The 72,089-nt window shown below is 37.4% G+C and overlaps 1 protein-coding gene across 1 annotated transcript; it reads right to left on the bottom strand.

The window, feature by feature from the left end:
* Positions 1 to 42,022: 42,022 nt before the first annotated feature.
* On the bottom strand, positions 42,023 to 55,469 carry LOC149246466 (vesicle-associated membrane protein 721-like). Its single transcript, XM_089457928.1, has 5 exons — positions 54,638 to 55,469; positions 43,681 to 43,822; positions 43,468 to 43,588; positions 42,357 to 42,419; positions 42,023 to 42,188 (listed from the first exon to the last, which is right to left on the bottom strand). The coding sequence occupies exons 1-5, from the start codon at positions 54,825 to 54,827 to the stop codon at positions 42,036 to 42,038; spliced, it is 669 nt and encodes a 222-aa protein (XP_089314054.1). The 5' UTR covers positions 54,828 to 55,469; the 3' UTR covers positions 42,023 to 42,035.
* Positions 55,470 to 72,089: the final 16,620 nt, after the last annotated feature.

Below are 72,089 nucleotides of genomic sequence, written 5' to 3'. Positions count from 1 at the left end.
TGCACAACCATCACAAAGAAATTGGACTACACCGATGCCTTGGCAAACTTGGCCTCAACCTTGGGCACAATCATGGAGAAATCCTTATGGAAAATGCCCTCAATATCCTCAATATTAATAAATTTACCCTGTTTTTCCACAACAATATTTTCCTTAGCCTCTTCAACCAACTCAACCTCAGAATCCAAATCCATAACTTTCACTACCATTTCCTCAAAGACCAAATCAATTGCTTGTGCAGTCACTTCCAAATCCGAATAATAATAAAATTGCACAACTTGTTTACAATATGAAAGGACACAATTTCCAAACCTACATGATAACTCCATTAGATCTATACAATGTCCAACTTAGATAGGAACCACTTCCAAATCCGAATAATAATAAAATCTCACAGCGTATTTACAATATGGAAGGACAAAATTTCGAAACCTACATGATAACTCCATTAGATATAAACAATGTACAACTTAGATATGGTAGAGTATTGGAAAATAAGTCACCATCAGTTTTTATTCAGGAACCTGAAAAAGAAAATCTCTGAGGAAGAGAAATCTCTTAATCAAGAGGAAAAATTTCAAAAATAAACCACCCTTGCACATTATGATGATATCCCAATAAATTCAACTCCCATCATAGAACAACCTTCAGTTTCTGTTCAAACACCACCTTTTCCTGAAAGATTGAAAATTGATAAAAGGGTATAAAAACATATTTTGTTGCCTAATTATGATATGATAGATGAACTGAAGAATGTTTGCATAAAAATTCGTTTGTTACAAGCTATCAAAGAAATACCAATATTTCCAAACAAAATCAGGGAGTTAAGTATTAAAAGACCAGGAAGAAAGAGAATAGAAGTCAAAAGTATTCAATTAGTTGGAAAAATTGCAGATAACATAATGGAAAAACAAAAATTCAAAAATATCTTGATCCAGGAAGTCCCATTGTGAAAACTCATATCAATGGTATCGAAATTCCAAACACATTGATTGATTTGGGAGCAGCTATAAACATCACGATTGAACAAACTATGAATCAATTGGAACTTCCTAATCTTCAATATGCACCTACAATATTGCAATTAGCAGATAGATATGTTATCAAACTTGATGGTGTATTAGAAGACATATTTGTATAGTTAGATTCGTAAATTATCTTTACATTCTATGGAAAAATTTTACAACTCTTCAATAGAAATGTTTCCAGGAAAACTTTGAATATCAATGGTAATCTAGAAGAATTTCAAAAAAAAAGAATTAATAAGGATGTTACAAGAACATTCCTATGCTTATGCATGGGAATACACTAACATGAAAGGAATTGATCCCAATACTTGCATACATTATATCTACAATGAAGAAAATGCCAAACCAATCCAACAACTTCACAGCAAAATGAATCCAAATTTAAGCAAAATTGTTAAAGAGGAACTACAAAAATTGTTAAATGTAAATTTCATTTATCCAATATCAACTTGCCAGTGGGTTTCACCATTGGTAATTGTTCTTAAAAAGAATGGAAAATGGAGAGTATGCATTGACTATAGGGAATTGAATAAAGTCACTTTAAAATATCAATTTCCCCTTCCTTTTATAGATTAAGTTTTAGATACATTGGCAGGAAAGAAATATTTCTCATTCTTGGATGGCTTTAGTGGATATAACCAGATCCAAGTAGCTCTAGAAGATCAAGATAAAACCACTTTTACTTGTCTATGGGGAACCTATGCCTACCGAGTACTTCATTTTGGGTTATGTAATGTACCTGCAACATTCCAAAGAAAAGTTCTAGGCATTTTCTCTGATCTAATTCATGATTGTGTAGAAGTCTATATGGATGATTTTACTGTCTATGGAAATTCGTTTGAAGAAGCTTTTAAAATTTTGGAAAAAGTTCTAATTAGATGTAAAGAAGAAAATCTCTCATTAAGCCGTGAAAAATGTTTTATGATGTTTACTGAGGAAATTGTTTTAGGACACCATATTTCAGGGAATGGAATTAGAGTGGATACATCTAAAGTAGAAGTTATTTCTAAATTATCAATTCCAACCTGTCAAAGAGATGTTAGAAGTTTTCTTGGTTTTACTGGTCATTATAAAAGATTCATGGAAAACTTTACAAAAATTGCCTCTCCACTTTTCAAATTGCTCACAAAATATTGTGAATTCATTTGGAATTCTGATTGCCAAAAAGCTTTTGAAACATTGAAAAAAAAGATTCCTGAAGCACCCATTCTAAGAGGACTAAATTGGAAACTACATTTTCACATTTTGACTGATGTTTCAGATACAACTTTAGGAGTTGTATTAGTACGAAAGGATTTAACTCCTTATGCCATATACTACACCAGTAAAAATTTAACACTTGCAAAGTTAAATTACACTATAACAGAAAAATAGTTTTTAGTTATTGTCCATTCCATTAATAAATTCACACATTACATCACTGGTTATGAAATCTTCGTACACACAGATCATTTTGCAATTAGATCTTTAATGAATAAACCAATCGCTAATGGAAGAATTACAAGAGGTTATTGTTGTTACAAGAATTCAATATTACTATTTGTATCGACCTGAAAAACAAAATATAGTTGCTGATTTTCTATCTAGGATTCAAAATGATAATAATGATGTGCCTATAGAAGATAATTTTCTTGATGAATATTTTTTTGCAATATCTATTAAATCTCCCTGGTTTGCAAATATTGCTAATTATTTGGCTACAGGGAAGTTACCACTGTATTTGTCTCCTCAAGAAAAAAAAAAAGGTAATTCAAATTAGTACATCTTACTCATGGATAAATGGGGAATTATACAAGATAGGGCCATAATTGATCATTCAGAGATGTGTCAAAGAAGATGGAGTACCATAGATATTAAAGGATTGTCACGATGAACCATGTGGACATTTCTTTGATAAAAGAACTGTGTACAAAGTCATTCTCTTAGGATATTATTGGCCTTCCATTTTTAAGGATGTCAAAGAATATGTTAAGAGATGTGAGAGTTGTCAAAGAATAGGGAAACCTATTCCTTCAGATGAAATGCCTCTATAGTCTCAGGTACTTATTGAACCATTTGAAAAATGCACGTTATATTTTGTTGGTCCAATTAATCCACCATCAAGACAAAAAAATGCAAATTCTTGTTTCCATTGATTATGTTACAAAATGGGTAGAAGCTAAAGCACTTCCTTTTGCTACTAGAAATGTTGTAGTTTCATTTCTTTTCAAGTACATTTTCACCCATTTTGGTGTCCCAAGGGAATTTGTGATAGATCAAGGTACTCAATTTACATCTAAGCTGGTACAAAAGATAATGGAAAAATGCAAAATCAAACATCGAAAGTCCACTCCATATCATCCACAAGCAAATGGACAAGTGGAATCCACCAATAAAGTAATCGAAGCAATTTTTAACAAGATTGTGCATCTGCATAAAAAAGACTGGGCATAAAAGATTCGAAAAGCTTTATGGGCATACCGTGCCACATGGAGAAACACCACAGGACATACTCCTTATTAACTTGTTTATGGGAAGCAAGTCCTATTTCATATTGAGTTCCAGATAAAGACTTTCAAGACAACTGTCAAATTGGGTCTTGATCTATCAGAAGCAAAAAAACAAAGGATGGAGCAACTAAATGAACTAGATGATATGAGACAGGATGTTATTCAAAACATAGTTCAACAACAAAGATCTAGATGGCATCACAAGTTCATAAAAGAAAGGAAATTTCAGCCAAGAGATTGGGAATTACTTTTTGACTCAAACTTTAAAGATTTTCAAGGAAAATTTAAAACTCATTGACTTGGGCCTTATGAGATTGAAACTATCTTTGATAATGGTGCAGTCAGGATTAGAACCATTGATGAAGAAAAAGTGACATTCCTTGTAATGGTCATCGATTGAAAATTTATCGCAAACCATTGACAAAGGAGGAGTGTGTTAAATATTTGCAAGACAATATTGATTTGAAGGTGGTTAGGAAGTATTCTCCTTCCTCTCCAACTTGAATCACAAAAGCCTTTTGTTTTCTAAAAATAAAAATAATAATAATAACAATCATAATAAATTGAAATATATATATATATATATATATATATATATATAGATATTATAAACATGAAAACCAACACTGTTGGCATGTTAATAGAAAAAATCTAGGATGAAAGCCAATTACTCTTGGCACCCTAGATTTTCTTTTTAAACCCTATTTTATTCCCATTTTCTTTGTAACCCTCTTTTTCTTTTCAAAATAAGTAGCTACAGAATTGTTGAGAATCTGCAGCTGATATTGACATGGAAAAACTAGGACAATTGAATATCTTGGCATAGGAAGAAGATGATCAAGCTTGCAGTTGAAGGCATCCAATGCCAACCTACAAAAGATCAATCAAAACATAAAAATCATGAATCTAAAGGTATGTAAATATTAGATTAAATAATAAATGTAAGGAACACTAGATTATGAAATAAAATAGACCTTGCTACCACCACTTAAAGTAATCATTAGTATTCCAACTTTGGACTTAACCATAAGTACTATGTCTTGTTAACAAAGTTTTCCATAAGCCCATTCACCGTTCATCATGGCACAGATACTCCACTCCATAAACCCTGTTCCATTGATATTTCCACCCTCATCCATACTCTATTTTCTGAAGCCATTTTCACTCCATAACCTTGTCAAAAGAAGCAGTTGCAGGTTAAAACTTCTCCAACAAGGGGGTTATTGTGAGGACAGATCCGGATGGAAAGAAATTCATGGAGGGTTATCCACAAGTTAGAAATATGTTACAACAGGGACAATGGTGGGAGTTTATAGAAAAATTTAACGACCATGACAAAGAAGTTACAAAGTCCTTTTCCCGAGCATTCGATGGAGTTGAATTTGAAATTGGATATGTGAAGATAGTATTGACATAATCCTTCTTAGCAGAAGTAACCGAGCTACCTAGGGTCGATGAAAGATGGTTCAAGAACAAAGGAATTGAAGAGGTGAATGGAAAAAATTTCTCTAAAACCTAGGTATAGACACTTCGGTCTTTAAGAAATGCATCCCAATTACAACTCTTATTACTTGTGAAGGTAGATTTGGAAGTATGTTTTTCTATCATGTACATTTGATGATGCATTTCCTTGAGGGGAATGAAATTAATTTGTCTTATTTCTTACCTTATAGTCTGAAGAAAATCACTGGTAACGCTCAGAGAAAAATACGATCTATTGAGAATACCATATATCATCACGGTTTGATAAAAATGATGATTGAAGCCCACCTAAAAAATATAGGAAATGATTAAGAAAGTTTCTTTGTCAGAAACCACTTTAAAGAGTTAGAACAGGAAGAACCCAACAACAAAATAAAGAGAAGTAGAACAAGGTTATCTATAAACCTTAATGATGACCTACCTCCACGACAAGTGTAGTCCTCACAAGATGAAACTACCCTTGTAGATGTATTAGAGAATCTCAAAAATAAAAATGTTAAAAGAAAGAAAGCCAGAGATAAGGAAGAAAACACACCCAAAAGAAAAACAAAGGAAACAAAGCAAGCAAAGAAAGAACAAAGGAAAATTCAAAAGCAAAATTCTTACTAAAACCTCATCCACAGTAAGGAGGAGTGCAAGACACAATAAAAAATTAAAGGAATCATCTCGACAATCCACAAAATTTGTCAATCTGGAGGAAGAAGAAGAGCCAAGGGAACAGGGAATATATGATTATATAGAATCTTTGGAGAAGAGAGCTACAAAAAAGGCCACTGCATCCTCTTCAAATCAGTAAAAATAAGTTCATTCTAATAGTCCACAAGAACCTCCAACTATAAATACTCTTAAACAAGAGATTTATGAATTGGAGACACTAAACAAGCACTTAAAACGTGAGCATGAAACATTGAAAGTGCATAATGAAATACAGAGAACCAATAATGATGAAATTCTCTTACATCTTTCTCTATGGTACGAAAAGAATAAGAAGCCAAAAGAAAAGAACAAACCGCTCAAGAGAAAAGTCATAAGTCTGAAGTATAAGATTCTGATGAAGAAACCAAGAATGGTAGTCACTAAGAAGAAAGCAAAGAGGACAAATCTAGATGTTTTGGCTCAAGTATCTGAAAAAGTTCAATAACAAGAAGGGTTCATCAATTTTGAAATTTTACATGAGGACATGCAATGACCTCTGTGTGGGGGAATGTTGAACCTCACAATTGCTTCTTCTTGACATCCTTTTTCACTCCATCTATTTCTTTTTTATCTTCATAATAACATATTGGGCATCAAAAATCATGACATGACATGTATACAATTATCTTTTATTTCATAAAACGATAATATTCTTTATTATTTAGTTTAATGTTTACCTTAGCTACCGAATTACAATGATTCTGTAGCTAATACACGATTTTGCAGCCAAGTTTGTGGTTTGACAAGTTCCAAGGTGCCAGCAGGGAAGCGAAATATATGGGTAGGCAGCAATTGATGCACTCAACGATTTCCTCCTACTCTCATGAGCCAGATCGATGGAAACATGTACTAGTAATGCAATCAAAGGCGAAGTCAACCTCCATAGTCGGCAATAGGCGAGCGAGAACGAGATTTGTGCCTCATGATTCTCCGATGATAAAAGATCATGATTGAATTATATGATGTTATCATTTCAAGTTAAATTTAATTTTTTTTGATAGGGATTAGGCATATAACTCTAAACAATTAATTTCCGTGAGCTCTATAAATATGCCTCTCGGCAGAAATGAAAACAGTAGTAACGACACAACAAGAAGACTGAAATTCTGTTATTGATACTCTGTTTTTAAAGAATCATTTCATTTTCTCAATAAAAATTCATGCATGGTTAAGTGCTTGAGACAGTAAGGATTTCCATTTTTGTAGTTAGTAATTAACTTCATAGATTTCTATTTATTCAATTGAGTATTTGTGTTTTCAATTTCTTTTAGATTTGAGTCAAGATCATTTTGCTAATCATTTCCACTGTTCAGATTTCGAATGCACATGGATAAATCATAATAGCAGCGATGACATAGTTTTATATTTCATTCATAATTTCATGTTTCTTATAGAAAGTAGATTCATTCGCAGAATTAATTGTTAAATTCAGACATGTGTGATCTTTAATTTAAGCAGCATTGTGAGTGTTTACGCAAGAGTTTGCTCATTTTATTTTCATGCAAGTGTGTTATGTAGACGTGTGATTTTATTTAAGTGTGAGATTAAGAGTAATTTTTTATCTCTGCAAATGAGTGTGTATATAATTTTGATTTATGCAAAGTGTGGGATTGATTTATATATATGCAAAAGTGTGAGATTTTTATGTCAAAGCAAAGTGTGGAATTTTATAAGAAAATGTAGTTTTGTTTGAAAGCAAGAGAGTGTGATCATCAGTATAGAGTTAATCTTATTTCTAGGAATAACTAATTTACTCATAGAAGACATGTGCATCTCGATAACTCAATTTAATTTAGAATTTGTGTGAATAATAAAAGACTTCTAGCGCATACAATGCGCATACACTTCATCAGTTTAGTAGCCTTGGTTGATAATTCATGTAAGTAATTTAAGGTCAATTAAGATACCAAACAGATAGCAACAAGTAAGGACACAAATTAGTAGTGGATTGTAGGTAACAATGTGAATGTGAGATTTAGCATGTTGGGCTTCGAATGCATGCATTAGTTTATTATTTATGTTCGCTATCATTGGCATAGTTTTTGCCTAGATTGATAGTGGTTTCAACCTTATCTTTCCCCTGGATAGCCATGGTGTTGTGGGTTCCTTGTTTTGGTTTAAGCTGTGGATCGCTGATAAACTTGGATCCAGGTTGAAGTGGTCTCGAGAAAATTCCCGAGGGTCAAGGGTGGAGATGCGATTTATCTTGGATATCTTGAAAAATGGGTGGAGACAAGAAAATTCATCTGGACCTCATGAAGGAAGTCAGAGGCATCCAAGCTTGTTTGGTGTTAGTGATTTTTAGACCGGTTTAGGTGAAATCATTATGGTTGAGGGTTGAGGGTGTTTGGCCTCTAGAAGCCCTGGTTGGTTCTATTTTGGTTTAACCCATATGATCCCACATTCATGCTTAGAATGTGGCATGGGGGTGATTGGCTGAAAGAGAGATTTAGTTTAGCCCAATCTATGGTCGGGTGTTACGTGGAAGTCCCTGACTTGATTGGAATTTGCATATGTTAATACTAGTTACTTTCTTGTTGTGATTAATGAGCACATGTACTGGTTATTATGTTGATCTTACGGATTGTTTGTCATGGATATTATCCTGGTTATATGCTAGTTATAGGCATGGTTATATGATGTGCTCTTCCTATGGATCCTATTCATGATTAATAAGTTATTGAATGATGAATGCATGGGCTAACAAGTGTTGTTGTAGCTAGCTTGAGAGGGCATTGAGCCTTCTTGATGATTCTTTGATGAAGTTAGAAGCTCATGATAAGATATGCATTCATGACCTGTAACTACTACTTCTACTACATGTTTGACTAAATGTCCATTATGTGACTAGTATGTTTTAAGCAAGATCTATCCCTAGTATTGATTATTAGACTTGTCATAACTTGAGACTTGACTCTAGAAAGTTTTGGGAAATTCTAGGCAGTGCCCTGTATACCAGCCCTGAGAAAGTGGCATAGATCTTGCGACCGCATGCATAGAACTGGAATATTTCGGTCATAACTGCATGCAGGAAGGCTTGTTGGTGCAATTGGAGCCTTCCAATCGCATGCATAGTGCGTCAAGGGTGCGGTTGGGATGTAAAGCTCGAGGAAAACAAGTTCCAACTTAGGGATTGATCGCCAGGGGTGGTTGTCACATACTTGGGTGATTTGAGGTCCCTAAGGAATCTGTATGTTTCCGGTTAATAGGATCCACTTCCATAACTGGAACTTGGAGGTCGAGTCATGTCATACTAACACTCAACTCATGTTTACCCTGGAGAGCTTCTAAAAGTGGGTAAATATGAGAGGAGTATTTACAGAGTGGTATAAGAGTAGTTCCATTCCCTGCAACCTTTCCTCTGATGCTGGTGTTACAGATTGGTATCACAGTGATGTTGCAACACTAGACCTTAGGGTAAAACATATCGTCATACCATTTTATATGCTTGACATGCATGCATGATGGTTAATGGTTGTTATATTCATCAAGGTTATGGTTGTTACATGCATGATAGATGTCAGTTGATTAGTGTGGTCATATGCACATGCATCTGTTAGTCATGCATGATAGTTAACTTCTTGTTATATGCCTTGCAGTCATATGCATGATGATTATTGTCATTGTAGTGAAGTTCTTGATATTATTATGTATTGTGCTAATCTAGACTGAGTTGTGTAGATGTGATCGTCTCCCTTGAGATACACTAAGGTATGATTTTGATCATTTCTCCTATTTGGTTTATCTAACATGGTATGTTTGGAGAAAATACAAGATCATAGATGAAAAGAAGATTGGTGGAATGCAGTTCATGACTCCCCTACATGCCTACTGTTTATTCTATGGAATGGGAGAAGTTAGTTGAGCAACAAGGAGAAGAGTATTCTCTTGATCTAACAGATACACTAAGGAGACTGAGGGCAGAGATTCGAAGTTGTAAGGTAGATAATAATAGGTTGATTGAGGCATAGGAAAGACTTGCAAGGGCTCAAGAAAAGAAAGTCGAGGTTAATGCGCTGGTTCTTCATAGCCTTTTAGATTTGTAGAAGCAGGGACAACTGGTAATCAGTCATGAGGACCGACATGAAGAAAAGATAAATGGGTCATATGGTAACAAGTCTCTGAGGAGATACATGATGGACAAAGATGATACAATTTTTCATGAAGTGGGTGGTCAAATATTATAATTTTTCAAAGTTGGTCCAATTTTATTTATTAATTTGAACTTTTGACCATTATTCCAAAGATACATAATTCAATTTTTTTCCTACTAAAGGGTTTTCCAACACTCGTTTACTCACAAGGCTCTCTTTGGTCCCTGATGATGGATGGAGATCCCATCCAAAATGTCGAACGGATCACATACATTACACATTGCTATTCCGGAAATATCTAACAAAGATGATACAATCAGAGGTGGAAGATCTTTGGATACACCTAACAGGAGGGGTAATACGTTGTAACAACCCTGGTTAAAATTCCATGAAATAAAAGTAAATAAAGGCAAAATAATAACCATGGATGATGGGACACTTATTCCAAACTGAATGTTGGGAAAAATCCTAGTGATGGGAATCACTTATGATTGTTTATGCCTAAGGAGATGGCTACTGATTTGGAAAGGAAAAATGGCATTTTTGGCACAATTATTTATGATAATAATTGAAATTAGGAGAAAAGGGAGGTGAAAGGTCACAGGTTGCACGTGAGGAGGATAATGAAGGAAAATAATCGAAAATGAAGAAAATAGAGGCCTCATTCATAAAAAGGCTTCTGAGGATCAGTTAGTAACCTTTTGCCGGTTCAAAGTTGGAGCTCTCTTCTATTCTCTCTCTCTCATACTCTTGGAGACTTAGAGCTTTCTCGGAGCACTCTTAGAGGGTGTGGGATACTTGGATTCTTGGAGCAAGAAGGCAAAGGAAGAGCAGGAAAGCGCAAGAAGCATCGGTGTCAGCAACTACATCAGATTTTCTTGCAGGTACCGAGTTGCATGTATGTTTCCTTCACTAGTTTTGGCATGCATGGCACATGCATGTGGTTTCTTGGTTGTGATTTGTCATTGGCATGGAGGATTGCCTGGATCGATAATGGATTGCCTAGCCTTGCCATTTCTTGGATAGCCATGGTGATTGTGGGTTTACTTTCATTGTTTGTTTTTGGTTGGTTCTCATGTTTCCTTAGCTTGGGTTGAGTTATTAGTTCCTGGAAGCTCTGATTGGACAAACATTTTGGAAGCTCGGTAACAACTTGGGTTGATTTACTAGTCCTAGAAGCCTTGGTTGGACAAACGTTGTGGAAGCCCTTGGTGGGTTGAGTTACTAGTACTGGAAAACTTGGTTGGACAAACACTCTGGAAGCCTGACGACAACGATGAGTTACTAGTCCTGGAACCCTTGGTAGGAACAAACGCTATGGAATCCATTGAAGGATTAGATGGACACCAATCTGATGATGGTTTCTTGATGTCTAACCGTGAAGTGGAATCACTGTTTGATGGGTTGAGGTGGATGGCCTTTGGAAGCCCTGGATGAGTTTTGATTGATGTGTTCTATGAGATCCCACATTCATGCTTGAAATATGGCACAGGGGTGAATGACTGAAGAGAGATTTGGCTCAACCATTCTATGGTTGGGTGGAACATGGAATTCCCATCCCGGGTTTGCATTTTTCATCATTAATGAAAGGTTATTTATCCTTGTATTTCTATGAGCATTTGATGGATTATATGTGGTATATATGGTTGTACATTCATTATTATTTATGTGGCTATTATGCTGGTTATGTATGTGTTTTATGACAACATCCATGTGTGGCTCTCATCATGTTTTTACTTGTCATTGAATGATCAATGTATCTACGACCTAATGGATGGAATGGCAGTTGATGTGTTGAAACATCAATGGTTCTTAGCGATTATCAACTAAGTATAAAACCTCTATGCTCAAAATTGTTAATTACACTTGTAGATTACACACTGGCAATATGTTTGACGAAATGGTTGTCATGGCTAGTAGGGATCTAGTCAAGGTTTTGAACAAGTATTTGCTTCAGTACTGTCATTTCCATGTTATTTTACTGATTTGAAGAGATGGTTCAATTCTGGGTAGTGACCTGGGATCTAGGCCTGAAAAAGTTGCTCAAATCCCGATGTTGTTGACATAACACTAACAATTTTTGTCTTTGGTCGCTGGCAGGTAAGCACATGAGAACGACTTTGGGTTTCTAGTCGCCCTCATGCCTATAGCATGGGAGCGACTGAGGCTTAAGTTGTCCAAAAGTTCAGTGGAACCCTAAGGAAAGTTGTCTAAAGTATTGGATTGGCTCCTGAGGTCCTATAGCTGATGATTAATTTATGTATCATGTCTTTCCGTCGGTTCCATTTCCTTAACATGACTTAGGAAGTTGAATCATATCATAGTGGCCTCTCGTCGCATGCTTACCTCGGCTGGCCAGTTGCTTGGGTAGATGTAGGAGGAAGGTATTACACAGTGGTATGAGAGGATGGTTCACCCCTCAGACTAGATGGGCTATGTGTTGGTCATGCATGCATGTAAATGGCATGTGTGTCTCTCACACTTGCATTCCATGTTCTTATTGCATTTGCATGATGTCGTTTATGGTTGTAGGGATGTCATCGTGTGAAATTTGAGGTTACTGTGGTCGAATGCAGTGTCGTGAGTGTATGGCTGGTTACATGTCGATTTATGCCACTTACATGTATCATTGTTGTATTTTGATTGCAATCTTGCTTGTTGGTTACAATTTTGTTTGCTTGGTTGCACGTATCATTCTTGCAGGTTTTATTTCAAGTATTGTTCATTCATGCTTGATTATATGTGTTTATGAATATGTGTGGATGGTTATTGTTTGTATGTGGTCAAGTGTATAGTGACATAATGATGGTGGTTGTCATGCATGAGGTCGTGGTGTGTGTTGTTATTGAAGTCACGCATTGATGACTGGACCCTAGCTAGAATGATAGTTGCATGGTCATACGCTTATGTTTTATTATTTTATATACTATCATGATTATGTTATACATGTATCACACTGATTTGTTGATCTTGCAGACAAGGTATCCTCCTCGAGCTATACTAAGATACGTTGGTTTATTGTGATTTCGTTTAGATGAAATGATATACCTTGCGGGAAGAAATATCAAAGATGATTGACTATAAAGACTCTCCCTATGAATCCGAAGAGCAATATGGTGTTGGGAACTCTTTTGATTTGGCAGTTACACTTAGAAGCTTAAAGGAAGAGATAAGGAATTGTAAGGTAGATAATGACAAAATCATACAGGGACAAGAGAAACAAGCAGAGGTAAATGCAATAATACTTCAAAGTTTGTCAGATTTGCAGCGACAGGGACCACATCAGATCAACTATGAGCAGGAGGATAGAACTAATGGGGCATATGGTAGTCAGTCGCATGGTGTTCATAGATAAGAGAGAGATGACACAATTAGAGATGGCAGATGGTTGGAAACTCCGGACAGGAGAAGGGATAGACACATGTATGACTCTAGTTCTAATTCAGATAAGCACTATGATTGTCATTGGTATCATCCTTATTGGAGGAGTGACAGGGGATACTTGTTGGATGAGTTTAAGAAAGCGAAGCCACCAACATTTGACGGAGAGATGAATAAACCGCATGATGAAGAGGCATGGTTGCTTGGCATGAGGAAATTCTTCAGATTGCATGACTATTCAAAGAACATGAAAGTTGGAGTGGCTACATTCAGTCTCAAAGGTAAAGTAGACATTTGGTGGGAATATGTGAACAATGTAAAATGCATTCATGAGGAGGATTTGACTTGGAGTGAGTTTGAGTGGCTATTCAAGAAGAAGTACTTGCGAGAGAGATACTATGATCACATAGCAAAAGAATTTTATGTGCTAAAGATGGGTTCCATGACAAATGATGAGTACATTAGCAAGTTCTTGGAGTTATTGAAGTATGTGCCTTATCTCACAGAGGAAAATGCCAAGATTTAGAGATTCATTAGTGGGTTACCGGTTGTATTTAAAGACAAAATTGAGTTCGATGAGCCTAGATCATTTGAGGAGGCCATTCGGAAACTAACGCATTGCTATGAACAATCAAAGCGCAAAATTGAGACTAAGCCAGACTAGAGAGGTAATGCAAAGAACAAGGGAAAATGGGACATAAAGAGAGCAAAGCCTCATGATATAGGTAACAAGGAGAATGTCACACCATCTAATAAGTTCAATGCATTAGATAGAGGACATCGATTCTGATATGGAGAACATAACAAGGAGACAAGCTGGAAGCCTATGGAGTGTTGGATTTGTGGCAAGGATCATCGCAGGAGAAATTGTTCGCATAATTATGGTGGTAGAATTCAAATATACAGTGCATAGGAGGCACAGACTGTTGGGGATGTTGGTCAGAGTATTTCGCGCATATATGCATCATTGGATAACAAACAAGCAAAGCATCGAGCATCTATCATTGAGATGGGCGGTAAGCTTTGTGATCAAGTTATTTCTATTTTGATTGAACCTGGATCTAATTATTGCTATGTTAGTGTCGACTTGGTGGAAAAGTGTGGTTTGAGTAAGGAATTGCATGCAAAGTCTTGGTTAGTGCAGTTGACAGGTACGATGAAGCGAGTTCATCATTGGGTAAGAGCTTGTGTATTTGATTTGAATGGTATGCCTACCGCAACACATTTGTATGTATCACCATTGGGTTCATACAATATGTTGTTGGGCATGCACTATTTGTATCCTCATAGAACCAAGGTAGACTGTTATGATACAGCTATTGAGTGTGTTGATGACAATGGAGAACCAAGAGTCTTACAAGGTAAGAAGAAAGCTACAATAGTTAGGATGGTGACAATTATGCAAGCAAAGCGTAGTCGCAGGAAAGGGTGTAAGCTATTTGCAGTGCACATTTCTAGTGATAAGGGTAAGGAAGTTGAAAATGCAAATGTGTTGAGAAGGTACCCAGTTTTACAGCAGTTCACGGATGTATTTCATGAGGACATTATAGAGTTCCACCTCACAGAGAGTTATACTTTTCTATTGAGTTAGTGCCAGGGGCAGCTCCAGCATCAAAAGCACCTTACAGAATGAACACACCTGAGTTTTGAGTTAAAATTATAGCTGAAGGAAACGCTGGACAAGGGATACATTCGGCCAAGTATATCACCATGTGGCACATCAATATTGTTTGTAAAGAAGAAAGATGGTACTTTCAAATAATGCAGTGACTAAAGGCAGTTGAACAAAGTGACTATCAAGAACAGGTACCTTTTGCCGAGGATTGATGACTTGTTTGATCAGCTGAAGGGAGCAACAATGTTCTCGAAGATTGATTTGAGATTCATATACCATCAGGGATGCATCAAAGAGGGGGACATTTACAAGACCACATTCAGGACGAGATATGGGCATTATGAGTTTGTTGTTGTTCCATTTGGCTTAACTAATGCTCCAACTAGATTTATGTGCTTGATGAATAGTTTGTTGCGTCCATATTTCGATATGTTTGTTATTATGTTCATTGATGATATACTGATATATTCTAAAAATAATGAAGAACATGTTGAACATTTAGCAGCAATGTTGAGATTGTTTAGAGAGCATCAGTTGTAAGCTAAGCTCAACAAGTGTAGTTTCCTTTAGACTGAGGTACATTACTTGGGGCATGTTGTCTCCAAGAAGGGAAAGGAAGTAGATCCAGAGAAGATAAGGGCCATCATGGAGTGGGTAGCTCCTAAGAATGTGGATGAGGTGAGATCCTTCATGGGTTTTGTGGTGCAGGTAAATTCTCAGTGCGGACACAAACAATTCCTCTAGCCCGAAAGAGTGGGTCTAGCCACAAACAAACAATATATGGAAAATCTCCTTAAGCTAGAATTAATTAAGAGGGCCTACCTCTTAGAACGTTATTCTGCTTGATGATGATCCTTCTTCCTCAGTCCATCTATCTTCCATTTCCTTCTTTCGAATACCTAAAACAAGCAAAAAATAACAACAAACGTGATAACATAGAATATTGTATTCTGCCTACTTAATAGGTCAAGGAACATTAAGCGATAAAGATGTAAAATAACACTTCATGTAGGAAATCAATCAATAGTTGCATTCATATAAATCAGAAAGAGATTACAACCAATTCCTTGATGTTGTTGGTCTCCTCCGACGTATCCGGGTTCCCACACTTCTACTAGCACTTCATGGATAGCCCCAACAATGGAAGTTTTAAGGCCTCTTCCCTCTGTTGAGTCCCAAACTTGCATCTTCCCTATACACCTTTTCAGCCTTCTTTTCCATTTACTTGACCCACCAAGCTGTCAAATCATTGCATATTAGTTTTAAAAGAGCTTATAAAATGGTTTCCTAACTATGCCTTGTGACGGCTGTTTGATTTAGATTTTTGTTCAATCAGCTGCGGAAACTTGTCACTTTCCGCAACCAGCTCAAGTTTCCGCAGCCATTTTGTTGGAGACTATGTTACAGGTGTCCAATGGAGAATCCGGCCACATGGACAAGCTGCAAATGACATGTACATGGAGCGTGTCCCCTTGGTTCAGTCGAATCACTCACAAACAGCGATGGTCAAGGACGGTCAAAGGAGTGGTCAAACCAGGAGTTTTGCGGTGGCACGACTCTGTTTTTACCACGTGAAGTTTTGTGTGGCAAGTTCCTCAATCCTCGGAGGTGTGCTAACACTTGTGGATCAATCCGTAAACCAAATCAAACAGCCACCACTCCATAGATTTATTTGTCATGGCTACCATACTACTAGATCTCAGGACGTGGAGATTTACGTGTCTGTTTGGCAGCGTAGAATTTAAGAATCAGTTATAGCATCTTCGGTTATAAATAACGCGTTATCATACGCTTGATAGTTAGCTTTTCATATGTAATCTCGACTGTTTTTATAAGCCATTGTGCCGTGCTTTATTTTTATGTTTTGACTGCACTTTAATATATGAGAAGACAATGTTCTTAAAGTTCAATTTGTGACTGAGTATCGATTGGCCGAGGTTGCAGAGGGCCCTTGTACACCAAGGCTCTGTATCTGTTGTATATTTTCTCGCTTTCTTTCATTATGTCACTGCTTTTATAATCATTTGCTTGTATATATTACATTGTTCTGATATTCATGTTAACTGTTGTCCATCTTTTCTTTTATGCTTTTTCATGATTGTTAACTGATCAGTGTCTTTCTTTCAAGTTCTTGTAGGCAGCCCGGGCAATTTACATAGTTTTAATGACTAATGACATGAGATCATCTTGTCCTTTCTGCTGATTTATTTTCTGAAGTTTTAATTCCAGCATTGTCATTTCTTTCAGTTCTGTTTTGCTCATTTACTTTCATGTAATTTAGATATCATATTACTCCATTTGTTTATGGTTACCTTCCTATAGCCAAGCGACTCAAATAGTGAGGAATCAGAATATTATTTGATGTAGTATGATTTAGTTTCCTTTTCTGCAAGATTAGTGATTAGATTACTCATGTCATTTTCAGGAATTGAAATATGAATGTGTAGTTTAATCTTAGTTTCATTTTATGCAATTTCATTTCCTGCAACTTAGATATCAGATTACTCAATTTATTTATGATTACCTCCTATAACCAGAGCGAGTCAAAAGATGAGGGGTCAGAACATGAGTTGAAGTAGTGTGATTTAGTTTGTTTTGCTTACAGTCTTTGAATTGCTTTGAGTTCACTTTTTATTTTCTTTTTATACAGCAGTAAGGATACTGGGCTTCATTGTCACTAGTTCACTGTTTTGGTACATTTTTATTTCTCTTTTGGGAATTGATTTCATTACAGCAAGTTTTGCAGCCTTTTTGAGAACTTTAAAGTTTGGAAAATCATTGTATAAATCACCATTGCCATCCATACTTGACTTTCAATTCTGCCATCTTACATTAGGGAATCAACAGAAGATAAACCCAAAAACAAACCAAAAACTCAAAAACGACAAAGAACTAAGAAATCGGTTATCTTGCATATACAGTGCACTTCACTTCAGCAGTTTACGACTCTCGGATTGACATTTTAAATAGAAATTTAGGACACACTAAATTGACCAAACATTTTGGCGTCGTCGCCGGGGAAGTGAAACTAGGTAGCCAATTTCTTAAAAAAAAAAACAAGAAAATTTCAAGGAATGTAAAATTGATAACTTCTCAAAGTATGTTCTCCTCTTGCACCTAGTGTGATCTTGAGGATCAGAAAAGAGAGTTATTGGTTTAATAATTTCTTGAGTATGCTCTCTTCTTGCACCTATAGTGACTTAGAAGATCAGAAAGAGAATTATTAGCCTGACTTGAAAAAAAATAAAAAAAAATGACATGCATAGAGCAAGAGATTCTAGGGGAAGGTTTTTAGCTAGGGCCAAGAATTCGATTTTTACAACTCCATCTACTTCAAGGAATAGACAAGAAACACCTCCATCATCTCCAACTCACACTCCTAGCCTTAGGATTCCTGGAATTCAAGAGGCAGTAGTTGAATTAGGAGATTCTCCCACACTATCCACCGAATTCGAATTAGGAAAAGACCCTTTCTTTACTTCTATAGGAAAACACATTTTAATTGAAAAAGTAGAATCACCTGAAGAAGAAGAGGGAGAAATTCCTCATCGTTTGCCATTAGTAGAGGAACAAAAGGACTCTGAAGTCTCTGAGGAAACTATCATGATAGAGGAAGTAGTAAACGGATTTGGTAGAGGTAGAGGTAGAGGAGGAGGAGGAAACAATGGAGGAGGTAGAGGTAACAATGGGGGAAATAGGGATGGAGATAATTCATTCGGATTTCCTATAGTTGATGAGGACTCTCGAGCAACAATGAAAAACATCTCACCATCTGTCCTCCCAAACTTTCATGGGTTAAGAAATGAGGATCCTGAAACATTTCTATTTGAGTTTGAAGTCGTGTGTCGAACTTATGATTATCTGGAAGACTCTCAAAAACTCAAATTGTTTCCTTCAACATTGAAGGGAGCTGCTTTGAAATGGTTCATGGGATTAGTCACTCAATCCATTAGGACTTGGAATGATACGAAACAAACATTTTTGGATAGTACCTGGACTATTGTATGCCCACCAATCACAAGGATGAGGTATTCAAAATGGTGCAAAAAAAAGATGAAAACTTGGAGGATTTACTTGAAAGATTTCAATACAACCTGAAAAGAGCAAAAATGAATAACTTAGATGAGGAAACCTTGAAAGACCTTCTACTAAAAGCCATTAGAGATGAATGGATAGATATTTTGAACATGATGGGAAAATGAGATATATCTCAACTTCCACTTCATGATATAGCAGAGCTATGTGTCCATCTCTCAAAGGGAAAATCTAAAATTGGAAAAGGGCCTAGAGATCCTTCTCTCATTAGAGCAAACAAATCTGCAACTGGATCAGTAAGAAGGGCTGAGATTGGCAACATGCTTGATGAATTCAAAACTGATATTTTAGGGAGTCTTAGTGAGCAACTAGACACCCTTAAGATACAAAACAAGCAGAAAGCAGAAGTTGAAACTTTGGCCATCTTTTGTCCAAAATTTAGGAAGAAACATGCTCTAAGGGAATGTCCCTTGGATGCAAAAGTTGTAGAAACATGTGTGATTTGTTCATAAAACCATGAGACCAAGGATTGTCCTTCAATTCCTGGGCTCAAAGCTGTCTTTCAAGAAGATCCAAATTCAATTGAGTCTCTCTGTTTTTTTTCAAGGAGACCTTGGCAGGGGCAACAAAATCAAGGGTTTAACAACTCTATGAACGTTCAACCCCCACCAAATTGGAATCCTTGGAAACAACCTTGGTCCCAACCTCAAAATCCTTTTCAATCAAGGGTACAAGGTATGCAAAATCCTTATGGGAGATTTTCTCAATTTTATCAATATCCTCCATCTTTTCAAAATCAACAAGCTCCACAACTTCCAAATCAAAATCCACAACTATCATTGCCATTTCCACAACAACAACAACCTTCTCAACAGAATCCAAATTCTCAACTCTTGCTTCCATTCCAACAGAAGACAAATCAACTACCTTCCCAGCCATTGCCGAACCCCAACAATAAAAACCCTCAAAATGCTTACATGGTAGAAGGACAACAATTTCCTACCTATATGATTGTTCCTCTCAATGATGTACAACTCAGATCTGGTAGAGTTTTAGATAAGCCTTCTATAGATGCTCAAAAGCAAAGCATTTCTGAGGAAGATTCTCTTGAAGCCAATAAAGGTTCTGAAGCATCTCTTCAAAACCCAAGCACTCAAAAAGAAAAAGAAAAAGAGTCAACCCCCACAACTCCTATAGTTGAGCAACCTGCATCTTCATCCACACCTCCTTTTCCTGAAAGATTACAAATTGACAAAGGGGTGGAAAAACAAATCTTGTTGCCTGACTATGATTTTCTGGATGAATTAAAGAATGTCTGTATCAAGATTCCCTTATTACAAGCCATTAGAGAGATTCCTATTCTAGCAAAAACAATAAAGGAGTTTAGTCTTAAAATACCAGGAAGGAAACCAAGAGATACAAGAAGAATCCACCTGGTAGGAAAAATTGTAGATATCATGATGGGAAAAATTACTATGCAGAAGTATGTAGATCCTGGTAGTCCAATTGTCAAAACACATATCAATGGGGTAGAAATTCCAAATACCTTGATTGATTTAGGGGCTGCTATCAACATTATGAGTAGACAGACTATGGAACAGCTAAAACTTCATAATCTTCTTTTTACACCTACTTTACTGCAACTTGCAGATCGATTAATTATCAAACTAGATGGTGTATTAGAAGATATTTCGGTCTCCTTAGATTCTTGGGAATATCCAGTAGATTTCATGATTTTAACTCCCAAGAGTAATCTAGGAGGACACCCTCTCATTTTAGGAAGACCTTGGTTAGCCACAGCTGATGCTTTTATCAGTTGTAGATCTGGGGATATGTATATTTCTGATGGTAATTCGACAAAGAAATTCAATCTGTATCCTCCAGCGAAAGCAATTACAAAAGTAGGGGATAATGAATGGGTCGATAATGAGGATACTATACAACCTATCTTTACCATTTCTGAAATCAGTGAAGATAGTCAAATTCTGAACACATTAGAAAACTTTGAAACATCTTCAGAATATGACCACACACAATTTCAGTTAGATTCTGACATTGAGTATCTATCATCTAGACAAATGTCTCTTTTCTCTATGGAAGAGTTTGGTAGTTCCGCCATTGAGATCTTTCCAGGTAAAACATTGAATATCAACAAAAACTTGGAAAAATCACAACAGGGAGAGCTAACCAAAATCTTGCAAAAGCATTCTACTGCATTTGCATGGGAGTATATTGATATGAAAGGTATTGACCCAAAGACTTCCATTCATCACATCTATGTTGAGGAAAACAGTAGACCAATCAGACAACCTCAGAGAAGGATGAATCCAAACCTTAGGGAGATAGTGAAAAAAGAGCTCCAAAAACTACTCAATGTAAACTTCATTTATCCAATTTCAGATAGCCGATGGGTTTCTCCTTTGGTTATAGTACCTAAACAGAATGGTAAATGGAGAGTATGCATTGATTACAGGGAATTGAACAAAGCAACTTTGAAGGATCACTTTCTTTTACCCTTTATCGATCAGGTATTAGATACTTTAGTAGGCAAGAAGTACTTTTCATTTTTGGATGGGTTTAGTGGCTATAATCAGATTCAGGTAGCACCTGAAGATCAAGATAAGACCACATTTACCTGTCCATGGGGAACTTTTGCCTACCGAGTGCTTCCTTTTGGATTATGCAATGCACCCGCAACATTTCAAAGGGCAGTACTAGGAATCTTTTCTGATCTAATCCATGATTGTGTAGAGGTTTATATGGATGATTTTACAGTTTATGGTGATTCATTTGAAGAGGCACTAGAGAATTTGGAAAAAGTCCTTATAAGATGTAAAGACACAAACCTTTCATTAAGTCATGAAAAATGTTTTATGATGTTTACTGAAGGGATTGTTTTGGGACATCATATTTCAGGGGATGGGATTAAAGTTGATAGATCAAAAGTTGAAGTCATCTCCAAGTTGCCTATTCCAAATTGTCAAAGAGATGTTAGAAGTTTTCTGGGATTTACTGAATATTATAGAAGATTATAGAAAACTTCACCAAAATAGCATCTCCACTCTTCAAATTATTTACAAAACACTGTGAATTCAAATGGGATCCTGATTGTCAATCTGCATTTGAAACTTTGAAAACAAGAATATCTGAAGCACCCATTTTGAGAGGGCCAAGTTGGAAACTTTCTTTCCATATTTCTACAAATGCTTCAGATACAGCTCTAGCAGTTGTGTTGGGTCAAAAGGATTTAGTTCCTTATGCCATTTACTACACCAGTAAAAATTTGACTCCCACTGAATTGAACTATACTGTGACTGAAAAAGAATTCTTAGCTGTTGTTCATGCAATCAATAAGTTTAGACATTATATAACAGGCTATGAAACTTTTGTCCATACTGCTCATTCTGCAATTAGATATCTAATGAACAAACCTGTTACTAATGGAAAAGTTACAAGATGGCTCTTACTTTTACAAGAATTCAATATTACTGTGTTGGATAGACCAGGGAAACAAAATACAGTAGCTGATTTCTTGTCTAGGATCCAAAATACTAACGAAGATTCTCCTGTAGAGGATAAGTTTCCAGATGAATATTTATTTGCAGTAACTACTAAGACTCCTTGGTATGCATATATTTCTAACTATTTGGTTATAGAAAAGCTACCTCCACATTTATTTCCTAGTGAAAAAAGAAGAATTATTCGGGAGAGTTCAAATTATTCATGGATTTCTAACGAATTGTTTAAAACAGGGCTAGATTGTGTGATCAAAAGATGTGTTCGAGAAGATGAAATTCCTGACATCCTCAAGGCATGTCATGATGAACCATGCGGTGGACACTTTGCTGACAAAAAGATGGCCTATAAAATCCTTTCTTTAGGATATTATTGGCCTTCCCTCTTCAAAGATACAAAACAATATGTCAGAAAGTGTGACAGCTGCTAAAGAGTTGGGAGACCGACTCTTTCAAATGAAATGCCATTACAACCACAGGAACTCATCGAACCCTTTGAAAAATGGGCTTTAGATTTCATTGAACCCATTAATCCACCATCTAAACAGAAGAAGTATATATTGGTATGCACTGATTATGTCACTAAATGGGTAGAAGCCAAGGCATTGCCTTCTGCCACTGAAAATTCAGTTGTTAATTTTCTTTATGAGGATATTTTTACTCGTTTTGGTGTCCCAAGAGAAATTGTGACAGATCAGGGAAGTCAATTTACATCTAACTTGATGGAGAATCTGATGGAAGAATACAAAATCAAACATAGAAAATCTACTCCTTACCATCCGCAAGCAAATGGCCAAGTGGAGTCTACAAACAAAGTTCTTGAGAGCATCATCACCAAAACTGTTCATCTACACAGAAGAGATTGGGCAGAAAGGCTTCCTGAAGCCTTATGGGCCTACAGAACTACATGGAGGAATACAACAAGACATTCTCCCTACAAACTTGTTTATGGGAAAGAAGTCCTGCTCCCCATTGAGTTTCAAGTTAAGACTTTCAAGATGGCAGTTCAGTTGGGGATGAATCTATCAGAAGCCCAAAAGTATAGAATGGAGCAGCTGAATGAGCTAGATGAGATCAGACAAGAAGCAATTTTAAGAACTGATCTAGTTCAACATCAAAGAGCTAAGTGGCATGACAGATACATCAAAGAGAAAAAGTTTCAAGAGGGAGATTGGGCACTACTGTTTGATTCCAAGTTTAAAGACTTCAAAGGTAAATTTCAGACCCATTGGCTTGGGCCATATGAGATTGACAAAGTCTTTAGCAATGGAGTGGTAAGAATCAAGACCATTGATGAATTTCAGACTCCTTATTGTGAATGGCCACAGATTGAAAATTTATCATAGCCACTCTCAAAAGAGGAATTTGTCAAAATGTTCCAAGAGAATTCTGCAATAAAGCTGGTGAAGAAGAATCCTTCTTCCCCACCAGCCTAGCCTTTGTTTCTTTCAGTTCTTAAAATAATAATAATAATATTAATAATAATAATAATAATTTGTATAAGCCTGAAAACCAATCACTGATTCGCAGGTCTTATACAGAAAATGTAAAGTGAAAATCAGGGACACCTGACACTATATTTTCGAAAAAAAAAAAAAAATCTCATTCTTTCTCATTTTCACTTCACTTCATTTGCCATTCCACTCCATCTCCATTCTTATTTCACTTCACTTTGCTTCATCTCACTCCATTTCATTCATTCCATTCCATTTCATCAATAAATGTCTCTTTCAGGACCATTTTCACTCAGTTAGTTATTTTCTAACCATCTTTGTTCAAGCCAAGTGGGTGTTGTGTCAGTTTCCGCAGCTGCAAGAAGTTTCAGCAGCCGGAAGCAGTTTCCGCAGCGAGAAGCAGTTTCCGCAGCCACCACTCTGCTTTTCAAATTTACAGTGAAAATGTTAGTGCAATAATCATGGAAATGCAAGTGTGACTGAGCATATGCTATGAAGACATGGAGCATCTCCAGACATCAACAAAGAGCAGTTGGTTAAAGGTTAATAGACAACAAATGACAAGGTTTCCAAAGGTATGAGCAAAAATTTCTTTCAAATAGCAACTAAAGTCACAATTTAGCATAGTTGTCAAACCATAAAAACTCTACTATGTGCAATGATTATCTCGATAGCTCCATTACCCATTACCATCCCACGATATTATTCCGCACACCATGCATTTATTTCTTAACGGTCTCATGATTGATTTTCGGTTTTAAACTCATAGTCGACTGCACTTTCATACACCACCTGTAATCATGAGATGTGACCTATCACATTACGGCTCCTCTCCACCGCATTTTCTGCAGCCATTCATTAAACGTGTAACATTTCGCACACAGCCGTTTAATTCAAAATCCCGACTTCACTCCATTTCCTTACCATTCTGTTAAGACCATCATCTTCACATACGTCTGCACTTCATCTTGTGAACTTACCTCGGCTGCTCATCCTCTGTTCCGCTTGCAGTTCCGGAACACTCCCGTTACCTGTTATCCTCCAATTGCAGCCACTGTATTTTTGCCATAAACCCTGCAACCGAGCCACTTTACCTCTGCTAAACCTTCACACGCAATTGAATTTTCAGTTGAATTTCAAAACAGAGGAAAGAATAGGGCGATTACTGAGGGCAGAACCAGAAGGACCTAAATATTTAGAAGGTTACCCTCAAGCAAAAGATTTGTTGAAGAAAGCAAAATGGTTACGCTTCATCCAAAAATTTAAAGGCCATAAAAAAGAGGTAACCAAAGCCTTTGCACGGTCTTTCGATGGTCAGATGGTGGAAATTGGAGACTTAAAGCTCACGGTCACTGAAGCAACAGTAGCAGCTGCCACAGGCTTACCCCAGGAAGGTGAGCGATGGTTTAAAAACAAAAGCGTAGACGAGCAGGCATGGAAAATTATGCTACATAACCCAGGTATGGACGTTACTGTGTTTACAAAAGGAATTCATATTCATGCATTGAAAGAAGAATGGGCCAGCCTACTGTTAATTATCCAAAAGTTTATCACTTGCGAAGGATGCTTTGGTTCAGTGTACATGTATCATGCTAGGCTATTGATGAACTTCTTAGAAAGTCAAACTCTTAATCTGCCTTATTTCTTACTGCTGAGTGTGAAGAAGATGAGTACCACAGTCTAAAAGCACATAGGAAATATAGAACCTCATCTATATCATCATGGACTTGTAAGGATTCTCATTGAAGACCAACTGAAGAAAAACAAAGAGCCCTGGGAACAATTCTTAGTAAGAAATTACTTTCAAGAGCCATCTGAGGGACCTGAAAGTAGTACACCAAAGACACCGAGAAAGAGTAGGAGAAAAGAAAAGAGTGCCATAGTCCAAGACTCTCCTACTACCAAAACTCAAGAAGTTCGTCAAAAAGAAAAGGAGAAAAGAACTAAGGACAGAAAACAGAGAAAATTGAAAGGCAAAAGAAACATAGAAGAAGTCTACCAATCACCAGAGCGATCTATAGAGGAGGACTATCAAACATTGTCTAAGAGATTAGTGCATCTTCAAGAACATGCTACTATAGAAAAGAAGAAGGAAAAAGGAAAACATAGCATAGAAGAATGGAGTACTAGTCCACCGTATTTAAGAAGAAGCAACAGGCTTAGAGGAAGGGGGAGTAAAACACAAGTAAAACGGTCCCACTTCATTGACTTGGGTGGGGAAACACCCGAAAAACCTCCAGCTGGCTGTAGATCACCTCGTCCTCAGCCAACTATTGAAACTAGTCCTCCACATGTTGATGAACGCCCTTCTCGACCAGAGCTAGAAAGCAGTCCTCCTCCTCAGCAAGACTTTGAAATCAGTCCAAGAAAAACTACCAAAATAGATCCAAGTCAACAGGAAGTGTATGACTATCTCGAATTTTTAGAAAAGACCACTGCAGGCCCGAGTACCACTCTGCCCCACATGACACAAAATGCACAAGTCCAGTCCTTAAAGCAAGAAGTGTTTGAATTAGAAGTTCTAAACAGGCATATTAAGCAAGAAAATGAAGCACTTAAGGAGCAGAGCAAAGTGGATAAAATTATCCATGATAATACTATGCTTCATTTGGGACTATGGAAAAAGAAAAACAAGAAACTAAAAAAAATGTGCAGAAAGTTGAGCAGAGAATTGATCAATCTCAAATTCAGATATCTGATAAGGAAACTCAGGATGGTGGTAGCACCAAGAAAGAAGAGGAGGACTGGATGTCCTAGCAGAGGCTTCAGAACATATGGATTAAAAGGGGAATGACTAAAATTTTGGTTTCATGAGGACATGCAACACCTTCACAGTGGGGGTATGTTGAGTCCCAAACTTGCATCTTCCCTATACACCTTTTCAGCCTTCTTTTCCATTTACTTGACCCACCAAGCTGTCAAATCATTGCATATTAGTTTTAAAAGAGCTTATAAAATGGTTTTCTAACTATGCCTTGTGACTGCTGTTTGATTTAGATTTTTGTTCAATCAGCTGCGGAAACTTGTCACTTTCCGCAGCCATTTTGTTGAAGACTATGTTACAGGTGTCCAATGGAGAATCCGACCACATGGGCAAGCTGCAAATGACATGTACATGGAGCGTGTCCCCTTGGTTCAGCCGAATCACTCACAAATAGCCATGGTCAAGGACGGTCAAAGGAGTGGTCAAACCAAGAGTTTTGCGGTGGCACGACTCTGTTTTTACCACGTGAAGTTTTGCGTGGCAAGTTCTTCAATCCTCGGATGTGTGCTAACACCTGTGGATCAATCCGTAAACCAAATCAAATAGCCACCACTCCATAGATTTATTTGTCACGGCTACCATACTACTAGATCTCAGGACGTGGAGATTTACGTGTCTGTTTGGCAGCGTAGAATTTAGGAATCAGTTATAGCATCTTCAGTTATAAATAACGCGTTATCATACGCTTGATAGTTAGCTTTTCATATGTAATCTCGACTGTTTTTATAAGCCCACTGTGTCGTGCTTTGTCTTTATGTTTTGACTGCACTTTAATATATGAGAAGACAGCGTTCTTAAAGTTCAATTTGTGACTGAGTATTGATTGGCCGAGGTTGCAGAGGGCCCCTGTACACCAAGGCTCTGTATCTACTGTATAGTTTCTCGCTTTCTTTCATTATGTCACTGCTTTTATAATCATTTGCTTGTATATATTACATTGTTTTGATATTCATGTTAACTGTTGTCCATCTTTTCTTTTATGCTTTTTCATGATTGTTAACTGATCAGTGTCTTTCTTTCAGGTTCTTGTAGGCAGCCCGAGCAATTTACATAGTTTTAATAACTAATGACATGAGATCATCTTGTCCTTTCTGCTGATTTATTTTCTGAAGTTTTAATTCCAGCATCGTCATTTCTTTCAGTTCTGTTTTATTCATTTACTTTCATGTAATTTACATATCATATTACTCAATTTGTTTATGGTTACCTTCCTATAGCCAAGCGACTCAAATAGTGAGAAATCAGAATATTATTTGATGTAGTATGATTAGTTTCCTTTTCTGCAAGATTAGTGATTAAATCACTCATGTCATTTTCAGGATTGAAATATGAATGTGTAGTTTAATCTTAGTTTCATTTTATGCAATTTCATTTCCTGCAACTTAGATATCAGATTACTCAATTTATTTATGATCATCTCCTATAGCCAGAGCGAGTCGAAAGGTGAGGGGTCAGAACATGAGTTGAAGTAGTGTGATTTAGTTTGCTTTGCTTACAGTCTTTGAATTGCTTTGAGTTCACTTTTTATTTTCTTTTTATACAGCAGTAAGGATACTGGGCTTCATTGTCACTAGTTCACTGTTTTGGTACATTTTTATTTCTCTTTTGGAAATTGATTTCATTACAGCAAGTTTTGCAGCCTTTTTGAGAACTTTAAAGTTTGGAAAATCATTGTAGAAATCACCATTGCCATCCATACTTGACTTTCAATTCTGTCATCTCACATTAGGGAATCAACAGAAAATAAACCCAAAAACAAACCAAAAACTCAAAAACGACAAAGAACTAAGAAATCAGTTATCTTGCATATACAGTGCACTTCACTTCAGCAGTTTACGACTCTCGGATTGACATTTTAAATAGCAATTTAAGACACTAAATTGACCAAACACCCTCTAGTCTCAAACCAAACCAAAACACACTATTTTCCCTCAAACATACACTAGAAAGATACAAGTTATAGATGACTTGCTGATCATTCAAACTCACTCCAAAACTAGTTTAGCTTAGGAAAAGAGAGGTTTATATAGCTTGGATGGATGGGAGATGGTTCTTCTCATCATTGGAGAATGTCTTATCTCTTGAGTTTGTTCCATACTAATAGAGGAAAAGAGCCCAAACTGACTCCCTCGGCTCCATCCAGCGCAACCATCTACTAGACTTCTGTTATGAAGCTTCTAAGGCTAGAAGCTTCAACACCATATTTAAAAAACTTGCCAAAAGAGGATTAGCGCAACTAGAAAAGGGCTCAATCGTTCTGTATGTCGCTAGGGCTAGTTTTAATCTCTGCAAATCGGCATGAGGAGGAAAATGATCAGTAGCGCCGGTCTTGTAAACTAGGATAAAAGGAAGATTCTTAGGAAATGATGCAAAGAGAAATTATGGACGGAGAGTACAGGGACAATGACAAAACGCTGTATAACAGGTTTGGCAAGCTACTATAGGAGGTTCATCAAGAACTTCTCACATATTGATTATCTGATCACATCATTGCAGAGGAAAGGTAAGAAGTTCGAATGGACAAAGGAGTGTGAGGCTAGTTTTGAGTAACTCGAGTAGTTTTTGACACATGCATCAGTGTTAAAAATTGCATATCCATACAAAGAGTTTGTAGTATGCACAAATTGTTGCACGAGAGGACTTGGTGGAGTCCTTATGAAGGATGGACAAGTGGTATGCTATGAGTCACAGAAGTTGAATGAGAACGAGCAGAACTATATCATGTATGATCTTGAGTTGGCAAAGATTATACATGCATTGAAGATGTGGAAACACTATCTTCTGGATAGGAGGGTCACATTGATGAGTAATCACAGTGGTTTTCCATATCTATTTGACCAACCGAATCTAAATGGTAGGAAGGCTCGGTGGTTGGCTACGATCAGTGAGTTTGATTTTGAGATCAGATATATCAAAAGTAAAAAGAACAGGTTGGCAGATGCTCCAAGCAGACGGGTACAGGTAAATCACTTGAGAGCTATGAGCTCCTATTAGACAAATTTATAGGATAGGATCTTGCGAGAAGGTTAGCAGGATATCAGGGATATGGAGATTGTGCATAGGTTACAGCAGAGCACAGGCACATGTACAAGTGATGGTACAAGTACAGGTGATGGTGCAGGTATAGGTACAGGTGCATATGCGCAGGGTATGGATTATTGTCTTAAGGCCGATGGGTTGGTAAGGTTCCGAGATAAGATATATGTACTGATAACAGTGAGATCAAGAATGCGATCTTGAAGGAGTTTCGTGTGAAACTCAGGTCACCCAGTTTATCAGAAGAAATTAATTGCATTGAAGAGATTTTACTATTGGCCGAATTTGAAGAAGGATGTGACAGAGTTTGTGGCTATATGTTTTGATTGTCAGCGAGTGAAAGAAAAATGTAGGCATATAGGTGGACTGCTACCGCTGATTGCGATTCCAAAGTGGAAATGGGAAGCCATTTCCATGGACTTCATCACAGGGTTGCTGAAGATAGTGAAACAACATGATCCCATTATGGTTATTGTGGACAGGTTGATGAAGGTTGCACATTTCATTCCGGTGAAATCTACATTATCAGCTAGCGATGTAGCACAAGTATTCATCTAAGATGTGTTTAAATTGCATGGTATTCCAAAGAAGATTGTGTTAGACAGGGATGCGAAGTTCACTTCCAAGTTTTGGAAGGAGTTATTTGCAGGATTGAGCACAGAGTTGGTATTCAGTATGACTTATCATCTGCAGACAAATGGACAAACAAAATGGGTCAACAGGATATTTGAGGACATGTTGAAGATGTATGTGATGCATCAATAATGAAAGTGGGAAGAGTACCTTCCACTAGTGGAGTTCACGTACAACAATGGGTATTAGGAATCATTGAATATGAGTCCTTTTGAGGCATTGGATGGGCGAAGTTGCAATATTCCTGTCACTTAGAGTGATTCGATTAACAGGGTGTTGATTGGACTAGACATGTTGGCAGACATGGAACAGGAAATGCAGGTTATAAAGAAGAATCTAAAGACAACACAGGATAGGTAGAAGAGTTATGCAGATAAGAACATGGTGTTAAAGGAGTTTCTTGGGTAGATATGGGAGGAGCATGTTACACACTTTTGGATTTTATTCTAGCTCCGGTTTCGAGAGAGATCATCACCATCACCACCAACATCTGTATAGGAGGAGTCAGAGGGGATATTGGTTAGATGAGTTCAAGAAATCCAAGCCTCCTATATTTGATAGAGAGATGAAGAAATCAAAAGATGCATAAGCATGATTGCTTGGGGTGAAGAAGTTCAACTTGCATGACTATTCAGAGAACACGAAATCCAAGATAACTACCTTCAGTCTCAAGGGAGAAACAAATATCTAGTGGGAAGATGTAAAGCACGTCAGAGGCATTAGAGGAGGAGATGATTTGGGATGAGTTTGAGAGAATCTTCAAGAAGAAGGACCTTGTCTAAAATATACTATGATAAAAGGGCCAAGGACTTGCATGAGATGGAGATGGGTTCCATGAAAGATGATGAGTACACAAGTAAATTTTTGAAGTTGTTGAGGTACATGCCTTATCTTAAAGATGATAAAGTGAAGATTGAATGGTTCATCAGTGGATTTCCAGTAGCATTCAAAGACCAAATTGAGTTTGATGAGCCACGATCAATGGAGAAAGCCATCAAAAAGTTGAAGCATTTTTATGAGCAGTCTAAGCGCAAGCTTGAGTTCAAGTAGGACTAAAAGGTAATGTGAAAAATAAAGGAAAATGGACGAGGAAGAAAGGAATATCTCAAGATGCAGGTGACAAGGAAAATGGCTCTGTATAACAAGTTCAATACAATTGAGAAGGGACATGTGTCTCAGCCTCAGGAGCAACAAAGTAAAAGTAATGGTAGAGAAACATTGTGGTACTGAACCTCTGGTGGATAACATCACATGAAGGATTGCTATGCATCCATTATCGAGATGAAAGGTGGAACCAGAGGGAGAGTTCTAGACATAGCCTCAACTCATTTTGCGGTAAAAAGAACTCATGCTCCAAAATCGAGAAATAGAGCATGTTAAAGTGCATGAAAGCACTTTGGGGCCAAGGAAGCTACATGGAAGATGGTTGATCAGATGTGAGCATAACAAATGGTTTCAAGTTATAGTTAGATTCGTCAAGGGAATTGGAGTCCCTTAAGGGATGGTATGTGCATGTGTTTAGTTATAGGGCAATGTGCTTGGTGCAGCAAGGTAAGGAAACTATTATATTTATTTATGCACTGACAATTGTGTGTTTACGGAAATATGACGCAAGGAATTGCATGGCAAAAGAGACTACCATAAATCTTGAAGAAGGCTCGAGCTGAGCTTTCACTCAAGAATCCTTGGAAGCACTGGGAAATCATGGGGTTGATTCATGGTGCCTGTTGAAAGTTTTGTGCTTTTAGTGTTTTTGTGATTTGTTTGTGCTTGATTGGCGGTTTTGATTGTGTCTGGTGCATGGCGATGCCACTTTGTTTGTGGTGTTGTATTGTTGTTTAGTTTTCTATGTTTTATTTATCGTTTTTCTTGTTCTTGCCTTTTATGTTTTAAGGGTTTTGGGAATTTGTTAGGGAAAGACGAAATTTAATGGAGCTCAGGGAGACTTGAATGAAACCCAATACGTAATGGAAGACCCAGATGAAGCCTAGTGCATCAATAAAGGGAAATTGAAAGAAATAATATGAAAACCGATTGGGCTGGTTAGGTCCATTGAGGTAAATGGAGAGAGGCAAGATAGTCATGAGAAAGGTAACATAAACGGTAAAGTGAATGGGCATGAAGTAACAAATTCCTTGGCTAAGTTGGGAACTTTTGTTCTCACTGTCATGCGTACATTGCACAGATAAAGGAAGTTCTCTTAACCTTGACCATATGAACATTGGTGATTGTGTTGTGATCATGATTATGCTAATGTTTATATATATATAAACACACACACACACATATATAGATATATACATATGCAGGGACATTCTTGTGGAAGAATGGTTATTTTATGTAAGTGAATGTCGTGAAAAGATTGCTAGTTTATGAGGAATCAAGTGGGCATAGTAACCTTGGAAGATCTATGAGGTTAGTATAATATGGATAGTATTTTTACATTATGTGCTTATAACTATGCATAAGTTTATGTTATGGCAAGAAATGATGAACATATGTCGGCGGAATGAAAGCAGTATGCTCCGCACCATGCTGAGACAAGCATGGATAAGTGGAAAGAGCCACAAACCCAAGATTCGGGTTGTGGATGCATGTGGTAAGGCGTGGGAGAGACACTAGAGGCAAGGTTGCCTAGTAGAGATGGTTTTGTTTCTGGATGTGCAGTACTACTGCTATGTACATGTTTTGCTATTTGCATGTTGTGTTGTGCACATGTCGTACTTGTTGTGTTGTGTACATGTGATATTGTGTCATGTGTATTATGTAGTCGTTGTATTGTGACGTGCATTTGTTTTGTTGTACTATGTGTACATATATGTGTTGTGTTGTGCACAGTATATGTGTATGTGTTGTGTTGTGCACAGTGTATGTGTATGTGTTGTGAAAGGGATTGGTTCTCGGGATCTCTGGAGCCTGTGGATTGGGACAAGACCTTTAGAGCCCTATAACAGCTTGGGTTCCTTGAAGGTTGTGGGTTGAAGCCATGTAACACCTTGGTTTCCCTGGAGGCTGTGTGTTGAGATAGTGGTCCCTAGAGCCCTGTAATAGCTTGGGTTCCCTAGAGGCCGTGGGTTGAAATAGTAGTCCCTGGATCCTTGAACAACATGGGAAGAGACCAACCTTGAGTTGTTGATATTAAGGGTTGAGACAATATAGTCTTCGGATGCCCTTGTTGCTGATATTGCATATGGAAGAGAAGGCATTGGGTGCTTGCGAGGTTTGGGCAACTAATTCAACATCTGTAAGGAAAGGACAAAGAACAAAGGAAAAAACAAAGAACCCTTTGAAAGATATGTATTGGTATTTTATTTCAGTTTTTAATTGTTCACATAATATATGGTTTTGATTTATGATGGTTGATTTTTGAGCTAGCCAGATGTGATATGTTTATACATGACGATTTGATTAAAGAGCTAATTTGACTTGATGTGATAGGAAGTAAATAGAATTGCAAGTGTACCTTATTGATGAGTTATCAATGGGGTATGATTTGAATTTATTACAATTCCTTTTGAGTCTAATGGCAATTATGTGCTTGGTACAGGAAAGCATGGAAATGCTCAGTTTGGTTGGTTGGAACTAACTGCAAGAATGTTATCAACAATAATAAAAAGGAATTGGAACATGAAATAGTGTGTCGGTAAAGCATTCAGAATAAGGGCCATTGTAGGAAAGTAACAACCCTGGTGAAAATTCCATGTAATAAAAGTAAATAGAGGCAAAATAAAAACCACGGATGATGGGACACTTATTCCAAGCTGAATATTGGGAAAAATCTTAGTGATGGGGATCACTTGTGATTGTTTATGGCTAAGGAAATTGGCAAAGGCTTTGGAAAGGCAAAATGGCATTTTTAGCACATTTATTTATTAAAATAATGAAAGTTAGGAGAAAAAGGAGGTGAAAGGTCACAGGTTGCATGTGAGGAGGAAAATGAAGGAGAATAATGGAAAAAGAATAAAATAGAGGCCTCATTCATAAAAAGGCGTCTGAGGATCAGTTGGTAACCTTTTGTCAGTTCAGTTTTGGAACTCTTTCATTATTCCCTCTCTCTCATACTTTTGGAGACTAGTTTTCTTGGAGCACTCCTGGAGGGTGTGTCATACTTGGATTCTTGGAGCAAGAAGACAAAGGAAAAGTAGGAAAGCAAAAGAGGCCATCGATATCAACAACTACATCAAATTTTCTTGCAGTTACTGAGTTGCATGTATGTTTCCTTCACTAGTTTTGGTATGCATGACATATGCATGTGGATTATTGTTAAATTGGCAACTAGGGCCAAACTCCATGTGGGTCAGCTTATTTATGGCAGCTGATAATTTTATTGGATCCCTCTCGTCGAGAGGTGTAGGATTGATCCAAAGATCATCCGATTCCGATAAGTATTTATGGAGATATGAAATTATTTTGTTTATGTAATTATTACCAAGCCGACCAGCTCTTATGTAGGCTCTAGAAGCCCAACCGACGTGTCTATTCAACCTCTAAGTTTTTAGTATAAATAGAAGAGAACTTGAAGACGTTTTACACACATCTCTGGTGATCTCTCTCCACGTGTTTGGGTTTTGTGGACAGAGAGATCTAGAGGAGAATACGTTGTTCTAAAGGCTGATCTAGCCTTACCCTAGTTGCAGTCAAAGAAGGCATAATCGCAGTCTGATTGGAGCTCAAGTGCCCTAGCCGCAGGTCAATCAGTAGCCCTAATCTACGCAGTCAAGGAGGATTCCATAATGTAGTAAAGGGAGATATGTGAAGGCCTAAATCCGCAGTTCTAAAGAGCCCTTATACGCTGTCCCAAGAGGCCCTTACACGCTAAGAATAGGTGCCCTAAATCTGCAGTATATTGGGCCCTAAATCTCTGTTTTATTGGGTGCAGGTAAGGGCATTTCCAGTGAAGGAAGAGGGGACGTTTAGGTCACTCCTATGACTGTTTTGGAGTGAAAATTAACCAACAGAAAGGCCTCAATAAAGGAGACAAAATTCTGGGCTGATTTGAATATTATGTGCAGGCTGGAAACTCTGTTTCAGCAGGCCGTGGGTACAGGAAGCCACCTGTGGTAGGCCGCAGGCCCTAACCCCACTAAAAAGGCATTGCGTGGGACTGTTTTGGGGCTAGATTGAGCCCTAATCAACAGCGTGGATGCAGAGGACTTATACAAGGGTTGCGCGTAGTTTTTGAAGGTTGTTTGGTGACTTGGTTAAGGGTCGTTGCAGCATATGGATGCCCTAACAGTCACAATTAGGAGCAGCAGCGAAAACAGATTGGAACAACAATTTGTGCCTTGTGTTGGGTCAAGGAAGTTGATCAGTTTTGGATCAGATGGTTGGGCAACCTGTGGGAGCAAATTTGGAGGCTTGATTGGGTGATCGTAAGCCTTCATTAGTGCAGATCTGACAGTGTTGTAGTGTTGCAACATGATGATGCAAAGGCAGCATGGGTTGCATGCAGCGTGATGATGCACAGACAACAAAGAAGATATGAATCTCCACTAGGAGTATATTACAATGAAAAGACCAAATCGGTCATTCTTGTTGATTTGGGGTAGCAATGTGATGTTGTATAATGAGAGCAACATTACAGTCATTGAGGTGCAGATCCATGATGATTGAGAACAACTCAATAATTTCTTGAAGCAACACTACATAATGAATGGGCAGCATGATAAGATCATGCAGCAGCACAACACATGGGCAGCATGATGTATGAGGTCATGGACAACATGATGTGTGGACAGCACAGTGATCATGAGCAGCGTGATGATACAACATGATGGTGCTACACGGTCAGGTGCAGCTAATGGACAAGATGCAGAATGATGATAGGTGAAGGAGTCACCTTGGAGGATCAGTTGAAGCAGAATGTCTTCAACTGATCTCATCGTTATAGAAGATGATCTATGCTTAGATCTAGACAAGTCAAAGTGTTGACTTCTGTTGTAATTGTACTCTCTCTCTCTCTCTCTCTTTCTCTGTTGAACTTTGAAGATAAAAGAAGATTTGATCAAAGGGTTTTCCCACACATTGTGGGGTTTGTCCCTGGCTCGCGCCATATCTTGTGTCCTCTTGTCTTGGCTTGTCTTCTGCATATTATATTTATGTTCTATCTGCAGTTTATCGTAATGCTGATGTGATTGCTAACTGTGAAATTTTAATAAATTGCTCTAGCATAGAACTACTTAAACTTAACATGGTATCAGAGCTGAGGTGAAGACAATGCCCAAGCAAGAGTGAAAGAGCCATCACCGAAGACAGCTGGGATAAGACAGAAGGATCAATGAGTTCCTCATAATTCACCTAAGGGAGAAGTTGAAGCAGAGAATGTTATCAGAATGGCACAGCGGAAGTTTTTGATGACCCATCTAAACATCACTTCATTGGGAAGTTCAGATCTAAGGGTAGGAAGGAAAGGTAGATGTCTTGGTTATGAGTTCGGCCCTTATGCGAAGGAGTGCCCGAATGACAGAGATGCGGGTCATCAAAGACAATGGTCGACTCTTCCACGAAAGCAAGGAACCCCAGAATCTCTTTTATGTACCTGATCGCAAGAAGAACCTGGTGTCCATCTCCGAAATGAAATTCAAAGGTTACAGGGTGACACTTATCGATGGAAAGGTACGTGTTTGAAAATAGATCTTTCAAAGATGTTTTTGAGTTCAGGGTTGTATCAGGTTGCAGGAAGTCCACTGAGGACCATGTCCATTGACTCAGCACTGGAGGTCTGTGAGTCAGAAGGTGACTAGGATGCCTGAATTCAAAAAGGAGCATGAAGGTACATGTCTGAGATGCACGGAAGGAAAATCTTATAAGGGGACCATTCCCCTCATGCAGTAGGTCCAGAGGCTTGGAACAACCCGAGGAGTTTTGAGACTCGTGATCAGGAATCTCATGTATATAGGTGGAAGAAAGCCCTTTATTGCTTGAAGCAAAACACCTCGGGCGTAGTATGAGAGGATTGATAGCTGTCTAATGCAGCTGAGATTCACTAGGAGTGAAACCGATCCAAACCATTACTCGAAGGTTGTGGATGATAAACCTCTCGTACCGGCACGTATGTTTGACAAGTGCAGACCCTCTCATTTATAGGAGACAGAGGGAGTTGGATTCTGAATGTGGAAAGATAAGTTGCAAGCCTGTGATTACCTCGAGGATCTTAACAAGAAGTTATATGGTAGTGATGTCGGACCTGATTTGGGAAATGCCTCTGAGTTTCATAAACTCTTTTGCGTTGATGTTCTTGGAGAACCTTCGTCCGGACATATTTGTTGCAGTTAGCATGGTGAGCTCATATTTGGTTGAGCCTCACTAGATTGGTGCCAAGAATCTTCTAAGATATCTTCAGGGCACAATCTCTCATGAATTGAGATACACTGCCGGAAATATGAAACCACATGATTATTCGAATGATGAGTGGGCAGGCAGTATGGAGGATCACTAGAGCACTTCTCAGTGTTGTTTCTTTTTGCAATTTGCCTCGATATCCTGGATGAGCAAGAAGCAGAAGTCGGTGACTCTGAGCACCACCAAGGCAGAGTACATTGCTGATAGTATGGCCTTCTGTGAGGCAGTCTGGTTGTTGAAGCTCTTCAGTGAGCTGTTTGTACACATGATGAATACCACTGTGATTCTCTATGACAACTAGAGGTGGGATTCGATTATTGAGGAATCTCGTATTCGACAATTGCTCCAGCAGATAGACATCAAATACTGCCTTATCTGGGATATGGTAAGTCGATGATCAAGGAGGCTCCATCGAACTGAGATGATGTACAGGACAGAGCCCCGAGGAAAGATCAAATTTGTGATTTTCCCGAACGACTTGGAGTCATCAAGAGACCTTTGTAAAAGGGTCCTGCATGTTGCATACATTGAGCTCTAGGAGCTCTAGGGGGCTTGCAGTTCTACTGGAGCAACATACGACCACAGGGTGACTCACCCTCCCCTGGTGGTGCGCACTGAAACAAGATGATTCGCTCTCTTGTGGGACAAGATGATTCGCTCTCTTGTGTAGCAGGATTGATGTGTTCTCCTGTGAGGCCTGGATTGATGTGTTCTCCATGGCGATTGTAGCAGGATTGATGTGTTCTCCTGTGAGGCCTGGATTGATGTGTTCTCCATGGCAGCCTGGATTGATGTGTTCTCCATGGCGATTGTAGCAGGATTGATGTGTTCTCCTGTGAGGACAGGATTGATTAAGTTCTCCTGTCGAGGCTTCCTACCCATGCAGTCTGGGACTCATGGGAAGTACCTCTCATCTGATCAATGAGCAGGGAAATGAAGTTAGGGACCATAGTAATACCGATGGACGCATCGTTGTATCTACCGTACTCCCTACGCTAGGATGTCCTCCATTGATCTAGGATCAATGATACTGGTCTGGGACCAGTGGTAGGAGTTGTACATGCTATGACGCTGACTTCGGGTCGGCTGAGACTGGTCTGGGACCAGTGGTACATACTCCGAGACTGACTTCGTGTCAGTGCAGTACTGGTCTGGGACCAGTGAGAGTGGTACATACTATGACACTGACTTCGGGTCGATTGAGACTGGTCTGGGACCAGTGGTACACTCTCTGAGACTGCGATACTGGTCTGGGACCAGTGGTAGGAGTGGTACTTACTATGAAGCTGACTTCAGGTCAGTTGAGACTGGTCTGGGACTAGTGGTACGCACTCTGAGTCTGACTTCGGGTCAGTGGAGAATGGTATGAGACATTCTCGATCAATTCTTCTTCTTCATAGTTCAGCAGAGATGAGCAGAGCAGAGCAGAGCCAGCAGAGCAGAGCTAGCAGAGCTGAGCCGAGCAGAGCAGAGCCAGCAGAGCAGAGCTAGCAGAGCTAAGCAGAGCAGAGCAGAGCAAAGCTAGCAGAGCTGAGTTGAGCCAAGCAGAGCAAAGCCAACAGAGCTGAGCAGAGTAGAGCAGAGCCAGCAGAGCTGAGCAGAGCTAGGTGGAGCAGTGCAGGGCACTGATGGCAGAGATGGTACAGTCAGACTTATGGATCAATGGATGGAGTTCTTCCTAGTTGAGAGGGAGTGTTAAATTGGCAACTAGGGCCAAACTCCATGTGGGTCAGCTTATTTATGGCAGCTGATAATTTTATTGGATCCCTCTCGTCGAGAGGTGTAGGATTGATCCAAAGATCATCCGATTCCGATAAGTATTTATGGAGATATGAAATTATTTTGTTTATGTAATTATTACCAAGCCGACCAGCTCTTATGTAGGCTCTAGAAGCCCAACCGACGTGTCTATTCAACCTCTAAGTTTTTAGTATAAATAGAAGAGAACTTGAAGACGTTTTACACACATCTCTGGTGATCTCTCTCCACGTGTTTGGGTTTTGTGGACAGAGAGATCTAGAGGAGAATACGTTGTTCTAAACGCTGATCTAGCCTTACCCTAGTTGCAGTCAAAGAAGGCATAATCGCAGTCTGATTGGAGCTCAAGTGCCCTAGCCGCAGGTCAATCAGTAGCCCTAATCTACGCAGTCAAGGAGAATTCCATAATGTAGTAAAGGGAGATATGTGAAGGCCTAAATCCGCAGTTCTAAAGAGCCCTTATACGCTGTCCCAAGAGGCCCTTACACGCTAAGAATAGGTGCCCTAAATCTGCAGTATATTGGGCCCTAAATCTCTGTTTTATTGGGTGCAGGTAAGGGCATTTCCAGTGAAGGAAGAGGGGACGTTTAGGTCACTCCTATGACTGTTTTGGAGTGAAAATTAACCAGCAGAAAGGCCTCAATAAAGGAGACAAAATCCTGGGCTGATTTGAATATTATGTGCAGGCTGGAAACTCTGTTTCAGCAGGCCGTGGGTACAGGAAGCCACCTGTGGTAGGCCGCAGGCCCTAACCCCACTAAAAAGGCATTGCATGGGACTATTTTGGGGCTAGATTGAGCCCTAATCAACAGCGTGGATGCAGAGGACTTATACAAGGGTTGCACGTAGTTTTTGAACGCTGTTTGGTGACTTGGTTAAGGGTCGTTGCAGCATATGGATGCCCTAACCAGTCACAATTAGGAGCAGCAGCGAAAACAGATTGGAACAACAATTTGTGCCTTGTGTTGGGTCAAGGAAGTTGATCAGTTTTGGATCAGATGGTTGGGCAACCTGTGGGAGCAAATTTGGAGGCTTGATTGGGTGATCGTAAGCCTTCATTAGTGCAAATCTGACAGTGTTGTAGTGTTGCAACATGATGATGCAAAGGCAGCATGGGTTGCATGCAACGTGATGATGCACAGACAGCAAAGAAGATATGAATCTCCACTAGGAGTATATTACAATGAAAAGACCAAATCGGTCATTCTTGTTGATTTGGGGTAGCAATGTGATGTTGTATAATGAGAGCAACATTACAGTCATTGAGGTGCAGATCCATGATGATTGAGAACAACTCAATAATTTCTGGAAGCAACACTACATAATGAATGGGCAGCATGATAAGATCATGCAGCAGCACAACACATGGGCAGCATGATGTATGAGGTCATGGACAACATGATGTGTGGACAGCACAGTGATCATGAGCAGTGTGATGATACAACATGATGGTGCTACACGGTCAGGTGCAGCTAATGGACAAGATGCAGAATGATGATAGGTGAAGGAGTCACCTTGGAGGATCAGTTGAAGCAGAATGTCTTCAACTGATCTCATCGTTATAGAAGATGATCTATGCTTAGATCTAAACAAGTCAAAGTGTTGACTTCTGTTGTAATTGTACTCTCTCTCTCTCTCTCTCTTTCTCTGTTGAACTTTGAAGATAAAAGAAGATTTGATCAAAGGGTTTCCCCACACATTGTGGGGTTTGTCCCTGGCTCGCGCCATATCTTGTGTCCTCTTGTCTTGGCTTGTCTTCTGCATATTATATTTATGTTCTATCTGCAGTTTATCGTAATGCTGATGTGATTGCTAACTGTGAAATTTTAATAAATTGCTCTAGCATAGAACTACCTAAACTTAACAATTATTCATTGTGATCTGTGATTAGCATGGAGGATTGCCTGGATTGAAAGTGGATTGCCTTGCCTTTCCATTTCCTGGATAACCATGGTGATTGTGGGTTTACTTTCGTTATTTGTTTTTGGTTGGTTCCCATGTTTCCTTAGCTTGGGTTGAGTTAATAGTTCCTAGAAGCCCTGGTTGGACAAACGCTCTGGGAGCCCTGTAACAGCTTGGGTTGAGTTACTAGTCTTGGAGGCCTTGGTTGGACAAACGCTCTGGAAGTCCTTGGTGGGTTGAGTTATTATTCTTGGAAGCCTTGGTTGGAAAAACACTCTGGAAGCTCGACAATAGTTGTAGGTTGAGTTACTAGTCCTGGAAGCCTTGGTTGGAACAAACGCTCTAGAATCCATGGAAGGCTTGGATGGAGACCAATCTGATGATGGTTTTTTTATGTCCAACCGTGAGGTGGAATCACTATTTGATGGGTTGAGATGGATGGCCTCTGAAAGACCTGAATGAGTTTTGATTGATGTGTTCTATGAAACCCCACATTCATGCTTGGAATATGGCATGGGGGTGAATGGATGGAGAGATATTTGGCTAAGCCATTCTACAGTCTGGTGGAACATGGAAGTCCCATCCCACGTTTGGATTTTGCATCATTAATGAAAGGTTATTTCTCCTTCTATTTCTATGAGCATTTTGATGGATTATATGTGGTCTATATGGTTGTACTTTTATGAGTATTTCTTCTGCTATTATGCTGATTATGTTAAAAAATATAGAGGGAAATACAAAGGAGAACAAGAATGCCATCCATAGCCAATCAAAAGTTGTTCCAATTCAAATGGACCTCTATCTATTCCATATCATTTTTTTGAACAATCGAATCCATGGCATATTGAAAGGACAATTATGAGAATCAAGGCCACCACATTTCCAAGGACAATCAATTTCACATTCATGCTCTGAAACCACATCTTTCTGCGCAAATTGGTTCCCTTCTTTTGGAAGTCTTTAGCCTGAAAAAGCAGATAACGCTCGTAAGATTTGAATGCTACTGAAGATTAATCCATCATTCAACTGCCAAACATGTAAGACTAAAAAATACATTTTATATCTATATTATGACAAAGGCTTGCTGCAAAGACGACGTAAGTCTGCATTTCACAAACTAACTGACAACTCACCTGCAAACGAAGGTCTTCTGTTTCAACAACCAGATGTTCAATATTCTCACCACGGTCAAGAACCTGTTAACACAAGAATTATAACTGATTTTCAAACAAAAACAGAACTCAAGAAACCTTGTTATCATGCTAATATTGAGTTGATTTGTTAGAAGACCCACACTTAGAAGGCATGCCCTATCCATTCACAAACTGGAGCTTAAGTCACCCACAACCTAGCACTGTCACACTCCTGGAGACCAGCAATCTTGCTAGGTTGGCTGGGGTGTGAAAGTCCAACCATGAGTTTGTATAAAGAGTTACAATGTTTGCAACTTCGAGCGTGACTAGGTAAATTTGTTTTGAAGATAATAGTTTTGTAGGAACATTATTCTGTGGCTTAAGAATATTATGTCTTTTGCCAACCTTGTTTGTTGTCATACCAAATAACTGTAAAAACAAAATGAAAGCACTTAGACCTTTCACGCTATCCCCACTTGGACTATGCCATGATCATTTGGGATAACTACTGGAATGATTTATTAACTGAATGGTATGTAGCGGTCTCTTTTGTCATAGGCATTCTCCATTGTACTTTCGATAGGATTTTGCTTGCAAATCACAAATATAAATTTTGCAAGAGCCTAGGTAGATAGAGTATGCATTCTGCCAGATTGGGAAAATTATGTTTCTAGTTTTGATGTAACCACGCATAAGAATATGTACCTGTGCATACAAGCATTTTAAGATTTTCTATAGAACACTCTAGAGCATAAGGAGAGGACCATCTAATGACAAACTCAAAGGCTGCTTCATGGATATACAAACATGTAACTCAGACTTTGAAATGGCTTGACAGATAAAATACAGAGTCAGTTTGGCAAAACTCAAGAACACTTCATTGATCCTATCCATACTCGACTCACCAGACTCACAAAGTTCTTGACAAGTCTCGGGAGCCAGCAAGTGTCTGCAATTAAATCAGACTCATGAATCATTTGAGCACAGCTGAATTGGCTCACCAAGTCTCGACAAGCTTCAAGATGTCTTGTAACTATGTTGTATACAAAAGGCAATTGCCAATTATATTATCAATGTGCTGACAAAAACAAACCAGCATATAAGAATCTACCTTTCCAATGTTGTCCATCATGACACCTTTCACTGCAGAAACCTGGGCCTTGACTTTTGCAAGTTCGCTGATCTCTTCAGGGTGGTCAATGCAATATTGCATGTGCTCTTTCAATTTTGACCTGCAAGATTTAACAAGCAAACAGTGTAAGTCTAACTCTGTCACTGATATAGGCAATTAGAAATCTAAACATCAAGAAAACCACAGCCCTACCCAAAATCCCTGTTCAAGCTGTTAGCAACAGCTGTGTCAGCTCTTCCACCACCATATCTCCTCTTAAAATCCTCCTTAACACGCTCCAGAAATGCCATTGGTACTTGCCTTCCAACGGATTCATGTGCAACAACACAATATGCTGCAAAAGAGAGAAAGACAAAAAAAAAGTTACTTCAGTCAACAGTAATAGTTAATTCTGTTTTCCCTTCATCTTTAGACCATACAACTTTGTTACAAGCCTTCTTAAACTCTCAAGTTCAAAGTAAACAGTGATAGAACCCATTCCAAATCACCTTGGTTCATGTTTGAATTCAGTGAATAGAATTCCAAAAAAGATCACCCATGCAAAAATATATGATAAAATAGTTCAAAAAAAAATCATTAAAATACAACAGCATCAAATATCTTGAGATGTAACTCTTAGTTTTTTTATCATTTAAGATGGATCTATGGACAGATGAAGACGGGTGACAATAGTTCTACGTAAATATCACAAGTTCATAAGTACAGTATCTTTATTTGTGTATTACTGGATCTCTGTTTTTCTCTCAATATAGTAGTTTTTATAGTAGGTATAAATATCAAAGTTCTTTTCATTTATATGGAGATTTTACTTATGTTTGTATCCATATTTGGCTAACATAGAGGATTACTGTTATTTATTACAAGTAGTTTTTTTTAAGCCAACATGTACTCATTGTCCACGTGACAAACATGAAGATGCCTCTATCATTCCTGGGCAGTAGATGCACCTCGCTACTCTCAGTGAAATAATTTAAATTATTCAAAACTATAAAAGTGTACAATTAATATCAGATTAATATTTTATAATTATAACAATGTTTTTTTATTTCCATCAACTGTAAAGCCTAAATTGTGGAGAAAACGACCACATTTATGAACCCCTCCAAAAACTGCAGGGAGGAATACATGTAACTGAACACCTGTTACCTCAAGACATGTAATGGCCTTCCAAGAGAGTATTTTGAGTAAGAACACATCCACAGATTTTTAACCAATATCCCAAAAATAAAAAGAAAAAGAAAGGACACAACCTGGAAGAGTACACATGCCAAACACAAAAGAAAGGACACAACCTGGAAGAGTACACATGCCAAGCACATTGTTCAGGTAACGCAACAGTCAGTAAATGCCAGAAAACAGATTGCAATAACATACAAGAAAAACAACATGTGCTCAGTTGGTAATGACATTCAGAGTATGACAGGCATGTCAATAAAGGTAATTTTCTTAATGACACGAGGCCCTTGTGGTACGATACAATTCCAATATCTAAAATTTAAATGCTTCGTTTATGTTTATAGTTATTTGTGACATCCTTTGAGATCTTTCCCTTCTCCTGGAATAAAAAACAAAAAAATCAAATTTAATAATAATAAAATCTAACTGAATTATTGGCTGACTCGAAAGAATTGATTCTTTCAGTTTTCATGGGGAATTGATTTGGCAGGAAGACATAGGTCTTTAGCACCAAGCTACGTTTTACATTTTGGCTAGAGACCCAAAAATGGTGATATCTTTGTATACTCTGATCCTATCTCGGTTTTAATACTTAAAAGCAACAAGGAAGATGGCCTGATTTTGTTTTTTGTACATATTTTCAATTTCTTGCCTTTGTACATATATTTTGACCAATATAAAACATATTTGCATGAAAATAAAAATAATAATAATTTCAAAATTGATAAGATTGCATTTTTAAGGATATGCCCAGGGATCAGACAGTATAATAGTCAGCAGTGGTGTTCCAAGGGCTCAAAACAAGCAATAGTAGGCACAAACAGTTCTCTTCCTCAAGCAGTATTTCCTCCCCAAAATCCACCCTCACCATCCCCACTCTCAAAAAGTTACACTATTTTAATAGCAGGAACCTCTCCACCACACCAATGGTCGACCAGCTGATTTGGTTTCGTGTTCTGCAAATCACCTGGAAAGTGTCTTCGAGTGTCCTTAATTTATGTCTACTCACTGAATTTGTGCCCTACTCGACGAGCAGTACCACTAATTGCCTGCTGTAATTTGGATGTAAAGATCAGAAATTAGAATGTGTATTTGGTAGGTAACACCCTCCTGAGAGGGTGGGCTATTACAAAGTGGATGTAAATAGAACAATCATTAAGAAAATAGAACAGCCCCATCAGAACTCAGTATCTTGCAGCCGCCTCTGGATCTCATAATGTTTAACCAACATCATAAACTTTCTATATATTACAGCCATGTCGGGATTTCTTAAAGTTTAATCTAAGTAATGAACTTTCTTCTATAAAATCAGAGAGCCAAGAGCACCCAGCAGAGAAAAAAACACAACAATTGTGGAGAAGAATAATATTTATTTTCTTGAAATCTTTTAAAGCATATACTATAAGAATACCATAAATTCTAAAATCCAAATGCTGACCAGATTGAATTCCAATGAGAATTAGAACACTAAATTCCTGAACAGATAGACCAAAAATACTTTAATAAATAATACATATTCATAAAGAGAATAACAAAAATAAAATTAAAAATTTAATTAATTAAACGGAAAACAAAAACCAAGAACAAAAAAAAAAACTTCTGTTTGCAATGTCAAACTGGATACGGAGAGAGCAATTGAAGACTAGATTAAGTGAATTGCTGTTAATACTAATTAGCATTTCAATATGGAGATATTTGACACAATGTTGCACGAAGTGGGGACATTTTCTTGGAAGCAAAGACACAGAGGACACGTAAATACGAGTATTCGACACGAGGAACACATTATATATATATATATATATAGTTTATGATCCATATAGATATGAATCATGATGATATCTATTTAGTATTTAGTATACACTATTTAGTAATTTACTAGTTAGTTTATTGATTTACTACATCAATGATGTTCATAGTTCAATGTTCATTGTTCATGTTATAGCTTCTGGTATTAACTTCAAACAAGTTCGATCATGTTCAAACTTCACATAAAGTAATTTATAAATTATAAATTTATATCTGTTCACTGTTGACCAGAGCGTTAATCGAGTTTTCCCTCCCTTTATACCTCAAAGGTGTAGTGAGCAGTGAGCACATGACAGGGATCTGGGCTTTTTATTTCAACACACTATCTATACTTGTTGACTGGTCATAAAATGTGGTCACTAGTGTATAATAAAGTTAAGTTCCATAGGCTATAACACAACTTACAGGGAATTTCAGTGCTCCAAACTCTCAGCAAAGCACACAAACATTCGTCTCCTGCATCTCCAGGTCCAGCTCGATGTGAAGTTGTGAACTGTGCTCTCAATCTGATGGAATTCCTCACATTGCACAACAATTTTGATTTTGGCAATGAGCAAACTTGACTTTGGAAGCAAACAATGACAAATATAACCCAAAAATAAACCATGTTGCAGGTTTTAAATGTTACTTTTCATGGGACACGTGTCCTAAGAGCCAAAAATGTTAGAGCACGTTTTCGCCACATCCAAAACACGTGTCTCGATTGGACATGAAGAAAAATGTTTTCAACACGTTTTAGGGCATGTTTCGTGTCTGGCACGTGAAATACAAGACACAAGACCTCGAGGGACGTGTCATGTGACTTTTTTTTTTTAAAGGTGGAAAAACCTATCAAACTCAGTTGTCAAACCAACAGTGAGGACAGCCATCTCTGGTTGCTATCCGCTAATGTCGGTTGACGCATCACTGTTATCAAGGAAAACCACGCCACCTGGAATAACCCGTTGGTGGTCCGTAAGGGAGCAGGCTTTCACTCCTGCCAGATGCCTCTGGGTCTTGGGCCGTTAACCTGTTTCCTTACGTCCGAGGAAGATGAGCTCTTAGCCAAGCAGAAGCAGTTTTAGGGCATACTCCAGGCCCAATCATGTGACTTATAGTATATATATAATATACTTTTTGCATTTATATTTAAACCCAAAAAAAAAAACCAAATTAGTTGTAGAAGATGTGAAAACATGCATAGTTGTACATAAATCAAGATAGATATGGCATCCATTGTACATCAATGATTAATTATTTGAGCATCAACCATCTAGAATCTAGATTCCTCTCCTCTTGTCTAGCCTTTGCCTTTACCTCAATTGTCTAGGGATATTAGTCAACATTGCCCAATTTTTATCGAACTACCTAATCCAAGCCTTAAAATGTGGTAGAGAAAGCTTAACATGCTTGATCAATGATTTTGACTTGATTGAAAGGTGAATTTTGGTTAAGGCCATCACAAAAGAGTTCAACAATTAACACCACCAAGTACCAACACTATGGTACATATAGGTTATGGTGCTCTTGATTAAATGTCAATCACATACCCTCATACAGGATATAATCTAATGAAATGCCACAATCCCACTGATCCGAATTCCTTAAAACTGTTAAGTCTGCTGAATTTTGAAAAAGATATGAACTTCTACTTTCTCCATATGAAGTCCGATGAGGCTGGAAATGAGGGAGCATCTAGGAAGCATCTAAGAAGAATCAAGGGAGCACCTTGGGAGTGTCCAGGAAGCCCCAACCCAACTTAAGTCAAATAAAAATTTAAACAAAATATTAAAACAAAAAATAGATATTGAGCACCTGTGGAACTGCCCATCTCCCTCTAGATCTGCTCACGACCTGCACAGATCTACGCCCAAACCTCCATGGATCCTTGCCCAGATCTGCAGATTGAGAATCCAAAACCGCTAATCGAGCCAGCACAGTTCCAGATTGCCAAGAATCATCTCAAAACGGAAAAACCACAGATCTGATTTTCGGATCCATGATTCCGCTGAAGGATCGCCCAAGGATCCACATGGGACGTGGTTCCAGCCTTGGATCCTTGGTGGGGGGAGGATCATGCAACACTGATTTGACATGATTCTATAAATCATAATGCGATGATAAATCATGTATTAAACCCTACAAAAACCAAATCTTGTCCCTGAGGCCATCCACAAGCCATAATACCAAATTTCACAAGCAATAATTCTACAGAAATAAACAATAACAACTCTATTGGCTGGAATATATATGTTAATTAGGGTTCTCTCAAGTGGTTGAGCAAAATGGCTAGTCTCTTCTCTATCCAAGTTCAAATCCCCATTAGTGACATGATGAGTTAAAATGCCTTGATAAATATCGTTGTATTGGCTTCAAAGTTTGTGAACTTTTAAGCCCCAAAGGTTAGCTCAATTGGTCGAAGTCTCGTCGCTAAAACACCTTGCCATTGGGAGGTCACGTGTTCAATTCTCCTCAATGCCCTCGGGGTTAGGCTTGGATTAGTTTGGCCGAAGGGTGTGGTCCCTTTGGGTGGACCGACCCTGACTTTCCGCAGGAAGAAAAATAAATGATCATACACCTGGAGGAATTGCAAGTTACTACTAAACCATACAATATTTTATTAAATTGTTCACAAGAATAGCACAACATTTTGAATGCCTATAAGGTTTCAGAAGAAAAAAGGAACTGCATAGATTTCAACAGGTGAATGTCGAATAAGCACACACAATATAAGCAAAACCAACTTCAAAACAAATTAGTCTAACTATGTGACACACTAATCTCATTTTTACAGTGTAGGACATATTTAAAGGATTCGAGGAATGAAGAGACAAAAACAAAGCTTAAAGAATTGCTTATGGCTGAATAAAGATCATGAAACTGCCAAATCATGGCAATGACCGTATTAGAAGAATTAAATAAAGATATGGAATAAATTATTGGATAACAGAATAGCTGATGGGTCAGCTAATATCAGCATTTGCTTTCATGCAGAGTATCTGTGTAAACTGACAGAAGATATTGCAGATATTCACCTACAGATTCATCCTTTTCAAGAATGCAAACAAAGGCACCTGTCATACTATCTAGATATGGACAAAGAACAGCGATTTTATTTTATTGAAAAATACATTATTACAGATTAGCAAAAGATGGATATGAAAATTTGCAAACTTCCCAATATTATTTTTTAAGATGCATCTTCCCATAAATTTCAATTCAAAATAGTATCCAGGCAATCAAGAGAAAATTCAGTGAGACTATTTTTCAGGTGCCTTACAAGAATATTATGCAGGTAAATTCCATGGCTTTTAGAAGATTTCTGTGAATAAATAATATCACAAGAGAATTTGAATTCTAAGAGAGCAAAATCTGCGAATTTTGTATGCATACCAAAATCACTTTGATTTTAGTGCATATGCAAATACGAAGTTTAAAACAGTATAGCCTACTATAATGAAACACACACATCAAGGTTCTTTTGGCAGTAAACAGCAACCAGTATCTGCAAATAGGTATATTTTGAACATTGTTTTTATATCATACATATTAAAGTACATATTTGAGGTTGGAATAGAACAATCATAAATTCTATTTTTGGTTAAACCATGACAAGAAGCAACAGTTCATATTTGAAAATCTTAAAAGTTTGGAAATCAATATTTGAAAGCAGTAGGAAGAAAGTATCGACTGAATCAGAATCCATATTGATGTTTTGCTCTAATGTCATACAACATGAAATGCAATAGCTGGGGTGTCAACAACAAGAGATAGACCAAACACAAATATTGAAAAATAAGGTGTCAAAAGAGTTGCTCTACACTGATCCTGTAACTGATGAGCGAAAAGAAAATCCAACCAATGGAACCACAGAGGCATTCCCTTAGTCTGGGAACAGAGGAACTATATTCAACCCAGCTACAGCCCTGCAGCAGCTGCATCATTTAAAATATTCATGCTAATGGAAAAGAACAACCATTAAGATCACTCATGCCAAAGTCACGCGGTTGTGCATCATAAGTGAGGAAAGTGCACTACAGATGTCAACTGTAAATCCTATTTGTAAACATTGTGCCAAAGGAGGTATTAGATATAGCAGTCAAGCAAAAGGAATGTTAATGTGCATCAAATATCCCAAACTAATGTAAATAACTGGAAGGAGACAATTCAAATTAGTAGTGTCTTATACACGAATATTTAAAATAATAGTCATTGTGGTGTGCACCACATACCTCAAGACAAAATCAGATGGGATGTAAATACCATAGCAAAAGATGATAAAACCATCTAGCTTTATTGCCAGAGAAATCCTAAAACATAGTTTTGCATGGAGACTTGGCCATATGACAAACAACCAAGAAGAGCCGCACAAGCATATGTCCTGCTCCAATGTCTGTCATTGGCACACCAATGACACATACAAAAATTATTTGTATTTCGGGATTCCACAATTATCATCAGACATTATTCACAGTACAACTCCAAAGGACAAGTTGGCTCAAGTTCTCTTTCGATAACCCTCAAAGGATGTTTTGAATCAGTGCAAAGGTTCCATGTCCTAAACAATGAACAGGCAGACACATGATAAAATCTTGGCACACAAAAAAAAATGGGACAATTAATAGTTGATGGACATGAGTATTATCAAGACATTCATACATGTATTTTGGTCAAAATGGGACTTTTCTGGTCTAGTAGGGAGAAGCACTTTTTGTTTAATCTCCTATCAGGGTTAGGACACTGGCTTTATTTAACTGTACTTCTCCCTGTTTACTTCAGTCATAGCTTTTATATTATAATCAAATTTTCCATTTTTTGTAAAATTTAAATAAAATAAAATAAAACACCTAGCACTGAGTCAAGAGAGGATCAGATATACTATAGGAAACAAAAATACATACTAGCTCATGTTTGACAAAGAATATCAAATGAGCAACCAAATGATCCTCTGGATGTATGTCTCCATAGTCAAGCAAAATGCTACAGACACCACTACTACTAAAGATTTAGTTTCACATTGAAAAAACAGCCAGCACAGTTAGCATTGTATTGAATTCAAAATCCATTATCAGATTGGAAAATATCATTTCTGCTCCAAGTATTCCTTATCCAAGTATTCCTTATCAGATTGGACAGTAGCATTTATGCTTAAGGGGCCTTTGTTTTAATGCCAGTCTTCAGAAATCCTAAAGATATTTGCGCCAGTAGTTGATAATAATATAATATTTTTTATATTTTCCACCAGAAGCAAATTCTATTGGATGACCTTGACCAGTTATCATAGCTTCCTGTGCCTCTCTGGGTTCACATAAAATAAAAAGACTATTTCAAGGCATGTGCTAAACTATTAACCTTGATAAAAGAAATAGATAATCAATAATGTTATTTGATTATCTACCTCCAAAAATGAAGGCATCTAGCAATCGTAATTTCATATCGATATGTCAAATTAGTGTGAAAACCATGCTTGATTATATTTAAAACAAACTTCTGAAAAAAAGATCCTAAAGACCCATTTCCCTTGGTATTACTTCAAGCAGGTACCACAATCCACCAAATCCAATTCCCATACTCTTTCAAATAACAGCACCATTTACTTAAATTTAATGGAAAAAAGTTAAATATCAAAAGATCAAAAACCAACATTACAGTCAACTCTCATATTTAAGTGCTCGGAACCACAGAAGAGAATTTGGGGTCTTCTTTTTCCGTTGCAAGCAACTAGAAAGGACCCTCTTCTCACGTGCTGAGAACAATACCTTAAAACAGATGCAATAATCTCCTACAGCAAAACCCATAGGCAATTAAGAACAAGAACCGGAATGTTTGGAGTCTGGACCACCTCGACATATTTCTTGTTCAAACAGACAACAGGCAAGTTACTAGAATGGGTGATCCCTTGTTCAAACAGACAACAGGCAAGTTACTTGAATGGGTGATCCCTTTTGGGCTATATGAGATTCCATGCAACAAGTTACAACACAATTTCTTCATACCTATGCGTTTAGAATATTGATCGGAGTGGTATCAACAATGTAATGGTGCACATTCAGTCTCAATGAAGCTGGAAACATATACACAACACAAAAAGAATAATAGTAGGGAAACTGGATCTCCAAATCAATTAATGATCGATGCCCAGCATGGCTGTACCTTTTAATATAACTAAAACAAACTCATCTAAACCTAGGCCCGAAGTGCACCTAGAGGTTGCATATCTTCCCTAGAGGTGCATATCAAACCCCAGTTTAGATAAGTCGGTGCTGTTATTCATATTCAATGCACCCAAGGCATTGTCTATATTCTCTGCAGCGTTAGACATGCTTGCACACACACATCCCTGAAGAGATGATGGATCAGCCCCATCCAGGCTTTAGAATGCACTTGCAATCATTAATGGATCACAAAACTAGAAAATCATAATAATGATCTGACGAGACAAAGTTTAGGGCTTTTTCAGTGGATTACCTTAATGAAAACAAAATCATCAGATGGAGAAATAATAAGGGATCGGATCCGTCATCAGAAAATCGCAGGCTTACAATAAAATATGATTGCATGAACATACCCATCAATAAGAAACAGATCCAAACTCAGCCAGAAGAACCAATCAAACCCCATCACAACATAACATAACCTCACTTACCATTAAAAATAAAATGAATGAAAACCATTTCTCAGAAACCCAATAAATTCTTCGAAGTGGGCATTTGTCAACGAAGTGAATCTGATGATACTTTGTATGTGCGACAACAAGGACAATATCTGGTAATTCTTGTTATGTATGTAGATGATTTGATCATTACTGGTAACCATGATGATCATATTGCACAGGTGAAAAAGGAGTTACATGCAAGTTTTAAGATGACAGATTTGGGATTACTTCACTACTATCTTGGAGTTGAAGTCTTCCAACGTCCACATCATATTTTCATTTCTGAGAGTAAGTATGTAGCAAAGGTTCTTTAGCGATTTGGCATGCAGGATTGCAAGCCCGTTCTCACCCCCATGGAGCAAAACTTGAAACTTTCAAAATTTGAAGGGAGGAAAAAGGTGGACAGTACAACTTACAGACAGTTGATTGGCAGTTTGATTTATTTGACAAATACTCGTCCTGATCTATCTCATGCAGTCAGTATTCTTTCACGCTTTATGCAGGAACCACAAGACAGCCACTAGAATGCAGCGAAAAGAGTTCTTCGATACCAAGGAACAAAAGATTTTGATCTTCTTTACACAAAGACTACAAATTTTGTACTTGGTGGATATTCTGATGCCGACTTTGTTGGAAGTATTGATGATTGAGCATCAACATAAGGTTACTTAATGAACATGGGGTCAGCAACAGTATCTTGGAGTTGTAAGAAACGAGCTACAGTGGCCACTTCTTCAGCAAAAGCAGAGTACATTTCAACATGGGAAGCTGCATGTGAAATTGTTTGGTTGCGCAGAATTTTGCAGGACTTGGGCATTTCTCAGGCAGAAGCTACATCATTATTCATTGACAGCCAGTCAGCCATCAAACTTGCCAAGAACCCTGTTTTTCATTCAAAGACAAAGCATGTGGACACCAAGTATCATCATATCAGATCTCTCATTGCCAAAGATGTCCTCAAGCCAGTTTATTGTCCTTTTGAAGATCAAATCTCCGACATTTTCACGAAATTGCTTGGCAGAATAAAATTTACTAAGTTCAATGATGAACTTGATATCTGTTGTAATGTATCTTTGGATCGCAGGGGGGAATGTTAGGTGATCCAAAAATACAATCTTAGCATAGGTTATAAAATCAGAATAAAATAATTATTAATTTAAGATATTAAATTAATAATTATTATTCTAGAATGTTTAATTATTTAGAATTAGTATATTGTGGTAACTAGATATGACTCTCCAAATGTGTAGTATCTTAGGCTCTATTTTAGGAGATTTGTTAGCTAGTTGGTTTGAATAGCATTTGTTGTAAATGGACACTTGTTATTTAATAAGTGATCCATAATTAGACGTAGTTAGGACATGGAAGCTCATTGCAAGAGTGTTTGGATGTCCGGTGTAAACTCTTGCAAAATCAAATTATGTAATTATTTCTTCTGCCATTATTATTTCAAAGAGAATACAAAATATAACCCTGAGTCTACCGACAAAACTCAAAAATCAACAGAATCATCTCAGAACAAATACATACCGAAGCCATCTTCAACAAGGTAGTTTAAGGTATGATTATCCCAATCGTATGTGAACTTCTTGTTGCTGGCGGGAAGCTTTTGCAGGCACTGAATGGCAATACTTGTAAAATTGCCTTTGAATTCCGTGTACTCCGCAAGCACCACGGTGCCCCTCGCAACAAAACTGTATATCAGAGATCGCTGCCCCATAATACCTTCGGATCTAAAGGCCCTTCGCTGATATTAACCGTAGATAACACTATAAAAACCCGACCCCCGAAAAAATTAAGAGAACTTCAGGGATTTTGTGGAGAAAACTGATGAAACCACACCCGTTTTAGTAAAGGAGGAAGAGGTCTTCTAGAAGGGAAGAAATCGCGCGTGAACCTGTTATGAGAAAGAACGCGTGGGTATGTGCAATTTGACACATTCCGTGAGAAAGAAGGCGTGGGTTCTGCAATTTGACGCATTCCGTGAGAAAGAAGGCGTGGGTATGTGCAATTTGACGCATTCCATGAGAAAGAAGGCTTGGGTTTGTGCAATTTGACGCATTCCATGAGAAAGAAGGCGTGGGTATGTGCAATTTGACGCATTCCGTGGCTCCAGAAATGCCTTTAAGAATCCTACAGAATGAGGAAACTTCCCTACTTCTACCCGAAACAATAGATTTGCCTAAACAAGGTCTACCGCATATAGATATATATTGCAGAGATATGAAGACCTGCTTGCGCTGCCCGATGACAGCTTAATTCAAACAAATCTTCAGGTTCTCCCTTGCCCCCTTCTTCCGCCTCACCGCCTAAAACGCTTAGGTTGCGGAAAGTAAAAGTCACCGGCCCACCTGGAAAATATAATATTATTTTCTATCTTCTTTTTATGACTCTTAAATTTACGTTTGAATGTTATCGCGCGAGCAGGTTAGAAAAAGTTGTTTGTGAGCGCTTTCTTTAATCTGAAATTTTTTTTAATAATGTGGAAGTTGTATAGAAAACTCAGGAGCGAAAAGTGGACAGGCCTACAACACATTCTGTTGAGTAGATGGGAAGATTGTGGTCAATTCGGGTTGATAAGTGTTGTATCCGCTTGGTTGACTTTGTTGGTTGAAAACGACTTTCTTTGTTCAGTTGACCACAACCTTATTAAGAGGGGTTTTGTCAAATTTTATTTTGTATTTATTTGGGGAAAGAATTATCTAAATTTTAGGTTAATTTTTGTTTTTTTTACAAGTAAGGTTTTATTGGTTTTTTATGGGATAAATTTTGTTTGAGTGAGGTTAAAATTTTAATGGTGGTGGGTGTAGGAGGAATTCTTAATCATTATGGATTTAAAAAGATTGTTTATCCAACAGCGTGTAAGTTTGATATGTCATGAGTTTATGACATAGCTTGTAAGCCTGATATGTCAAGAATTTATAATTTAGCAAGAACTGAGACTCTATGAGGGTGGGTGAGCATACTCCTTGAACCTTATCACAACAAGCTAAAGATTTTACTACATAAAAAGAGAATTGACTAGCGAAGCGCACCAATGGGTAAAAAATGGCCTCCTCCCTAGGCTTGGTGTGTTAATCAAAATGGTCTTTTTCACTATTGCATAATCCCATGATCAATCGGTTAGTGGGCATTTAATGGGACCCCATTTCAATATGCACAACTTTTTAATCAACATCTAAAACTAATTTGGGAAGGACAACGGGTTGGGGCCTTCTTAGCTCTCACATTCGGTGTGGCAAGCTTTGTTTGTGATGTGGTGAGCAAAACATGGAGGCAGATGCCCTATCGAAACGTGGAGTTTCCCTCTATTCTGGTAGGATGTTTTTTGAAATATTGCATGATGGCTCTATCTGTGAGGTGGGCTCCTTCGATCTCTAATTCGGAGGCATTTTCATGGGTTTTTTAAACCCTCTACCAGCTATGTGTTGATGTTCTTTTATTGTCTTATGCTCGATCTATGTTTAGATTTTTAGGACTGTAGGTTTCTCAAAACACTCTGGCTAATTTTTGTTTTGTGTTGTGTCGAATGTAGTAGTTTGTTCACTCCTATTTCGCTATCGGAAAGAGAATCTTTATCCTCCCAAGTTGTATGAAACTCCTCTTTTCATTAATGACCACTTATATGTGAAAGACATATACAAAGTAGTCATAGACAAGTATGATCTAAAAGAGGTTTGAAAGGTTCTTTGTAAGCATGAAGAAATAAACAAGTCAGCAATAGGGCATTAATGACAATTTATTGCAAAATCACTAAGCTCGGATAGGTCAACACCACTCATAATGCGAACATCGTCAATTGTGTCCTTCTACAAAAACAAAAAATTAATTCCTTGGAGGTTGAGTGTAACAAACTTCGCTCCCGGGTTCTTTCTGGACACATGGACTCTCTTTCTCTTGCCTCTAATAACCTCGACACTAGGAACTCATTACTGACATGCTTTGTGGATGATGAAACTGTTTATCAAAATCACAATACAATGGAGATTGAAAAACCAAGCTCTCCTCATTCAAGAGAGAGGCAAGAAGCACAAGACAAGGTTCATCTCTAATTGGTCTTAATGTTTTTCCAAGTTGTAAGTATTTTGAGCCAATTTGTTAAGCAAGCCACCAATAGATATTCTTGGAACTATCGTTTGGAGAAAGTGTTATTGTATATAGTAAACATCTAGAAATATGTATAGTTTCAATATGATCCTTGAATTTTGTTGAATGTAAATGTTACTTACCTCGATGTAATCATATTTTGAAAGAACACAAATTTTTGTTTTGGTTCTTCCTTTTGTGAAAAAAAAGAGTAACACCAAAATTTCCCTGTTTGATTAGAGTTTGGGATCAAGACTTATTTGCCGAGCAAAATTCAAGATCCAAACATTGTGTTGTAACTTATTTTGACACCATTAAAAGTTACAAGAAAATTTTGAAAATTTACCACTTATTCATGGCCACATTATCATGCATATGTGAATTATCATGGATAAAATGGTTTAATTAGCGATGTTGGGTTATTTTTTTATGATGATAATAATTTTAATTTTAAATGATTTTAATTTTATTAAAATATGTCATCGAATATATTTTTATAAAGTTTTAAGTTTATAAATAAAATTATTGTTTTAATTCAACCATTAAATTCCTCGCAGTTTTCAATGGCAGATGTTGGATCTTGGATCTTGGGAATCAACGGTTTATATTCCATTTCGGCACCCCCAAGGTCATATGAGCTTTAATAGCTAGGGGGTCTGAAGTCTTGTTTTGATATTACCACCTTTAATCACATGGCATATTCTCCTGAATTTCGCAACCCCCCCCCCCCCCATTTTGACACCATTAAAAGTTACAAGAAAATTTTGAAAATTTACCACTTATTCATGGCCACATTATCATGCATATGTGAATTATCATGGATAAAATGGTTTAATTAGCGATGTTGGGTTATTTTGTTATGATGATAATAATTTTAATTTTAAATGATTTTAATTTTATTAAAATATATCATCGAATATATTTTTATAAAGTTTTAAGTTTAAAAATAAAATTAATGTTTTAATTCAACCATTAAATTCCTCGCAGTTTTCAATGGCAGATGTTGGATCTTGGATCTTGGGAATCAACGGTTTATATTCCATTTCGGCACCCCCAAGGTCATATGAGCTTTAATAGGGGGGTCTGAAGTCTTGTTTTGATATTACCACCTTTGATCACGTGGCATATTCTTGTGAATTTCGCACCCCCCCCCCCCCCCCCCCCCCCCCCCCCCCCCCCCCGCCCCGCCCCCCCCCCCCCCCCCCCCCCCGACTTGAAACCATATACCACCAAGGGGTCCCCCCGAAATCCACTTTCCTAACGTCTAAGGGAGAGAGAATAGGGCACACGTGTTGGCCAAAGAGGTCACAATAAACTTCATGTTTTAAATTTTTATAAAATGCTCACAGCTACGTTGCCAACATTTAAGGTTGTAATAAACAGGTTAATACCCCTAATAGAATTTCTGGACCCGATACAATTGTTAACGATTAAGTCATTTTAAATATTTAGAATGTTGATTGTGCAGACCACGTCAGCGTCAATATTTTGGGCACACATGTCTTTGTTATGATCGAAAGGGTAAAGTACGAATTTAATCGTGCTTACCAATGTAATTATTGAGAATGCCATGTGATCAATTCCTTCGTATCAAACGAACTTTGATTTGCGATCATGACTAAGGGTGATGTTATGTTTTTAACTTAACACATAATTGTGTTCAATGTATCTTACACCTCATATCATTTGAGCAGTTATATTGGTAAATTATCCAAGTTTTCACTTGGCAATTCAAACTATTTCCACTGCAGAGACATAGTCTCGAATCTCGTGGATAGTGCTAGCCAGAATGGGAAAAGGAGGCATGCTAGGCCAAACTGAGCCTACAACACCAGACCTGTTAGATGTGTACCCCGATCTCCTACATTTGTTTCAGCAGGCAGGGTGGAGTCAGTTCTTCAATCGGTGTTCTGATTATCATGATTTTGTAGCCCAATCGTTTGCAACAGGGTTCGATGGTAGCCCTGTAGAGGTTGGTGGTTTAGCTTTTGAAGTGACAGAGCACACTGTTGCCGAAGCCACAACTCTGCCCATGGATGGAGAAAGGGTCTTTCACAATCATATCCTAGTCGGCATAAATGTTCTATCTTTCTTCAAAGAGGAGCACAAAGTAAAGAACTAGAAAGCTGGAGTTCAAAAGGGCTGGCTACAAGACAAATGGTATGTACCTCTGCGGCTTTGCCAACAATATTTTACTTGTGAGGGTTGTTATAACATAGTCAATTTGTCTCATTTCTATTTCTTAGCTCATTTAGATGGGCAGCTTAGGATTAATCCCATCTTCTACTTGCTATAAAGCCTCAAGCACATGGCTGTTAGGTACAAGGCTAGGGTTGATCCTTCATCACATTTTGTTTATCACAAGGCACTAGTAAAAATTTTAATAGAAAGCCAGTTGATTAAACTAGGGAGGACGTGGAACCATTTCCTTTTTTGGGGAGGGTTCCAGCCTCAACCTGCCAGGAGGAAAAGGGGCTGACCCCAAACTATCAGAAAGATGAAGAAAACTCAGACTCAAGTTCCTATTCAGACTCCTATCATGTATGAAGACTCAGAAACTCCATCCACCTCAGCTGCCCTGAAAATTCCCAAGGTTTATCAAAGGAGGAGTGCTCGGCTTCATAAGCCAGGTCCTACATCGTTGGGAAGTCCAAGAACTTACACTGGCTCCGCTGGTTTTTCAAATTTACCCTTAGAAAGCTCCCCTGCAGACACAACTACACCTGGAGATTTGAAGGGAAAAAAGCCAGTGATATAAGAAGCGGAAAATAAACTAGCACCTAAGATTCTCAGATAAGGCAATAGGCACACTAGGCCAACAAACAAACTGCGGTATAAAATCAAGCTTAGAAGCAACCCAGATTTAGCTAAACAAGTCATTAATATAGATGACGTGCCTCTGAAAGACTTAATCATCAACAAGGAACCTGTAAAGTCTAAGAAAAAGCCTACAGAGTCTGAGAAAAATCCTGCAAGCCCCAATAAGAAAAGAAAAAAACAACATGCCAAAGCAAAGCCCATGGAGACTAGACAGAACAAGAAATAGAGATTAGACAAGTTTAACGTGTTACTTGAGGCTGCCAGTACCCTCAACTAATGTGTCAGGGTATCAAAACCATTTTTTTCCAAAACTTTTTTCTTTTTTCATTTCATTGACAGTCGGGCTGTCAATTTTGTATGCAAAACGGGAAAGTTGACAATGCCTTTGTCAACATTTTTTGATAAGCTTGACAATGTGTCTGTCAACTATTTTGAACAAAGTTATGCATATTGATCAATAAATGAAGCCTACAAGAAAAGGCTGACAACATTCTTGTCGGTGATTTTGAAACAAAACAAAGACGTTGACATCTCTGTTGTCAGCGATATTCGAAAGGATTGATCTCCCAGTTGTTAGCAATATCTCAGATCAGAAAATCATTAATACCGACAACCTGCCTGTCAGCGATTTTTCCAGAAAAAACGCAGAGCAACAAAAGACATCCAGGAGCAATGTTGATAAAGTATACAAAGGGACCTGTTTTGTTGAAACAACGATGATAATCTATAGAGGGACCTGTTCTATTTTTCAGCTAGATAGTTGACCAGATCACTCTATTTTTGCCTAGATTTTAGCATATTTGCCTACAGTTTTTATAGGGTTCATTAGATATTTTCTGAAGTTTATTTTTTTCATGTATGAACTTAAAAGATATTTATAATATCTCAATATTATAAATAGCCTACTTTAGTGAGAAACTAAATCTAACCACTGACCAATTATTTTTTTTGCTACCAAAGGAGTTTGTATTATATTCTGGCAATCATGCACTACAGTTCATAAACAACCAACCAAAATTGAACCAGAAACATGCCAAGTGGGTAGAGTTTTTACAGAGTTTTACTTTTGTGATAAAACACACAAGTGGTAAATTGAACAAAGTTGTTAATGCTTTGAGCAAGGTAAATTTCATTGTACAAGAATTAAGAGTTGGTGTTGTAGGATTTGAAGAAATGGTTGATATGTATAAAGATGATGTAGAATTCAAAGATATTTATGCAGTTGTACAAAATCCAATGGTTCCTAATAGAAGTCAGTGGTTAGATTATCTTATCCAAGGAGGTTTACTTTTTAAAGGTAACAAATTGTGCATTCCCAAATGTTCTATGAGGGAAAAAATAATCAAGGAGAAACAGAGTGGAGGATTATCTGGTCACTTTGGACAAGACAAAAACTTTGCTCACGTAAATGATTTTTACTGTTGGCCAAAGATGCAAATTGATGTTAAGAAATTTGTTGAGAAGTGCAGAATCTGTCAGCATGCTAAAGGGAGAAGCCAAAATACAGGATTGTACCAGCCATTTCCAATACCAAACTGACCATGGGATGCAATTAGTATGGACTTTGTTTTGGGGTTACCTAGAACTCAAAGAGGGAATGATTCCATTTATGTTGTGGTAGATAGATTTTCCAAAATGGCACATTTCATTGCATGTAAAAATACTAGTGATGCAACACATATTGCTAATCTATTTTTTTCAGAGGTTGTAAGGTTACATGGATTGCCTGTAAGTATTGTGTCTGATAGGGATACAAAGTTTGTTGGGCATTTTTGGAGAACTCTTTGGAAGAAACTAGGTGCCAACCTTAGTTTCAGTTCAGCATATCATCCTCAAACAGATGGACAGACCGAAGTGGTAAACAGAAGCTTGGGAAACATATTGAGAAGTTTAGTGTATAACAATCCTAAGCAGTGGGATTTAGCACTTGCTCAAGCTGAGTTTGCTTATAATGACACTCCAAACCAAAGTACTGGGATGAGTCCATTTTAGATTTTTTTGGAATGAATCCAAGAGGTGTGTATGAACTCAGAAATTTGGGTAAACAGGAGACAAGAAGTGCAAAAGCTGAAGAGTTTGTAGAGCAGATGCATAGACTACAAGAAGATGTCAAAGACTGATTGTAAGAAAGTAGTGGAAAATACAAACAGAGAGCTGATATGAAGCGAAAGGAAAAAGAATTCCAAGTGGGTGATCTAGTGATGGTGTACTTGAGGAAAGAAAGATTTCCTGTTGGGACTTACAATAAACTAAAGATGAGAAAGATAGGGCCATGCAGAATTGTGAGGAAGTTTTCGACTAATGCTTATGAGATTGAATTGCCAGAAGGGATTGGAATATCACCTATCTTCAATGTTGCAAATTTGTATCCGTACAAGGAGACAGAGTCAGAGCTACAGAAGGAACCTACAGGAGATGACGTTCAAACTTTAAATTGGGAAGAACAAACGCCAAAGACAGTCAAGAAAGAGGTGGAAGCTATTTTGGAGAAAAGAGTATCCAAAAGAACCAGAGGACAAGTTTATTTTCAATATTTAGTCAAATGGAGGGGACAACTAATGGAGGATGCAAGTTGGATAACAACGACAGAACTACAAAAGTAAGGAGTCAATCCTGAAAGTTTGACGAAGGATTCTTTTCTTCCCCAGGAGTTTGATGCAGGAGCATCCAGACTTAGCCAACAATGTGATTGTATGTTCACATGTTGTGGCTAACAAGAGATGAATCTCATTGACCCGAGTGGTCAAAATCAATTCTTAGTAGAGAGGGTTGGATATCTCGAAAATTATCTTTACTTCAATTATTGTAATAATTAGAATATTGTATTATTTTTAGAATAGGAGATAAGTTGTCAGTATAAGCGTGTATCAGAGCTTGAGAATAGGGATTTAATGGTTGAGTTGATAAAAATAGAGATTAAGTTGTCAATGCAGTTAGGATAGGATTTGATTCATAAAAGAGGAAAGAATGTAATGACATAGAGATTAGATTCGGCAATAGAGTGAGTAAGCGAGAGACTAAGTGAGAGATAGGGTTGAGATTGAAACAAAGGTCAGACAAAATGTTTTAATCAAGCCAAGAGGACACGACTCTAGAAATTCTATTTTATTGAATAAATGATTAAGTGTGGTGTTGCGTGTTAATCTTGGTGCAGAATTTCATTTGTATCTGTGTTTCGGCATTCTGGACCCTAATCGAGCATTTTTATCTGTTTATACATTTTATAGATAGTCATAGTCGATTAGTATTAAGGGTTAATAATGATCTTAAGCACTAAAACTTTCCTTAAACGTCTTTCTTAAAAGTATGAATTAAGCACGTGGGTAGTATACAGAAAGTGGTAAGAGGTATCTCGTACGCCCTAAAAGTGGTAAACGGTATTTATAAAATTCACACGATTAGCCTTAGTGGGTGACACGTAGCACGAGAAAACTATGTTTCTTAGGTGCTCTTGACCTGATATCGGTTGTGCAATATTTCACGTGAGATTGCATGATAGCCATTGGATAGAGCAGGATTGATCGATGATGGAGATCGGACAAGCTAGTTGGCGAGTGGGTGACGCGATATCCGTTAGATCAGAAGGAGTGAAATCAACGGCGCAGATTGAAGCACCTGACAAAGGGAAAAGTCAAAGAAGGACCGATGGTGATTGGTCAAGTAAGCGGGACCCTCGGGAAAAATCCACGTACAAGATCCATCAATGCGCAACTAATTGGTTACAAAGTTAACCAGTAGTCTAACTCCAGACTACCACCCCATTTTCGTGAACCTCCTACATCACAAATTTTCAATAGAAATGTTTCCAGAAAAAAACTTTGAATATCAATAGTAATTTGGAAGAATTTCAAAAGAAAGAATTAATAAAGATGTTACAAGAACATTCCTATGTTTATGCATGAGAATACATTGACATGAAAGGAATTGAACCCAATACTAGCATACATCATATCTATATTGAAGAAAATGCCAAACCAATCCGAAAACCTCACAGAAGAATGAATCCAACTATAAGCGAAATTATTAAAGAGGAACTACAAAAATTGTTAAATGTGAATTTCATTTATCCAATATCAAATAGCGAGTGGGTTTCACCATTGGTAATTGTTCATAAAAATAATCGAAAATGGAGAGTATAGGGAATTGAATAAATCCACTTTAAAATATCAATTTCCCCTTCCTTTTATAGATTAAGTTTTAGATACATTGGCAAGAAAGAAATATTTCTCATTCTTTGATGGTTTTAGTGGATATAACCAGATCCAAGTAGCTCCAGAAGATTAAGATAAAACCACTTTTACCTGTCCATGGGGAACCTATGCCTACTGAGTACTTCCTTTTGGGTTATGTAATGCACCTACAACATTCCAAAGGGAAGTTTTAGGCATTTTCTCTGATCTAATTCATGATTGTGTGGAAGTCTATATGGATGATTTTACTGTCTATGGAAATTCCTTTGAAGAAGCTCTTAAAAATTTGGAAAAATTTCTCATTAGATGTAAAGAATCAAATCTCTCATTAAGCCATGAAAAATGTTTTATGATGTTTATTGAGGGAATTGTTTTAGGACACCATATTTTAGGGAATGGAATTAGAGTGGATACATCTAAAGTAGAAGTTATTTCTAAATTATCAATTCCAACTTGTTAAAGAGATGTTAGAAGTTTTCTTGGCTTTACTGGTTATTATAGAAGATTCATAGAAAACTTTACAAAAATTGCCTCTCCACTTTTCAAATTGCTCACAAAAGATTGTGAATTCATTTGGAATTCTGATTGCCAAAAAGCTTTTGAAACATTGAAAGAAAATATTTCTGAAGCACCCATTCTAAGAGGACCAAATTGGAAACTACCTTTTCACATTTCGACTGATGCTTTAGATACAACTTTAGGAGTTGTATTAGGACAAAAGGATTTAACTCCTTATGCCATTTACAACACTAGTAAACTTTTGACTCCTGCAGAGTTAAATTACACTGTAATAGAAAAGGAGTTTTTAGTTATTGTCCATGCCATTAATAAATTCAAACATTACATCACTGGTTATGAAACCTTCGTACACACAGATCATTCTACAATTAGATATTTAAAGAATAAACCAATTTCTAATGGCATAATTACAAGAGGTTATTGTTGTTACAAGAATTTAATATTACTATTTTGTATCGACCTGGAAAACAAAATATAGTTGTTGGTTTTCTATTTAGGATTCAAAATGAAAATAATGATGTACCTGTAGAAGATAATTTTCTTGTTGAATATCTTTTTGCAGTATCTATTAAATCTCCTTGGTTTGCAGATATTGGTAATTATTTGGCTACATGGAAGTTACCACTATATTTGTCTCCTCGAGAGAAAAGAAAGGTAATTCAAATTAGTGCATCTTACTCATGGATAAATGGGGAATTATACAAGATAGCACCAAAATTGATCATTCAAAGATGTGTCAGAGAAGATGGAGTACCATAGATATTAAAGGCTAGTCACGATGAACCATGTGGAGGACATTTTGTTGATAAAAGAACTGCTTACAAAGTCCTTCTCTTAGGATATTATTGGCCTTCCCTTTTTAAGGATGCCAAAGAATATGTTAAGAGATGTGATAGTTGTCAAAGAATGGGGAAACATGTTCCTTCAGATGAAATGCCTCTACAGCCTCTGGTACTCATTGAACCCTTTGAAAAATGGGTTTTATATTTTGTTGGTCCAATTAATCCACCATCAAGATAAAAAAATGTACATTCTTGTTTGCACTGATTATGTTACAAAATGAGTAGAAGCTAATGCACTTCCTTTTGCTACTGAAAATGTTGTAGTTTCATTTCTTTTCAAGGACATTTTTACTCGTTTTGGTGTCCCAAGGGAATTTGTGACAGATCAAGGTACTCAATTTACATCCAAGCTGGTACAGAAGATAATGTAGGAATACAAAATCAAACATTGAAAGTCCACTCCATATCATCCAAAAGCAAATGGACAAGTGGAATCCACCAATAAAGTAATTGAAGCAATTTTTACCAAGACTATGCATCTGCATAGAAGAGATTGGGCATAAAATATTCCAGAAGCTTTATGGGCATACTGTGCCACATGGAGAAACACCATAGGACATACTCCTTATGAACTTGTTTATGGGAAGCAAGTCCTATTTCATATTGAGTTCCAGATAAAGACTTTCAAGGCAACAATCAAATTGGGTCTTGATCTATCAGAAGCAAAAAAACAAAGGATGGAGCAACTGGATGAACTAGATGATATGAGATAGGCTGTTATTCAAAGAACTAACATAGTTGAACAACCAAGATCCAGATGGCATGACCAAATCATAAAAGGAAGGAAATTTCAGCCGAGAGATTGGGCATTACTTTTTGACTCAAAGTTTAAAGATTTTCAAAGAAAATTTAAAACTCATTGGCTTGGGCCTTATGAGATTGAAACTATCTTTGATAATGGTGCAATGAGAGTTAGAACCATTGATGAAGAAAAAGTGACCTTCCTTGTAAATGGTCATTGATTAAGAATTCATTGCAAACAATTGACAAAGGAGGAGTTTGTTAAATATTTGCAAGACAATATTTATTTGAAGGTGGTTAGGAAGGATTCTCCTTCCTCTCCAACTTGAATCACAAAGGCCTTTTGTTTTCTAAAAATAAAAATAAAAATATCAATTTTTTTTTTTTTAATATATATATATATATATTGATTGTATAAACATGAAAACCAACAATGTTTGCATGTTTATAGAAAAATCTAGGATGAAAGCCAATTACTCTTGGCACCCTAAATTTTCTTTTTAAACCCTGTTCTATTCCCATTTTCTTTGTAACCCTTGTTTTCTTTTCAAAATAAGTAGCTACGAAATTGTTGAGAATATGCAGCTGATATTGACATGGAACAACTAGGACAATTGAAGATCTTGGCATAAGAAGAAGATGATCAAGATTGCAGTTGAAGGCATCCAAGGACAACCTACAAAAGATCAATCAAAATCATGAATCTAAAGGTATGCAAATATTAGGTTAAATAAGAAAGGTAAGAAACATTAGATTATGAAATAAAATAGACGTTGCTACCGCCACTTAAAGTAATCATTACTATTCCAACTTCGGACTTAACCATGAATACTCCGTTTTGTCAACAAAGTTTGCTTTAAGCCCATTCACCGCTCATCATTGCACAGATACTCCACTCCATAAACCCTATTCCATTGATATTTCTGCCCTCATCCATACTCTATTTTCCGAAGCCATTTTCACTCCATAACCTTGTCAAAAGAAGCAGTTGCGGGTTAAGACTTCTCCAACATGGGGGTTATTGTGAGGACAAAGCTCGATGGGAATAAATTCATGGAGGGTTATCCACAAGTTAGAAATATGTTACAACAGGCACAATGGTTGGAGTTTATAGAGAAATTTAACGGCCATGACAAAGAATTTACAAAGTCCTTTGCCCGAGCATTCGATGGAGTTGAGGCAGAAATTGGAGATGTGAAGATAGTATTGACAAAATCCTTCATAGCAGAAGTAATCGAGCTACCTAGGGTTGGTGAAAGATGGTTCAAGAACAAAGGAATTGAAGGAAGTGAATGGAAAACATTTCTCAAAAACCCAGGTATGGACACTTCAGTCTTTAAGAAAGGCATCCCAAGTACAACTCTTAAAAACAAATGGAGAAATTTGTTGGTCATTCAAAAATTTATTACTTGTGAAGGTAGATTTGGCAGTATGTTTTTCTATCATGTACTTTTGATGATGCATTTCCTTGAGGGGAATGAAATTAATTTGCCTTATTTCTTACTTAATAGTTTGAGGAAAATGACTCGTAACGCTCAGAGAAAAATATAATCTATTGAGAATACCATGTATCATCATGGTTTGATAAAAATGTTGATTGAAGCCCACCTCAAAAATATAGGAGATGATTGGGAAAGTTTCTTAGTCATAAACCACTTTAAAGAGGTAGAATAGGAAGAACCCAACAACAAAATAAAGAGAAGTAGAACAAGGTTATCTATAAACCCTAATGATGACCTACTTCCACAACAACAATAGTCCTCAGAAGATGAAACTCCCCTTGTAGATGTATTAGAGAATCTCAAAAAGAAAAATATTAAGAGAAAGAAAGCTAGTGTTAAGGAAGAAAACACACCCGAAAGAAAAACAAAGGAAACAAAGCAAGCAAAGAAAGAACAAAGGAAAATTCAAAAGAAAATCCTCTTCCTAAAACCTTATTCACTGTAAGGAGGAGTGCAAGACTCAATAAAAATTCAAGAAACCATCTCGAAGTCCATAGAATTTGTCAATCTGGAGGAAGGAGAAGAACCAAGGGCTCCATCACCAACCATTTTGTCATCAATTTATAGTCCAACAAGAACAACACCTGAAATTGACCCAATCCAACAAGAAATATATGATTATATAGAATCTTTGGAGAAGAGAGGTAAAAAAAAGGCCACTGCATCCTCTTCAAATCAGGAAAAAGAAGTTCATTTTGATATTCCACAAGAACCTTCAATTATAAACACTCTAAAACAAGAGATTTGTGAATTGGAGACACTAAACAAGCACTTAAAACATGAGCATGAAACATTGAAAGTGTAGAATGAAATATAGAGAACCAAGAATGTCAACATTCTCTTACATCTTTCTCTATGGTACGAAAAGACTAAGAAGCTAAAAGAAAAGAACAAGCCCCTTAAGAGAAAAGTCATAAGTTTGAAGTATAAGATTTTGATGAAGAAATAGAGAATGGTAGTCACCAAGAAGAAAGCAAAGAGGACAAATCTAGATTTTTTGGCTCAAGTATCTGAAGAAGTTCAATAACATGAAGGGTTCATCAATTTTGAAATTTTGCATGAGGACATGCAATGACCTCCGTGTGGGGAAATGTTGAACCTCACAATTGCTTCTTCTTGACATCCTTTTTCACTCCATCTATTTCTTTTTTATCTTCATAATAACACATTAGGCATCAAGTTACATGAATTATGACATGACATGTATACAATTATCTTTTATTTCATAAAATGATAATGTTCTTTATTATTCAGTGTAATGTTTACCTTAGCTACTGAATTACAATGATTCTGCAGCTAATACACGATTCTGCAACCAAGTCCGTGGTTTGACAAGTTCCAAGGTGCCAGATGGGAAGCGAAAGATATGGGTAGGTGGCAATTGATGCACTCAATGATTCCCTCCTACTCTCATGAGCCAGATCGAAGGAAAAATGTACTAGTAATGTGGTCAAAGGCGAAGTCAACCTCCGCAGTCGGCAACAGGCGAGTGAGAACGACATTTGTGCCTCATGATTTTCTCTGATGATAGGAAATCATGAGCGAATTATATGATGTTATCATTTCAAGTTAAATTTAATTTATGTTGATAGGGATTAGGTGTATAACTCTGAACAATTAATTTCCGTGAGCTCTATAAATATGCCTCTCGACATAAATGAAAATAGTAGTAATGACGCAACAACAAGACTAAAATTCTGTTATTGATACTATGTTTTTAAAGAACCATTTCGTTTTCTCAGTAAAAATTCATGCATGGTTAAGTGCTTGATCGATAACGTAGTGATTGCCTACTTCTCGTGGAGGGTCCCCTCGAGACAGTAAGGATTTCCATTTTTGCAATTAGTAATTAACTTCATAGATTTCTATTTATTCAATTGAGTATTTGCGTTTTCGATTTCTTTTAGATTTGAGTCAAGATCATTTTGCTAATCATTTCTACTGTTCAGATTTCGAATGCACATGGATAGATCATAGCAGTAGTGACATAATTTTATATTTTAGTCAAATAGATAGAATTTCATGTTTCTTATAAACAGTAGATTCATTCACAGAATTAATTGTTAAATTCAAACATGTGTGATATTTAATTTTAGCATCATTGTGAGTGTGTTTACGCAAGAGTTTGTTTCATTTTATTTTCATGGAAGTGCGTTATGCAGATGTGTGAATTTCTTTAAGTATGAGATTAAGAGTAATTTTTATCTCTGCAAATGGGTGTGTATATAATTTTCATTTATGCAAAGAGTGGGATTGATTTATATTTATGCAAAAGTGTGAGATTTTTATTTCAAAGCAAAGTGTGGAATTTTATAAGAAAATGTAGTTTTGTTTGAAAGCAAGAGAGTGTGATCATCAGTGTAGAGTTAATATGATTTTCTAGGAATAACTAATTTACTCATAGAAGACATGTGCATCTCGATAACTCAATTTAATTTAGAATTTGTGAGAATAATAAAAGACTTCTAGCATATACAGTGCACATACACTTCATCAATTCACTAGCCTTGGTTGATAATTAATGTAAGTAATTTAAGGTCAATTAAGTTACCAAATAGATAGCAACAAGTAAGGAAACAAATTATTAGTGGATTGTAGATAACAATTTGAATGTGAGATTTAGCATGTTGGGGTTCGAATGCATGGTGCATGCATTAGTTTAATATTTATGTTTGTTATCATTGGCATGGGATTTGCCTAGATTGATAGTGGTTTCAACCTTGTCTTGCAATTTCTTGGATAACCATGGTGTTGTGGGTTCCTTGTTTTGGTTTAAGCTTTGGATGGCCGATAGACTTGGATCTAGGTTGAGGTGGTCTCAGGAAAAGTCCCGAGGGTCAAGGGTGGAGATGCGGTTTCTCTTAGATATCTTGACAAATGGGTGGAGACAAGAAAATTCCTTTGGAGCTCATGAAGGAAGTTAGAGGCATCCAAGCTTGTTTGGTGTTAGTGATTTTTAGACCGGTTTAGGTGAAATCATTATGGTTGAAGGTTGAGGTTGTTTGGCCTTTGGAAGCCCTGGTTGGTTCTATTTTGGTTTAACCCATATGATCCCATATTCATGCTTAGAATGTGGCATGGGGGTGATTGGCTGAAAGAGAGATTTGGTTCAGCCCAATCTACGGTCGGGTGTTACGTGCAAGTCCCTGACTTGGTTGGAATTTGCATATGTTCATACTAGTTACTTTCTTGTTGTGATTAATGAGCACATGTACTGGTTACTATGATGATCTTATGGATTGTTTGTCATGGATATTATCCTGGTTATATGCTAGTTATAGGCATGGTTATATGATGTGATCTTGCTATGGATCATATTCATGATTAATAAGTTATTGAATGACTGATGAATGCATGGGCTAACAAGCGTTGTTGTAGCTAGCTTGAGAGGGCATTGAGCCTTCTTGATGATTCTTTGATGAAGTTCAGAAGCTCATGACAAGATATGCATTCATGACCTGTAACTACTACTTCTACTACATGTTTGACTAAATGTCCATTACATGACTAGTATGTTTTGAGAAAGATCTAACCCTAGTATTGATTATTAGACTTGTTATAACTTGAGACTTGACTCTGGAAAGTTATGGGAAATTATAGGCAGTGCCCTGTATACCAGCCCTAAAAAAGTGGCACAGATATCGCAACCGCACACGTAGAACTAGAATACTTCGGTCATAACTACATGCAGGAAGGCTTGTGGGTGTGGTTGGAGCCTTCCAAACACATGCATAGTATCTCAAGGGTGCGCTTGGGATGTAAAGCTCGAGGAAAAGAAGTTCCAACTCAGGGATTAATCACCAGGGGTGGTTGTCAGATACTTGGGTGATTTGGGGTCCCTAAGGGATGGTAGTATGTTTCTTGTTAGTAGGCCCCACTTCCATAACTAGAACTTGGAGGTCGGGTCATGTCATACTAATGCTCAACACACGTTTACCCTCGAGAGATTCTAAAAGCGGGTAAATGTGAGAGGAGTAGTTATAGAGTGGTATAAGGGCGGTTCCATTCCCTACAACCTTTCCTCTGGTACTAGTGTTACAGATTAGTATCATAGTGAGGTTGCAACACTAGACCTCAAGGTAAAACATATCGTCATACAAGTTTATATGCTTGACATGCATGCATGATGGTTAATGGCTGTTATGTTGGTATTATGACACAGGTTTGGCACAGGTTTGGCTCGATGACATAAGTGTTGTCCTTGATGGCAACTCACTCAAATGGAAGATCACAGTTCAGGCTCTCGGAATGGAAGAAAATGAGATACCTGCAGGTTCCTTTT

Source organism: Pinus tabuliformis, chromosome 7 (assembly GCF_031772625.1).
Source record: "Pinus tabuliformis cultivar Carrire ecotype Pingquan chromosome 7, CPIR1, whole genome shotgun sequence".
Lineage (NCBI taxonomy): Eukaryota > Viridiplantae > Streptophyta > Pinopsida > Pinales > Pinaceae > Pinus > Pinus tabuliformis.
The sequence above is the reverse complement of the archived record's forward strand: the minus strand, read 5'-3'. Positions and strand labels throughout refer to the sequence as shown.

Excerpts from the sequence above, each read along its gene's own strand:
- LOC149246466 (XM_089457928.1), bottom strand. The coding sequence starts at position 54,827 with ATGGGGCAGCGATCTCTGATATACAGTTTTGTTGCGAGGGGCACCGTG. Across the intron at positions 43,823-54,637 it reads CCTTGTTGAAGATGGCTTCG|CATATTGTGTTGTTGCACAT; the intron begins GTATGTATTTGT and ends TCTCTTTTGCAG. Across the intron at positions 42,189-42,356 it reads CAGAAGACCTTCGTTTGCAG|GCTAAAGACTTCCAAAAGAA; the intron begins GTGAGTTGTCAG and ends CTGCTTTTTCAG.